General features: G+C 36.6%; 1 protein-coding gene across 1 annotated transcript; it reads left to right on the top strand.

Annotated features, from left to right (window-relative positions):
* Positions 1–46,344: 46,344 nt before the first annotated feature.
* LOC149819970 (BTB/POZ domain and ankyrin repeat-containing protein NBCL-like) lies at positions 46,345–48,818 on the top strand. Its single transcript, XM_089982900.1, has 2 exons — positions 46,345–46,797; positions 47,802–48,818. Exons 1-2 carry the CDS (start codon positions 46,345–46,347, stop codon positions 48,690–48,692), a joined length of 1,344 nt encoding a protein of 447 aa, XP_089839026.1. The 3' UTR covers positions 48,693–48,818.
* Positions 48,819–72,089: the final 23,271 nt, after the last annotated feature.

The following is a 72,089-nucleotide window of genomic DNA, read 5'->3' as shown; positions in this document are numbered from 1 at the left end:
ACATCAAGTGTTTACTTTAAACCCATACCTTTTTACTTTAGTTATGGATGAAATAACATCTTGCATCCAAGTATAAGTCTCTTGGATATGGATAGGAATAAAGCCTATAAAAGGTAATGAAGACAGAAGAATATTATGAGTATTAAACACTTAAAAATTTACAGACTCATTGATATTTACTGTACCTAGCACACTTTAACTATCAAATTTTGAATTATAACTAAATCATTTTAAACTAAAAAATTTCAATTCAAAAGATAATTATTGACATAAAATGATCCTACTTGCCAGATCAGATTCAAATTTTCATAATTCCAAGTTATGTAGGAAGGCCCACAAAAGAAGATAAAATGTCTAAGGTACTGATGCAAAAGGTGAAAGGAAAAGAATTTGTTATTATTTATTACAAATTTATCATGGACAAGTGGATGCCTAAATTACCCTATTTAATAGGTGGAGAAGGCTGGACCGATTACCTTATACAATTTAAATTATTTCATTTCCATGCAGGAGATAGAAAATCAAGCTTAATGGTTAGCAATGTGGCAACGTTAGCACTATCTGCATCGATATGTCTCTCTTATTTCTTTACTGCAAAATATCACAATAACAAGATGCTGATAAAGTGAGTGCAATGTAGCTAAAAGCGCGACCCACATTTTTTTCTGGAATAACAGAAATAGTGTGCGTTTTGGGGAAAGCAAAAGACCCCTTTTGGTCTTCTAGTCTTTCTTGATATTTCAAACATCAAAAGGATCCAAAGCAGGTGGACTTAAACTTTGAGCAGGTTGTTAGTGTTTGAAATGAAAATATAAAATGGATCCCAATCTTTGAGTACATGATTACATATGTAGCTATTTACAACAGTTACAGAATAACATAATGAACATGCCTTTTGATGTCATATAGATCTCCAGAACAGACCAGTACAACAAAAAAATCAAGAAGCATATAAACTTCATGTATTGATATCAAATGCAGAAAGTCAAAGTGCATCTGCACATTATGCGGATCAACAAATTCATACTACTACATAAAAAATACAACTTAGCAACCATCAGTGTTTCTGCTTAAGTTGGTTTACATAGAAATGCTACATCAATAAAGTCAAACAGGCAATCAATAAACTTGAACTTAGAGAGAAATGATGAATGTTTCCATAAAAATGAAATGCAGAATGAACCGTTCAGAGAGGGTTAGCTGGAAATCCAAATGCAATAGTTGAAATAAAACAATACACATCAAGGCATACCAGAAACACCAAGTCATTCATTATCCTTTCATAATAAGTGATCTCTTCTTGAAGCTTTCCATGTTCCATCAAGCTGTTCCCATCATTCAAGGCCTGGAGATGTAGAGATTTCAGAACCAATACACTTGTATTCGTGCTCAGAAGGGCATAAATATCTAGAAGGTACACTTCATGTTAGTCATAGATTTCAATGATATTCCAGAAACTCCAGGCTCCCAATAATAATGCGTAAGACAATCTTAAAGACTAACCAATAAACAACACATTTTGAGGAAAAAGGAGGTTTATCCCATCCTACTATTATGCATGCACACGGAAAGGATAAAAAAATCATAAAAGGCAGACTGTGAAGAACAAGTGTGGAAGGTAAAAAATTGTAGGATGGATAGTAAAATTCTGACTATCTCAACTGACCAGTATCTTGTTAGATTCCCAATGGTACTATATTAACCAAAAGTGTCTTGTTCAAATTCCATGGCTCATCCAGTACTCCCCTAACTTGACTATCAAAAAGGGGATGAAACAAACATGACTAGTTCCCAAGCACCGAAAGGTAGCAGCTACTACACCGGAATCTCCTGCAAGCAAAGTGGTCTTCAAATAAAATTCACCCATAAAAGAATCTTTGTTCACAAATTGCATAGCGGATTTGATACCAACATAATATCACAAGAGAGCAACAATGTATAGCATGAAGCACATCACTACATAATGAATTGAATTCATTCATCATATTTGATCCTTCATGAGAAGAATGAATTAATTCAATCTAAAAGCATCTCATTAAGAAAAAAAACTCCAAATGGTCCAAATTTGAATGGATGATTAAACAACAGAATACAAAATCCAAAACCACCAAATAAAATGTGAAAAGGCCCAAACAGATAGGATCCAGAGGCATCAATCCATGCACGACCAGGTCTAATATCTGGACCCAAATGCATCAATAAGTTCCAGATAAGTATGGGTCATTTCCAATTTGATAAGTAGGCCCAACGATGTCAGACAGATAAGTATGGGTCATCTTTCTAAACATCCCAAAAGAAACGTGTATGTGCTCACTTTTTGAATGGCCCGAAATCAGGGCATTCCACACATCTCTACGAGACATTTCAACAAACATTTGGTGTGCATCGCCCATTCTCCCACAACCAGCTTACACCTTCACAAGATTAGCAGCCACAAAGACATCAAGATTGACGCCGGACTTAAAAACCGACCGGCTTCGAAATCACAAACGGCGAGGATTGTCGAATATGTAAAGGAATCAGGACTTCAACAACCACAGAGCATGCAAGTAAAATGGATTATGGCTTCTAAGTAGCAAACATGACGAGCAACACAAGAAATGATGGAATTATGATTGTGGGTATCAATGTGTGGCATGTTTCTGAAGAATTGGAGTGCTTCACTAAGTGGGCAGGACTTAACATAACCATAGAGAAGGAGTATTCCATGAGACAATGTTGGTGGTGGGCATGACCAATAGGAGCTTGCTGGTTTCCTGTAAGAAGCCAGACTTGACGTAGAGGTGCAACAAGAGGTTGCATCTGAAAACGTGGTTGTGGAGGCCAGTCTCTTTTTTTTTCGAAAGAGAAAGCTGGGGTTAGGCAGACCCTAAGCAGTTATATAACCATATACCATTGGGATTCGAACTTGCAACGCCCCCAACACAAGGTGGCGTGCACTAACTGCTCCTGCCAGGCAACCGGAGCCCCAGTTGGTTGTGGAGGCTAGCCTTGATGAGGGAAGCATGGATTTTGTGTGCCTCGAACATGTAAGACAAAAAACCACAGTTGCCAGAGACAAAAACGGGGACGGGTTACAGGTACAGGTACTCAAAGCCCTCAAAAGTTTTGGGTACGTTTTTAATGAAAAGTGTCTCTAAAAGTATTGATACGAGTTTCAGACATTGACCAGAGATTCTGGTACGTGGTTTTGTGATAATAATACGAGTTTCTGAAAATTAAATCACATCATTTAGATTATAAGAATAAGGATGTATAGATTTTACTGTAACACGAATTATACAATGGAATGAAGTATGGTAGGGTCTGCCTAACCCTAACTTACCTTTCAAAAAAATAATAATAATGACATTATATATATTAAAATAAAGAATGTTAAAGAACAAAAGCAAAGAAACTAACTTTAAAAATTAAAATATCACATGGTTATATATATAGATGTCTTTTTCCTTAGGTCTTGTTAGGCTCTTTCAAAAATCATAGTTTTAAGTACTTTTTCTCACGTCTTAACACCATAGATCTGATTTATAGGTTTTGTTTAGTGGAAACCAGCTTTTGGATCGCCGGAATCTGATGTGTATACAGGTTTTTCATGATTCAAAATCAATGGCTATGAAGGTACCAGTTTTTTCTGGCTCATAAAAACATTTTTTCATAAAAAAAAAAAAAACATGATCCAAGAGTCGATTCCCAATAAATCGATCATGCTAAACACATCTAATGGTTCAGATCTATCATAAAATACTTAAAATGCATAGGACAGAACAGTGCCGAACGAGAAATGGAGCCTAATATGTTCAGTTCTCTGTACATATATAGATATATATAGCAACGGATCAACATCCCAAGCAATATGCAAATGCAAAAGGTTTGAAGAAAGTAACGGATGCACTTGAAGGCGACTGTTAGCCATGCAGTTGAAGGTAGTGGAGGCTGGAGCAGCGGCTGCCGCTGATCAGGTTGTCGATCTTCGAAGACAACGAAACGTAGAGAGTAAAATAGTAATTGTAAATGTAAACTTTACATTTACAACTTTAGTAGGTGAAAATTGTGTAGCTGCGCAACCCTTAGGTGTGCAGCTACAGTGGAATGAGTCTGACCGTCCATCATAGGGCATGATGGATGGCCAGCTCCCCCCCCAAAAAAAAACTCGCACAAGTTTTAAGCTTTAGCGGCACTTTTAAAGCATCCCTAGTCGAACCCAGGGGATATGCACATCTTTTGTAAAAAGACATTTAACGACGCTTTAAAGAGCGCCTTCTTTAGCATTTTTTGGACAGACGGCCATGATCATTCCATTGGTAGCTGCGCACCTAAGGGTCGGCTATCAATCACTCTTAATAGGTTACTTATTCCTTTTTTTTTTATCCCATATAATGAAATTTACCTTATTACAAAAGTGTATTATGTAGTAATAATAATGACTGCCACCAAGACAAATGAAACCAGGTTTGGTACTGGTTTCATTGGTACATGGAACAGGTTTCTATATTCATAGGGACCAGTTTCTTGTGCTTTTAGAAACAAACTGATCGAGTTTCAGCTTTTCTGAGACAGGTTTTGTACCAGTATACCTGGTACTGGTACACCTGAAACGGGATACACTAGGCCAATTAGCTTTTCCTTGCAACTATGGAAAAAAACATTCGTTTGGAAGAGGAGCTTTAGCTTCACAGTTCATGCTTAACACAGCACCACAAGGTGTTTATGAACTGTCTTAACACAATGATTTAGATCTTGGGTACAGACCTGAATCTAAAATTCCTGGTTTGATAAAATTAGCATGGATCTGGATTAGGTGTGCAAACGGGTCAGATTCGGGCTGGATCCTTCCAAATTAGAAATGCAAACAGTAGATCCAAATTCAGATCCAGATCCGGATAAGATCCGAGGAGGTTAGATTGAATCTGAATATGAAATACATGTGGTAATACTGGATCCAAAAAAAAATGAACAAAACAAGAAAATTAGATGTAAAAAATGCATTTGGGCCTGATTTTGGTTTGGATCAACTCCAGATCCAGCTTAAAATGATATTCCATTCCGACCCGAATCCAAAAGCGATCCGAATCTGACAGATTCAGATTTTACTAAACGGATCCCTATTGTTTTTTCGGACTCGGATCGGATATCTGACCATATCTGATCGGTTTGCAGCCCTAATCCGGATGGTAAATGACTGAGTTGGATACTATTTTTGGAAACCCAAGCAGTTTCAGGTCCGAAAATGTGCACAATATACCAGTATCGTGCCGGGTACCTAATAAAATAAAATCCAACCTGATTTTATAATTCGGGTCAAATGGGCGAGGCCCATAACAAACACAGAAAATCGCTGAATGAAACAGCAAAAACCATTGCGTTAACAGTGTACTTCGCGTGCAACACTTTGTTGAGTACTTGGCCCAATCATTGGATCTAAAATGATGAGATCCAGAGTCTAGTGGGCATGATCTGAAACCGTGAATCCAAATCCAACTACCTTAAAATCCGGCATTTACATGTATTCATATTCATATTCAGATTTATCTGCACTCAAGCTCGGATTCCAAAGCAAAACTCAACATCGAGCCTGGATCTGATTATTAATAGAATCCAGCTTTGGCTACTGAATATGACCAAGCACATTCAGATTTGGTTGGATATCCAACCTGAAACCTAACCATTTACATCAATGTTGTCAGTATCGGTATCGTCTCTGAATCGTTTGGCCAATGATTCAAGTGAATCAGCCTATACCGATTCTCAAATTAATCATTCGGAATCACAACAACTACGCCTTCATCCCAAAACAATTGGGGTCGGCGATATGAACCAAAAAAGAAAATCATTCTGGGTATTCCACATGAATCCTTCTCCTCCAATCATTTTTATCTAATGCCATGTCCTCGGTGAGGTTCAAAGCATTCATATCCTTTTTTATCATCTTCATCCAAGTCTTCTTAGGCCTACCCCGACCTCTTTTAACTAATATATTTTTCCTTTAATTTCTCCATCCTTCTAACTGGAGCATCATTAGGCCTTCACCGAATATGTCCAAACCATCGTAAACGATTCTCTCTCATCTCATTTTCAATGGATGCAACACCTACCTTCTTACGTATCTTCTCATTTTGAATCTTATCTTTTATTGTATTTCTACACATCCATCTAAGCATACGCATCTCAGCTACACTCATTTTTTGAATATGATGTCTCTTGGTAGCCCAACATTCCGTACCATATAGTAAAGCAGGCCTAATTGTCGTCCTATAAAACTTTTTCTTCAACCGTAATGGCATTCTACGATCGCACGACACTCCAGTTGCACTTTTTTATTTCATCCACCCAACCTTTATCCTATGATTTACATCTCCATCAATTTCTCCATACTTTTGAATGATAGATCCCAAATATTTGAAACAGTCGTCCACCAGTATTTCTTGCTCACCAAGCTTCACTACACTCCCATCACTACTTTGTTGCTTACTAAACCGACATTTCATATATTTTGTCTTAATCTTACTCAACTTAAAACCTTTTGCTTCCAATGTTTGTCTCTATAATTCTAACTTAGCATTAACTCCAGCTCTAGACTCATCAATCAAAACAATATCATCAGCAAACAACATACACCACGGCACATTTTCTTGAATTGATCTCGTAAGATCATTTATCACTATAGCAAATAGGAAAGGGCTTAATGAAGATCTTTGATGTAACCCAACCGTTATAGGAAAATTGGTTGTCATCCCTCCACAAGTGCGGACATTGGTTACTACTCCTTTGTACATATCTTTAATTATACTAATGTACTTGAGAGAAATATCTTTCTTCATCATTGTCCACTAGAGAACATCCCTAGGTACTCTATCGTATGCCTTCTCCAAATCAATAAAAACCATATGCAAATCTCAGTTCCTCTCTCTATATCTCTCAATAAGTTGTCTAAGAAGATGTATAGCTTCCATAGTTGATCTTTCAGGCATAAAACCAAATTGATTCTTCGATATCATGACAATCTTCCTCAACCTATACTCAATCACCCTCTCCCAAAGTTCCATAGTTGATCTTTCCTTAATCTCCTCATCTTTGACTAAAACCCTTTGCGTTTCATCTTTGATACATCTAATCATACCTAGATCCCTCGATTTCCTATCTCTCATCTTTGCAAGCCAATAAATATCCTCCTCGCCCTCTTTGGTATCCAACTTGTCATAAACCTCCTTATATACCTTATCCCTCGTGTTCCGAACTACATTTTTGGCTTCCTTCTTTGCTATCATATACTTCTCCAAATTCTCATTATCACGACTCTTACTTAGATTTCTATAACACTCTCTTTTAACCTTAATAGCTAATTTGACATCCTCGTTCCACCACGATATATCCTTACCTAGTGGTGCACCGCCTTTAGACTCACCCAATACCTCCTTAGCCACCTTTCTCATGCCACCCGCTATCTTATTCCACATTGATTCTGAATCCTCCTCGAGACACCAATCAACTTCCTTAACTACCTGCTCTACAAACATTCCTTGTTTAGCTCCTTTCAGTGCCCACCACTTAATTCTAGGATCTATTCTATGTTTATCCCTTTTGCGGCATTGTCTAATTCTAAGATCTAAAATTAAGACTCTATGTTGTGTAGCTACACTTTCTCCCGATATAACCTTACAATCGATGCAACAACCCCTATCTATTTTTCTAAGTAGGAAAAAATCTATCTGACTCGTATTAACCCCACTTTTAAATGTTATTAGGTGAGACTCCCTCTTCCTAAACCAAGTGTTTGCTAAGATCATATCATAGGACAAACCAAAATTTAAAATTCTTTCTCCACTTTCATTTATTTCTCCTATACCATAGCCTCCATGGATACTCTCAAATCCATCCCTACTAATGCCTACATGTCTATTAAGGTCACCGCAGATGTAAAGTTTTTCTCCATAAGATATCCCTAGTACTACTCTATCTAAACCTTCCCAAAACTGATGCTTAATGGAATCATCTAAAGCTACTTAAGGTGTATAAACACTAATAATATTAATAATATCCATACTTAATACTAATTTAATATATAAAATCCTATCCTATGGACCTCAACTACATTATCTATAAACTCATGACTAATAACAATCCCTACTCCATTCCTATTCCTATTTATTCCAGTATACCAAATCTTATATCCCCAAGGTTCTATCACTTTTGCTTTCTCACCTACCCATTTGGTCTCTTGTAGACATAAAATATCCATCTTTCTCCTACACATAACATCTACTAACTCTACCAACTTACCAGTTAAAGACCCTATATTCCAAGTGGCTAACCTAATTTTATGGTCTTGAACTATCTTCTTTACCCCGACCCATCCAACAAAGTGAGGAAACCCTTGCCTATTTGACACCATACCCGGGCGCCGGTGTGACGCGTCGTTTCTGGGCGACGACCTAACAACCCTTGTTCATTTATCACTGCCTCCAGGCCTATAGAGTACAACGCGTCGCTCAGTAGGGAACACCCCAACGAAATTCTCATATTGCTTCATATTCATAGGGTGTGACTAAGTTTTTATGTTGGCTGTCACTGGCCTACCGCAACCCTCCTTCTTTATCCGGGCTTGGGACCGGTAGTGTATAACTAAACAGTTATACACAGGCAGAGTTTATATCATTCTGAATCGGTTAAAAAATAATTAAAAAAAAATATTTCATGTTAATCAGAATGTGACACATGTTAAAACCATTAAAAAATAATATTACAAAAATATTAAAAAAATTAATTTTAAGCATTTTCTTTTATATTTATTAAAAAAATAATCGATTCATGTTAGTATTGTATCGATCTTTTGCTGATAGGATACTTATCAGTTGATACAGGCCGATACTGACACCATTGGTTTTAGGGGTGTCAACGAAAGGGTATCCAATATTTTGGGTCGGGTCCAATCCAAAGTGACTCAATTTGACACTTGGCACACTTAATGGTATACATAAGTGGGGGTTAAATAGTTCATGTTCAACGAGGACAAGTGAAGGATTCACCTGCATAAATGCATGTAACCCTTACTCTCCAAGAAACATTAAAGAGAAAAGTTAATATAACTAAATGACTAAGAAATGCACAAGTATACAAGCTATAGGCCACTAATAGTCACCAATACAATAAGCCACAAAGTGGCAATGGACAAACACAAAATGAGAAAGAGAGCTAAAAAATATAAGAGATCTTATTGAAAAAAGCATCAAGAAGCTTAACAAATACATGGGGCAAAGTCCCTTATTTATACACAAATGAGACCCAAGGAGGGGCTCCCTTAGAGTCGTTGGAGCCTCTCTAACAGTCATATTTATGGCCGTTGGAAGGGTGCAACGACTCTATGGTAGACTCCTCCTATGATGCAATAACTAAATTAAAAAAAAATAGAAAAAAAAGAAGAAAAAGGAAAAAGCATATTCAAACAAATAAAAATGTTATTTGGATCAGTTACATAACTCTTGATCTTATCATAGACATGACATATGCATGAAATATAAAGATTTAAAGGTCCTACATGAATCAATTTTATAACTATGCATAAACATGATAAGTATGCATGAAATGTAACATGATATGCAATTCCATGAACATGGATACATAATCAAATCAAAAATAATTTCATGCAAGCATGCATACAGTCACATCAAACATTGCAATACATTCAAATCATTCATATCACAACAATGTCAAACATGTACCTTTAGCAAACACACTCCAGTATCCCGCTAACTACAACCATGACTAACATGGTCTCCGAAATACAAACATAAGAGCATATGAGAAAGTGATGTGGTATGTATTACAAGATGTATTTCACTAGATCGAGTATGCTTCCTCATCACTTGTTTGACTTTCATATTCTTCTTCTTCCACCTCCTCCTCTTTGTCCTCTTTGTCTTCTTCTTCATTGGGCACCCATCCATTTGGTATGCCATCAGACAATGGAGATGTGACATGCAAATCATATGTGACATCATGATCGTAAGAGAAGTCATACATATCATCTGATTGATAGTAATCACCCTCTTTAGCAATCTTGTCTTCCTGTAACTGATCATACTCGGGGTATAGTTTAGACTTCACCTTGCAAATTGCCCACCATTCATTTCTATCTGACTTTCTTGTATTCAGATATGAAGTATAGTAAACTTGTTGAGTTTGTGAGGCTAATATGAATGGTTCATATGTTCCAAACCTTGATTCATGATTCACCTCTACAATGTCTGAGGTTTTGTCGACTCTTATTGCTGTGGGATCAAACCAATGACACTTGAATAAAGTTATCATATTATTTATGCCTAAGTAAGTCAACTTCATTATTTATTCTATAACACCGTAGTAGTCATATACATTTTCACCGTAGCTGCTACCCTTGACACACACACCACTATTCATCGTTGACTTGTTTACACCATAGTCTTTTGTATGAAATCGATAACCATTTACGATACCCGTTGTAATATTGCACAACTTTGGTTGAACCATTTTGTAAGTTAGAATAGAGATTTATGCACAAGTTTTGAATATTATTCTATGACACACACACACACACACATGTGTGTGTGTGTTACGCATGCCTCATGTTTAAATTGCACATATTGAAAGATTAAATGCTTCAAGATATTAAATATGCATGCTTAATATTTAAATTATAAATACTTGAATATTCACTATTGTTTATATATGCTTTAAAGTTTAAATAATGCGATAGATATTTTGAGATATTTCAAGTCTTTTGGACTCTTAATGAATATGTAATTTTTGAAATATGCAATTGGGAGATATTAACCCCACTGTTGCAGAACCTCATATATGTGAACTTTGATTATACAAATATTAAGTTCTTTTGATATGCATTCAGGAAATCTGGGTTATCTGATTTGACCATATTGACTTCCCAATTTGCCCATATTGGTTTTTAAACATGAATACTAGAATGCTTATGAAAATTCATGAACTATATATATAAGGATTCGAAAAGTGGATATGGATCGTGTACGAATACTTGATAAAGTGGATGTACTACGATGGGGTACTTATGCAAAAGCACTGTTGTGCCTTGGATTCTAGATTTGTGTAATGCTTGTGGATTATCATTAAGTTATGTACTCCTATATAGCCTGATAGATAAAACCCCAAGTGATCTTAGACTGATTCAACTAGTGACTCTGCAAGGATTATAAATATTGAAATAAAGACCTGAAGTTTAAATTATGATTTAAAAAACAAACTCTTAATTGGTCATTTGCATATTTGGAATGATGGCATTATCATTATAATATATTTGGTAAACTACTTGTAATATCGTGGTTCAAAAAGGTAATCATTATGACATGTTCATGAATGCATGATTGATGTGTACCATGATTATATAATTGGATGTAGGAGTTATTTATCATGTATGTCTTAGTTCTTTACAATCATATGATGTTATTGTACCTATCATAGTGTGTGTCTCATATATTACTATTCTAACTTTTTTAGGTATTAAGTAACATTGGATGCAATGGTGAGATGGCGCGACAGAGTTACAGAATGACACTCTACCTCATTTTGTTCTTGGATTTTTTTTTAATTGTCAATTGTTGATGCTGAACAATTTCAATTCAATTATATATGTATTGAAGTTTTGGTTGAAATGAATCATTTATGGATTCTGGATTCTTCGTTCAAATCAATATGTATGAGTTTGAACCCATATATATTAAGATTGAGATTCAATCCTTCTTGTGGCATATTTCTCTTATAACTCACCCAAGGCTTGCTAACTTAGATTAATTAAACACCTTTTGTTGTGCTATCGATTTGATTTCAAAATGATCAGTTATAACAAAAGTTTTAATTTTCTTAAATTCTCAAAGTTAGAAATTTTGGGGCATTATAGGTTGGTATTAGAGCAAGGATAAAGTTTGTAGTTCATGGCTTGTTCAATATCCGCATCGCACTGTAAGCATCACTTGTGGTGTGATATGATGTTACTTGACAATCTAAAAGCTAGCTATGAGAACATAGTGTGAGTTATAGAAAACTATGAATGGTATATGAGAACTTAGAGAAAATCTTGAACCTAGGTCAAATTTTGCTAGGTATATAACACTTGGTTTCACCTAAAGGGTTAGAGGAACTTGAAGTGAAATATTACATTATGATTCAACTTTATTGGGATTTTTTGATTTGGTTGTGATCCTGATTTATATATACTAAGATAAATGAATTTGTTAGCCGATCTTATTTTGATTCATAGTTTTGTGCAATAGTGCATTAGATGCAGACAAGACATATTGTCAAACTACTCGTACTGGGAGTTTGATGAGTATGATAACGGGTTGTGATGGATGATCCATGAACAAAATAACACATCTATGGGTGTTGACCCATGCATGTTTGGTTTATGGGTGCTGACCCATGTGTATTTGGGTGTTAACCCAATGAGGTGGTACCATGTTATAACACAATAAGTGTGTGTGTGTGATGGCTTTCGTACTCCTAAATCATGCATCCCAGATCACATATGCTGCACTTAAAATTTTACATTTCGACTAGCATGATAACCCTTATTTTGTTAGTTGAAGATAATCAAGATCAAAGCATGACAGATGTATGTGTGTGATCATAGTATTGTACCTAACAATTATATAGAAAGTCATAGGACATGTGATCTCAGAGGAATGAAATATCCATAGATCCTACTAAGGTGAAATTCAGGCTTTCTAGACCTACCTTGAAAGACCAGGTCATTTCTACATTGAAGGCTCGAAAGTATTTAGATTGAAGAATGTAAATAGGAACCTGAATCTAGGGTGTTGCCTCTGCCTCTTGGGAGGAAAATCAAACTTCTTTCCATTATTCCTCTTTTGGCCTTGGAATTGTTGTGCTAATATGTTTGACGGGAACTTCATAGAAGATTCCCAATCCTTATGCAATAGTGTGGTCATTTTGATGGCATAGAACTCGAGGCACTCATACAAGTCTTCGGCCATGTTTGAACCTTTGGCAAGCACGACCCACATCGCGTAGTTCAGAAGAAAAATCCCTAAGGATGTTTCTAGACAATTTTTGCTTTGTAAAACTTCATGAATTTTGAGGTAGAAAAAATATGTGTTGTTCTATTTCATGCAAGTTAGAATAGAGATTTACACACAGGTTTTGAATATTATTCCAACATAAATGATATGCACACATAGAGATATAAATAAATAAGTACACACACACACACAAACACACACACATATATATTATGCATGCATCATGTTTAAATTATGCATATTAAAAGATTAAATGTTTTGAGATATTAAATATGCATACTTCATGTTTAAATTATGAATACTTGGATATTTACTATTGTTTATGCATGCTTTAAAGTTCAAATAATGCAATAGACATTTTGGGATATATGCAATCAGAAGATGTTAACCCTAATGGTGAGATGGTGGTGGTGGCGGTGAGATGGGTAGTGAAGAGTGTAAATCACTATTTTCTCTTGGTATGAAACATTCATCCCCCCGCCTCCTATCGAGAATTGTTTTCTATCAAAAGGTGAACTTTTTAGACAAACTTTCTCAATGAAAAAGTCTCTCTTGTTTGGAAGGGTCAGAAAAATTGTATGGATTTTTCACTTTGTATCACATTTCCTATATCTTCCTACTTTCAAGCGTGCCTTAAGTGGTGGGGGGCATTTTCGCAGGATTGAAATTCAAATTCTTATTTATTTAAATACTTGATTAGTCGAATATAGTATTGGCTACATTCGATCTGAATCTGAACTGACAGAAGCTAGGCACCAATAAAGCAGGACATGAAGTGAAAGAATAAAAAATTGAGTGTAGTGTGAAACAAAATCTGATGCACATGTATTTAAGGGTAAAAAGTGTATTTCTAATAAGAGTAGAACTCCTTGGCATGGTGCGAACAACAAAACATTTTGTGGTCCTTCACAGGATGACAAAGACATTTTGCCATCCATGAGATGACAAAAATGGCTTTGTCGTCCAATATGGGACAATAAAGTATTTTTGCCATCCAACATGGGACGACAAAGTATTTTTGTCATCGAGTTCAAGACAACAAAAGTGTTTTGGACATTTAAATCTTGGTCATCTATTTCTTTCATTACCAATCACCCAGTTCTTGTTTTCAAAATTGGCCTGACTTCGTTCAACAAAAACGAAATGGTCTTGATAAACTAGTTTTAGTTTTTAAACTGGCTTGACCTCATTCAGGGAGAACTAAATAGTCTTGACAACCGAATTAATTTCAAAACTAGCCTGACCTCATTTTGCAAGACCCAAACGGTCTCGATAACCCAGTTGTTTTCAAAATTGGCCCAACGTCATTTGGCAAGACCAGAACGATCTCGATAACCTAGTTCTCATTTTTAAACTAACTCAACCTCGTTAAAGAGATTCAAATTGTCTGGACAACCCAGTTGTTTTAAAAACTGGCTCAATTTTGTTCGTTGAAACTCAAACGCTCTTGATAACCTAGTTCTCATTTTTAAACTGGTTTGATCTCATTTGGTGAGACTCAAATGGTCTCGACAACCCAGTTGTTTTTGAAACTAGCATAACCTCATTTGGCGAGACCCAAATGGTCTCGACAGCTTAGTTATTTTCAAAATTGGCCCAACTTCATTCAACGAAATTCAATCCATCTCAATAATTCAATTGGTTTTCATGTTTGTCTAACCCCATTTGACAAGATCTGAGAGTGTATTTTTTTGTTATAAATCAAATGACATTTGATTAATGACAAAGAGGGGCATCTACAGACACCCAATTTTTCGATGATGCCAAAGTGCTAATATTTTGAAACTTATTTCTTAGGTTCTAAGGCAAAAAACCCCAAAAAACAGTCATTTTCTATCTTAGATTAAAAAAACCCAAGCATAACCTTTATGATTCTAGGAAAGATAAAAAAAAATATCCAAAATACCCAAAATATCTAAATCCTCCAAATTTCTTAGGCTTTGCCATCCGATATTGGGGATGATTAAAGTTTTGTTGACCATTGTGTCCACTATTGGAGACAGCAAAAGTTTTTGTTGTCCGTTACTCTGAATGTCTAGATAGGCCCTAGGCTTTTTCCCTATCCTATCCAAACCCCTTAGGTGCATTTTCAACACAAATCTCTCTATGAAATTGCTTTATTCCTTCTTTGTGGATGAATATGAATCTATTTTGGGTTGGATACTAATCCAAAAATTTCTCTAACCCATATCTCCTCCTTGACATCTATAAATAGGGGCAAACCCCTAGAACTTGACCCATTTGAGAGCTTCTTGTATGAGTGTTGGCCTTATAAAGAAGAAACACCCCAACCTTGCCCTCACTCTGCTACTCTCTCGTCTCGATCTCGGACTCTTATACGGATGCGTTGTTAGATCCATTCTTTAGACTATCATACCTACGCGAAAGTGTTGTCGGACCAAGAAGAAGATGCCATTGGATCATCATACATGCCCCATAAGGGAGCCTTGGCCCAAAAAAAAACCTTGCTATTTCGAACCTAAAAGACTAATAGAACCAAAGTTCAAAAAAAGTAATGTTTAGATCAATTAAATTATTTATTTATTTATTTATTTTTTATAATTAATTTATTATTATTATTTTTTGCATAAGTGCTTGTACATTCTCTTGATTTGAATTGCATATATCGAAAGTTTGAATTTTGGATCTGAACTTTTTCAATAATGAATTTTAAGATTCAAAGATTGAACCTGTTTTCACTTCACATTCTCATAGGGAAGGACTGTCGGGGCTTGAGACTGACTTCCTATGACTTCTGAATAATTTTAGAAATGAATGGGTTTTGTGAAATCAATGTGAGTGCATTTCATTTGTTGCAAAATTTTTGTTAACTTCCAACAACTATCAGTACCTGTGACCCCAAGTTTTCCAAGGTGCGCTACAGTATAGATTTGAAGTGCTCAATAGCCCTAGAGCAAGTGGCTGAGGCCTCAGATTGAGAAAGGGCCATATAGTGGTGAAAGTATAAAATGACAATTTAACGGCTATGAATTTCTTGTGAAAAAAGTAGTTTTTTAGATTACTTGCATATTTCTAAAAGTAAAAAATTGGGAAATATATAAAGAGTAAAACTAAAAATACATAAAATATACAAAGCCATCTTTTTCAAGTATTTTTTTGTTAAAAGCATAAATATTGCAAAAAACAATATTTTCATTTGCATAAAAGCATCAAGATGTCTTTTAATATCATGATATTTTGCAATTTAAGATGGCTGATAAAATATCTGCACATTTGTCACCTTCATTTTGGTCCCCGTCAAAGCCTGTCGCAAATTCACACACGTGTCCAATTTTCACAGGTTAAAAGGTGTAGAATCACATGTGACAATCACAATCACATGATCACTTCTCCTTGCGAAAGTGTAATCCCACTTCCACAACCACAAGGCGTTGCAAACGTGGCTGGAATGAGCAAAAGATTCCTTTGAAAATGACACATTTCCATAAGAAAAGTGTAAGCCAAAATATGTGAAACGTCACATTTTCATAAGAAAAAAGAAGAAGCAAAATTCAAGTCATTTCATTAACGCAGGGTAGAAAAGGGAATGCTTTGCTTTAAGAGGAAATGAATGCCCTACTTTTGTCACCTTAAAGAAACTTGAAATTTTTTGTACTTTTGTATTCTTTTTCAACGGCCATGAACATTCGGTAATAATTAAAAGCTCTTCTTTTAAGTTGGCTTCTGTAAAAGATGAAAATGAAATATATGACGACATTCAATAGACAATTTCATAATAAATCCATGACTTTCTCATAAATATTTAAATAAATGAGTTTAAATTTAAATTAATTTTAGGTCAACCATCGATTAATGACAGCTTTGAGGTTGTTCCTTGTTAGGCAAAAACTGATAGGACCGAAGTGGATGTTTCAAAAGTAACAGCACTCAAAGTGGTTGAGACAAGTTGTATAAAGCATGGTTGGTGGCAAAAAGTATTTTTTTTTTATAGTCCAAGGAAAAAAAAAACCCATCACCGACTGCACATTGGCTGGCCTTCGATTGGTAAAACCCTTCATGTCCTCCCTTCTCACCTGAACTTACATGACCTGTACCAAGATCTAGCCTGGTTGTTGTTCAGCTAGTTGGTGGTAAACCAACCTGAACTTGGAGACTGAGAATAGGGTGAAGAGCTAGGTGAAACATAGCTTGGATGCGGACATATATATATATATATATATATATATATATATATATATATATATATATATATATATATATATATATATATGGAATGGTGCAAAATGAATCATTTTATTGGGTTTCTGGTTTTTTTTTTTTCAAAATTCCGGCCATACAGTTGTGTTCAACATGATTGATTTACTAAAAATATACATTTGGATCATACATTTTGAATGAAAAAAAATGGTATTTGGAGACTAAAAAATTTATGAAAATTGCAGGGTGTTTATTTTTGAAACTTTATAAATACCTATCTATACATGAGAATCGAATGCTCCAAGAACTCATTCCTATAAAAACAAAAAAAAGCATACAGATGACCAGTGGGAGGCCATCCCAATGGTCACTCTCCCAAAGGCTACAACTGTTTTACATATTACAGTTAAAGAATAAACTTAATCAAACTAAATTAAACAGATAATAATCTACACTAATATACAGTTACATATCTCTTAGGCTGAAGGGATTTCTCTTAAGAATGTGTCCCAAATCAACCTCTTACAGGATTAAGAAGGTGGCTCTTTGAAGCCAACATCTATGATGAGAAATCATATTAAAAAAAGTGCAAGAGAAATTTGTGTTCTTTAGGTTTAAGAAGAATTACTGCACAGTGTGTAAGAGGGTTGGAAAACTGACCTTCCCTAGCGATTTCGAGTGTTACTGTGCACGTTCCAGCCCACCAAATCCACACTTCTGCATCCTCTGTTTCCTACAAAATATATATATATATATATATATATATATATATATATATATATATATATATATATATATATATATATATATATATATATATATATATATATATATATATATATAAAAGAACCGAACAAATTAGGCCACATGTCTCATTCTGCCCCCATAGGTTTTATCGATAAAAAAATATATTTTTATGAGTCAGGAAAAACTGGTACCTTCATAGCCATTGATTTTGGATCACGGGAAAAACCTGTATACCAGTCAGATTTTGGCAATCTAAAAGTCGGTTTTCACTAAACAAAACCTATAGATCACATATACAGTGTTAGATGTGAGAAAAAATACTTAAAACTATGATTTTTAAAGGGACTTAATGAGACCTAACAAAAAAGGGGCCTAAGAAATGCATTACTCTCTCTATATATATATACATGTTTTTTGGTTTTCTTTTTTGGTTCATATCGCCGACCCCAATAGTTTTGGGATGAAGGCGTAGTTGTTGTTGTTTGTTGTATATATATATATATATAGTGAGTGATAACTACACAACCCTTAGGTGCACAGCTACTGTTGCAATTTCGCTGGCCATCCATCATAGGGTGTGATGTATGGCCACAAAAAAATGTGAAAAGAGGCAAAAATACGCTATTTGCGCATTTTTTCCAGCAATAAAAAACTATAATTAAAGGCCCCAATGGAAATTGGGACCTTTAGTGATTGTTTTTTTATGGCTGCAAAAGGTCTCATTTCTGCTAGAACCTTAAGCGGCCGTAAAAAACCGCCACTAAAACTCTAAAATGCTTAAAAAGAGCTTTTAGCCTTTTTTAAATATTTTTTTTGCATTGGCCATCCATTAAGCCTTGTGATGGACAGTTAGCGTGATCCCGTAGGTAGCTGCGCACCTAAGGGTTGCGTAGCTACCACTTTATATATATATATATATATATATATATATATATATATATATATATATATATATATATATATATGGTAACTGCCTATCACTTATCTGGCCTACTGCCAGCCTACTAGCCTTTTGAAGGGTTTTTTTATATTTTTCTTAAATCTGACCATACAATTGTGTTCTACATAATTGAGTTTATAGAAATAAACTCTTGGATTATCCAATTTCAACATGTGAGTAGTTTTTATAAAGTTTAAAAATTGACGGTATACAATTTTCATAAATATTCAACCTGAAATTTTGACATTCATTAAAAACCATGATCCAAGTATTGTTTCCTAGCAAATTGACCATGTTGAACACATCTGCAGGATCAAATTTGCAAAACACAACCTAAAACACCTGTTCCGGGGTAGGCACACACATATATATACATTAGTGTTGCTAGTTCCTGTTTAGCTGATATAGCATCATTATTGCTTGATCTTGGTTTCACTATCATTAGATCCTAAATTTTTTAACAAAGGGATACCAAATTCTAGTCTCACTAACTGCTATCTCCTAGCTAGCTTGCATATCTGGAATGATAAAAAAAAGCAAGTTCACCACTTGTTTTTGCTCCTAGCAATGTTAAAAACATCATCATAATTCCATTTATTTTGTGCCATCAAGAGTAGTATTTTAACTAATTTGGACATTAATTAAAAGCATAGTTAAGTTTGGGCATTAATAAAAAACATACCTAAGTTTTAGAAATTAAAAAAAAAAAACCCAAATTTTTGCACAGATAATAAAAAACAAACTTCCATCCATTTAACCTATATCACTAACCCAAGATGAGTTAAGAGAGTTAATTTTCTAGTTAACCATTTAACCCTTCAAAGATTCCTTCTCTTTTTTCAGCTGCATTTTTTAAAAATATGATGTTGAGAATAAAATGATAATTCACATCACATTTAACAGCAAACTTGATGGTAGTTAACTTCTAGGCTTTTTTAATTAAGTATAATATTTTTTAGGAACATTTTAAAAAAAAATTAAAAACTTAGGTACTTTTTTATTAATGTCCAAACTTTAAGTGCCTTTTTAAAAAAAATCCTCAAGATTAAAAGACGCATTTAGTAATTGTACTTTATAAAGGAAAGCCTTTCAATATGCATTTTTTTTATAAAGTTACAGAAATCCCCTTTGGTAATAACAATTAACCAAAAAATATCACACACACACATATAGATGCAACCAACTATACATGACTATGACATTTGGTACTGTCATTAGATTAAAGCTCATGACGAAGGTTTACATTTTTTTATATTTACACGGAGAAACGGCCCACAGGATCAGAGACCTAGCTGTGATCGTTCTGCCTGCCATCACTGTCCTGGTAGTGTAAAACTCTGTGGGCTTACCCCTTGTCCCAAGTGAGTCGCCATGTTTCGGCTTGCACAAGGGGTGATGCCCATGGGATTTGAACCTAGACCGCTTGCCTAGCATCCTAAGCCCCATCCCACTGTGCCAAACCCCTTTAGGGCGACCCAGGTTTACTCAAGTTTGAACGTCATTCCCATAAATAGAAACCTACTCATATTTTTATTAATTGGTTATTATTATGGTAAATTTAAAATTCATTAAGCCTGTAACACCACATTTGTATAACAATGAAAACATCATTCCCTTCCAAAAAAAAATGAAAAATCATAGCTGCTCAATGGATCACAAAAGCTTATTCAAACACTAAAGTTAACTATTTTGTATAGATTTTAAGAAAGGTAAACTATACTTCTTCACAGCTGTCTAAAATTCGCTTGATCACTAAAACCTAACATTGAGAAATTGAGATTGCAATTTCACTTGTGGGTTAGAAAAAAAATTGTTATTTCTTCTCAGGATACAACAACTAGGCTTTCATCCCAAATCAATTGGGGTCGGCGATATGAACCAAAAAAGAAAATCATTCTGGGTCTTCCACATGAATCCTTTTCCTCCAATCATTTCTATCCAATGCCATGTCCTCGGTGAGGTTATTTCTTCTCGGGATCATGTTGATTATTAGTTTCTGTATGCAGAATTGAACACTACCAAAGTTTTATTTTTTTAAATTTTTACTCAGAAAAACTGCCCCAGGCTCTGCACTGGCTCAGCCTGCCGTACTAACGGTCTCTGTTCATATCAGCATAAAACTCTGAGGGCTTACCCCTCAACCCCAGGGAATCGCCAAGTTTTGGTTTATGCGGGGGGTTGACGCTCATGGGATTTGAACCTAGACTGCCCATCAAACTGTCTAAGCCCCATCCCACTATGCCAAACCCCTTGGGTCTACTACCAAAGTTTTAGAATGGGAAAGCTTTACCCAAAAATGACATAACACCTGCTTTTCTGCAAAGCCTAGCAAAACTTTTCTAGGAAATTTTTTTCTCAATACCCAACATGTTTTAGGAAAAAAAATCTGACCTCATAAATTAACGGCCTCTATGCACTCTACTCGACATGTCTGTCTTTTTCAATTTTATATTAGACAGATCAAAAAGTTTAGTAGAGTAAAAAAGCACAGCTGTACAAATTTTTATCTCAAGGTAAAACTTTTTCCGGTAAAAAACGTCTTTAAAACATCAACCGGCCGGAAAGGGAAATTGACCGTGTCCAACAATGAAATAAAGTAGTACAACCTACTAGGGTACAAAACATGCACCCTATGCAGCATTACATTGTGGAGTGTGAACAACTTTTTTCTTTGAGAGACTGTGGCTGGACAGCATGATTGCATTCACAGAGCAAATTGCACTGCAATCTGTTAGGATCCATGTGGGTCTCATCATTTATATGATTTTAATCATTTTCTTAGAATTTCAACATATAAAATGCTGGGTAACTGGAATATATGTAAACCTGAAAAATATGTAAACCCGTATGTAATGACGTTTTCATAGGTTTTTTTTTTTTCTAAAATTTTATGGTGTGGATGCAATCTAGATGCTTTTGTTTTATAGAAATCTGATTACAATGTATAAGAAGGATCTTTTAAGGCTTGAAAATCTGCAGCGCATAATTTTTGTAAATATTCAATCATACAAAATTACATTTATTGATCAGATTACGATGATCCAATAGTTGATTCCAATCAAATGGACTTGGTTTATAGTAGTTTACATATTTTGCTGGTTTAAGTGTTCTAGTTTCCCATAGAATGCTAGTCATTAATATATAAATGTATAGAATAATTGAACAAAATATAATTACACTTATATAGCACTCATATTTCTCATAGCATGGACTTGATCATTTTTTCTCTAGAGAATGGCTTTGAGAGCTACTTATCAAGTGACAAATATATGAAAATAATGTTTTCTTATTTATTTTTAACTATATATATATATATATAGAGAGAGAGAGAGAGAGAGAATATGAGAACTAATGTGTGGACCATGCATGATTTTTATTGATTTTTTGTACTTTTCTCTTGAATCAACAGTACATATGTAATCTAAGTGCCTGGTTTTATGAGAACCCGCTCTTGGATCATCCAATTTTGATGCATAAATGATATTTTTTTTTAGGCTTTAAAATCAATAGCTCATAATCTTCGTAAATATTCAAGCATTAAAAAATTACATTTTTTTTATGGAAAATACATGATTCAATGGTTGATTCCTACCAAATTCACCGTGCCAAACACATCCACATGGTTGGATTTTGCAAAAAAAGTGTTGAAAATGCCCATATTTCTAGTTATCATCTCTCTCTCTCTCTCTATATATATATATATAGATAGATAGATAGATAGATAGAGAGAGAAATAGCTTAAGAATGATGCACTTAAAGCACATATTTTCTAGGAAAAAGTGCTTTAGGTGGAAGTAGAACAAAGAATCTGAGGCTGCAGAGCAACATGTTAGGAAGAATATGCTTAAGAATTATCCATTGATATGCTCCTACACCTTAACAAGCAGGCAATTTGTGTGCTAGATGCAATCTATCACAGTGACACGCCATTTTAGAGGGTCATTGTTGACATGAGTTAGACAGGCCGTGACATGCTGGCATGGCTGTGACATGTATGGACTATGGTCGATATTTTGATATTTTCAAGAATATTACAATAAAAATGTAGTTTTATATATTAAAGTATTAAACAAATAGCTTTTATTGATTCAAATTTTAAAGATCCTTGTCGTCATTTCTAATTTTCAAAAAAAAAAAAATCAAACTTGCATGCCAAACTCAGTTGCATGTTAGGTCATAACCATAGTGACAAAAGTTAAAAACGGCAAAATATTGGTAGCCAATAATTTGTAAGAAATTAAAACTTTTTTTTTTAAATCTTGCATTTTTTATTTCTGGAAAAATATCGGCAACAAAAAAGTAAATTTTAAATATAAAAATAAAATTTTACATGGAAATATAAATAAAAATTATTGAAAAATAAAAACCATGGGTTTTTTCTGATAAATAGCTGATAAAAATATAAATATCATGTTTAAAATGCGATATTTATGTTTTTTGATGAAAAACTCACGAGAAATCATCGTTTTTAACTTTTGGGTAATTTCTCACGATTTTTTCACGAGATTTGTCACTATGGTCATAACCGTATCTTTGCGATAATAGGATGCAATACATGCTCTCAAACTCATAGATCATATCATGGGCATCTACTGATCAAGTTAAACTGTTCATGCCTTGGATGCCCTGCAAAGAAATCATGCAACAGCAATCAAACTTGGTAGGGGGGAAAGACATATATAAGCATCTATCTTAACATTGCTAAAATATATAGGGATCAACAGTGTGACTACTAAGTAACGTAATCATACAATTTTAACCATGGTCACAAGTCTCATCATTGGAATTTTCTCAGCAAAGAAACATCTCATGATAAATTGACAAAAATGGTTTACTCTAAAAATCTCAAGAAAATATTGGTATATTTAACATTTAAAATTGTTGAGTTGGGCCTTGAATCCCATGTTACAACCCCCACACATGTCATTTGAAGAAAACCATTTTGAGATTTTTTAAAGGTTTGTGGTGGTAGCGGAGGGGTGGGATTTGTAACTTTTTTAGGGTTTTCTTGCTTAGGTAACTTTTTTCGAGTTTAGGTGTTCTATGCAGCTTTAGGTTTTATGACAAAGCGCCGTTATCTACTTTTGTAATCCCTTTTTTTGACATAGTGAAAAATCTCTGCTCCTCAGCTGCGCGTAAACGTAGGCCTTTGGCTGAACCACGTAAATCTTTGTATGCTTGTTTTCTTTTCTCTCTCAAGTTTATTGTGTTGTATAACTTTTTAACAAAAATATAAGAAAATATTAAAAACATATATATATATATAATATAAATATAGCATTAATAACATGATAATATCAAGATAAATTTATGATATTTTCAAAATGGGCAATATTTTGAAACAATCGTGTCTTTCTCGGGATTTAATTGGGTTTTTAAAGTTGTGACAAAATTGCAAAATTTTAAAAAATTATGGCAATATTTTTTTACTAGATTTCAACCTTATTAGTGGCTCCCATCCTTTTAACCAATCAATGGTTACAAAACGGAAATATAAATATTGGTATAAGCCAGGGGGAATTATTTTCTTAATTTTAGTGCATCTTCATTTTTTTTTTTACCAAAATGAAAACCAATTTGGCCATTCTCTCTCAACTAATTCAGATGGTAAATTGGCTTTCTACATGCAATCAGAAAAGGAGCAAATGCAAACCATTTAACTAGGATGGTGTATAAAAATGTGGGCATAATGTTGGTTGGCCTTAAAGATCAAATGAATATTTTATTTGCAACTTTCCATGCTATCTTTAATGTCGTCATTATGCTTCTTTCCAACAGCAATAAAATTCCCGGAAATTTTAGGCCAGCCATTTTCAATGGACCATCATCATTCAACTCCTTCAATTATTTTTACTCAAGATATTCATTACAATTATAAATTTTCAGGCAAAAGCATTAAATTTTAAACTATTCAAGTGAACGGTCATGTTTGATGCATGCTTCTTTGTTTTTTTGTTTATTGCCCACATTGGCACATCCTTTATGATCACATCAATGCAATATGAAGGCAGGGTATATATATATATATATATATATATATATATATATATATATATATATATATATATATATATATATATATATATATATATATATATATATTTGTTTGATAGGCAAACTGGGGTTAGGCAGACCCCTAACTGATATCTCTTAAGCACTATGTGTCAGAGGGATTCGAACCTGGGCCTTCAGCTTGGCACAGGACCCCAATTGCCACATGGGATACCACCTCGGTGGTGAAGGCAGGGTAAATATGCTTAAGTGAAATTCAGAAGAATGATTTATGGAGGTAGTAAACGATAAAAAAAAAATATAAGGTGAAAGTTTTAAAATTGGACCAATGGGGGCTCCACGTGGTTGGGAGGAGCTGTCAGTGCACGTCTCCTTGTGGTGGGACGTTGCAGGTTCAAAACCCAGTGGTACGTTGAATAATAACTGGTGGGGGTCTTCCTAACCCCAGCTTGCCTTTCAAAAAAAAAAAAAATTAATTGGAATAGAAGAATTACACAAACGCTCTTTATGCAATGACTTGAAAATTTGGCTAGAAAGAGCTTTGCTCATCTGGTAAGGGCGACTCATGAATGTCACCAAGTTGAAGAGATGTCACTGGTTCGAAACACATTAGTGTGCAACCCTTGCTGTGAGGATGAAGCTGAGTTTAGGGGGAGATCTGTGATTTTTACACCTTCCTTCTTGAAGATACATTTAAATTTTTGCTTTCCTTAGAAAAATATCAGGAAACTCTAAAAACATGTTTGGAAGCAAAAAAAAAAAAATGATAGAAAAACTGCAAGTACAAAAGAAAAAATGGCAACTTTTTCAATCATTTCAAAGTAAAGAAAAATTTTTAAAAGAAAGTTTTTTTAAAAATTATGATTTTTTAAGAAAAAATCCTCCACCAATCATTCACCTGCAACACATCTCATCCCATGGGGCTGCTATGGGAAGAACAACCTCAATTTTCATCTTCCTCTCACCATTTTTAGGTCTCTCTCTCTCTCTCTCTCTCTCTCTCTCTCTCTCTCTCTCTTGTGTGGTGCTAAAAAGAAAATAACAAAAAGCATGTAAAATATATTAACCCTGAAAGTATAATCATCACAATAATTTCATCATGATATATTGGAAATACGCGAGATTTTGAAAAACACCATATATTATTGCTGGCACTCAGGAGGATTTCTCTAGAACCGTACACTAGGAACTCTAGCATCCTAAGCAACAACTGGACCATGGCGTCTTGTAAGTTGAAAACCACAATCTTGGTGGCTTACCATTCTCTGCAACTCAATAAATGCAGAATTCACAAATTGGGATTCAAATGGGCCTGATCCAGTTTGGATCTAGGTTTTGCAGATTTGACCCTACTGAATCTAGCATTGTTCTATCTAGACCCAGATTTGGGTCGAGAGAGGTCCGAGTAATTAAACTTTTTATTTGTGCCCCTTCTTGGATCAGCATTATACATGTAACTAATCTAATTGGATTTGAAATCAATGCCAGATCCAGCTGATTGCCCATTTGGATTTAGTAAGGTCTACCAAAGGGACTGAAGTCCGTACCGTTGTATTCCCAGTGCTGAACCAATGCTTAGACCAACATCTTAAAGGAGTCAAGGAATCCAGAGCAGTTAGCCAAGTAAGATAAGTCACTCTAGGTGTACCTATAAGCCTCCTATGACTTAGACCCGGGAGGTCACACGTCCTCAAATTAAAAGGTGCTTAGATCATCTTAAACCAGGTCCAAGTCCCATTAGAACTTGGATCCTGTTTGAACCAATGTTGTCAGTATCGGTATCCACCCTGAATCGTTTGGCCACCGATTCAGCTGTATGGGCCTACTCAAGTGAATTGTTCTGTATTGGCCAAAAAACAATAAAAAATATTAGGTGTCAATCACAACGTGACACATGTTAAAACCATTAAAATGATATTAAAAATTAAATTTTAGTAATTATTATATTTATTAAAAAATAGCTGATTCAGGGGTGAAGCGTATCGATTTTCTGCCGATACGATGCGTATCGAACCGATACGCACCGGTGGTGATAACATTGGTCATGTTGTGTGATCCACCCATATCATGACTTATCGGGTAGGATGCAGATCCAACCCGAAGCATCTACAGCCCTACTTTTGGGGGACAAAGGCTTCAGTTGGGGTGTCCAGGCCGGGAACCCTAGGTAGGACTGGGTTGCCTCTGAGACACTGTCCTACCAAAAGTGATGATTTGACAAGACAATCCCACGCTTGTCGGGTTCGATAATTTCTGATCCGGGCCCACCCCCATGCAAATTGCTGACCCACTGGACCCTATGCTCCTGCTACCCATTTTCACTTCACACAACCAAACCCCAACTCTCACTTCTTCCTAAAATGCACCCCTTCTCCCAATATCTCTTTCAACTTCCCCTCTCAATAACCAAGCTTACCACCACATGGTGTCAACCGGTAGGGTTTGATTCGGATTCAGTTAGAACCTGACTTGGGCCTGATTTTTCGAGTATGGTATTCGGTCCAGGATCGAGTCTAATCAGGTCCACTATACCCAGACCTGATAAGAACTACATGAACCAGACCTAGTAAAATAATATTTTTTATCATTTTTACAATGAAAAATTACAGATCTTAATCGAAACTCGGGTCAGGCCCAGGTCTGGTATAAAATTTCACAAACTATTACCAGATCCATGTATTAATCAGACCTTCCGGTCTGAACCCAGCTCTTAATCGGATGCTATCATTTATCACCAAAGCCGGACCCTATAGGGTTTTGTCGGGGTCGGATCTGGGTAAACCAGACCCATTGACACACCCTACAAATGTGACAGTCACCGAATCTCGGGTTTGTATCGGGCCACACCCAAAATCTAATTCTCAAGTATAGACACGAAAAGTGCCGACCAAATAATATTCGGGTTAACCCTAACTCGACCCAACCAATATGCCGGTCTGGTATACCCAACCTGACCCGAGTGTTTTATATGGACTTTCAATAAAAATAAATTTCTGAAAATATGTGGGTTTGAGTTTGGATTCCATTTTCATAGACTGAAGACGGAACTTAACCAACTTGTCTGGTAGGAGCAGATAGTGCAAGTCACCTTGTGTTGGGACATCGCAGGTTCAAAACCCAATGGTATAGTTGTATAACTGGTAGGGGTCTGCCTAACCCAGTTTGCCTTCAAAAAATAAAATAAAATTCAAGACTCAAAAAATCACAGTTTTACACTAAAATAACACGATCTAAAGTTTGACCATTAGCAAGCAAAATCATGTTGAACACCGTTTATGTGGTTAGACTGAGTCGATATAGGTTGAGTCTTTGATTTACTCCTCAATAGTTCCATACCTTCGTTATTACAAAATGGAGAGAGAGAGAGAAGTTTTAGGCAGAGCGTTACTGGCCTTGGTAAAGAGAGGAATGGAGAGAGAGAGAGAGAGAGAGTCATAAATGAAAACTTGAAAATAATATTAAGATATTGCCATGTAAGATTTTTTGATGTTTTTTTTTTTTTAAGATATAAAGGATGTCCAAACACATTTACAATATCGACATACATGACAAGGATGTCATCTAAAATAAGTAATGAATAATTTTTCGTACATAAACCCTCACTTCTGCTTTTATAATATTTTGAATTTTATATTTAGTATTATGACTAACAAATATAAACCATAAATAAGAGAGAGAGAGAGAGAGGGACATTCATTGACCATTCAATAAACTTTGGGCACACTTCTTTCCATGGTGGGTAGATCATGTTCATATAATGAATGTAACCGTGCAGTGTAGATTATATTTAATTCTCATCCAACATCTCAACTGGAAACCGTACATCTGGGTTGGAAACTGTAAAAGTGGAGCCCACACACATCTCCATCAAATGAAATATTCAACATGACCTGCCCCTTCAGATTGAGGTCAAGATTTGGGTTTGAGTCATTGGACGGTCATGATTCACCACTTTGTGTTTTATTTCTTAAACTAATTTATTAGAAACAATTAGGCTTGTTACAAAGGTTTAAGTGGTGACTATGCAAAAATATGCTTAGGTTTGGTGATCTTTCATCTATGGCACTCTTTTGCTAAGATGGATCACCAATGAGGAAAGAATTTTTCAGTTTGGTATATTTTATGCCATCTGCCTCCTCTCAACACTTCAATGTATACCTGGGGTCTGGGGGTAAGCCTTCGGAGTTTTACGCCGACATGGATAGAGACCGTAGTACTGCAGGCTGAGCCAGCGCGGTTAGGTTTTTGCTCGTCGAGTGGTAAAAAAAAAAAAAAACTTCAATGTGTAGTTTTTTAAAAACAGAGGTGTATGAAGAATTTGGTATTTTCCAATCAGAGCTAGTTTCGGTCGTTGAAGAAGGTAGGAAGAATGAGAAGCGGACTCCTTGAATAAGAAATGTCAGAGATGATGGTATATATATATATATAGAGAGAGAGAGAGAGGCAGAGAGAAGAACTGTTCTCCTTCTCTACTAAGATCACTCTTTCTCTCAATTAGGGTTAGGGTTAAGGGCAGGGTTTGCACGTGAGAGTTTGTGCCACTAACCGGGACAATAGCGTCAGCTAGTGTAGGCACACGTGTCAAAAGGGGGAGGAGCTTAGTGTGCACCTTGGATGTAGATTGGGTGATAATGCAAGAATGGTCAAAGCTCTACTTTGTCCTTCATTTTTGAGGGTCATGAGGGTACTTGTGGGGGGGTCTTCACATGCTCTCACCTTATGTCACATCAGAATCCAATTCTCACCACCCCCACCCAAACAAAAGTACAAACAGTTACTGCCCATCACAGTACAGACATTGCATCCCCATTCTCCCTTGCCATCTCTGTCATCATCACCTTGTATTAACCTCGTATATATATAAAATCAATATTTTTTTATAAGATACACTCTTCAAAATCAATGGCTACGAAGGTACCAATTTTTTTTGCTTATACAAACACGTTTTTCATTGATTTTTCATTGAAAAACATGATTGAAGAGTCGATTCCCACAAAATCCAGCATTCTAAACACATCTAACCATTCAAACCTTTCATAAAAACACTTCAAAACTATAGGGCGGAACGATAAATGTATTAAGCAAGGTCCATTTTCTATGAAACACACTTTTGATCAAGCAGTTTCGATCTAAAAACATGATTTTTTTTTTAGTTCCTGAGATTTGTACACATTGTAGATCATTGAATTTTTGAAGCCTTTTTAAAAAATATCTGCTTATACATCGAGTTTGAATGTTCTAAAACATGTTTTTAGCCAAACCAACCATATAAAACATATCTACAAGCAGAGGCTAAACCAAAAATCCAAATTATGGTGTGGCACAAATGTGTGTGTGCATGTGTGTAGGCACATGCACGTGTGTGTGTGTATATATAAAGATAGATAGATTGAGAGGCACAACATCCAGACCCAAACCCCTTTATTGGGTATTTCAATGTCAGGGCCGATACTTGACCACCTTGACCAGTTTATGGCTCTGCCATTGTCTACAAGATTTTTTTTTTCGTTCGTACCAATGGAGAAACCACCCCCAAAGGGTGTAAACCTGGGGGCACCCCTCAACCCCAGGGAGCCACCGGCTTCGGCTTATGCAACAGTGATGACACCGTCGGACTATGACTGCCCGTCTGACAGCCAAGACTTGTTCCAACTATGCTAACCCCTTGGGTCTACATGATACATATCCATAGGGCTTAATACACAAAAATATGATGGAACGAGCTGTTTCTATTAGAGGATATCATACATTTGAGAATCCAATATGTTCCCCATATATATATATATATATATATATATATATATATATATAGGCTATTCTCATGGATTCCAACCCCATAGTTGAAACTTATAAAGATATGTTCAACATGGTCAAAATAGTAGAAATCAATCCTTGGATAGTATTTTTACATAAAAATGCAAGTTTTTGCGAGACAAAAGTACACAGTTTTTAACCCCAAAAAATCTCACATGAGGAAAAAACATGATCCACGAGTTGGTTTATACTAAACAAAACATGTAAACCATATCTAGAAGGTGAAATGTGCAAAATGAATCAAAAAATAAAAGAGTTCACTTCTCACTAAAGGGCTTGAAACCCATGACGTTAGTCTCTCTCTCTCTCTCTCTCTCTCTCTCTCTCTCTCTCTCTCTCTCTCTATATATATATATATATATATATATATATATATATATATATATATATATATATATATATATATTCATTAGAACTGACAACTGAAAATATTAGAATCTTCGTGTGAACTGCGATTTTCGTAGATATTTTGTTCTCTTAAATCTAACCATATTGATGTGATCTGCATCTTGGTTTTTTAAGAACCAGATCTTGAGTCTTTCAATTAAGATGCATAAAAAATATTTTTTAAGGCTTTAAAATGAATGACTCATAATCTTCATAAATATACAAGCGATGAATAATAAGATTTTTTTCGTCCAAAATATATGATTGAACAGTTCATTCCTAGCAAATTCATCATGCAGAGATTGAAAAAACATGCCAACTGACCACAGTGTGCCACAGCTTCAGAACTCAAAAATTATATTCTTACGTCAAGAATACAGGATTCAAGGTATGATCCTTAGTAAATAATGATGTTGAACACATCTGTGTAATGCATCTTGGACCTATCATTTTTTGCTCAATAATTCTATACCTTCACTAGTACCAGATATTCTCTCTCATATATATATAAAATTTAAAAATATGTGAACTGAATTATGAAACAAGATTTTTGTGTTTTTTTTCTTAAATTTTACCATAAGGATGTCATCTAGATGTTTGGTTTTATAGAAACCAACTCTTGGTTCATCCAATTAAGATGCATAAGAAGGATAACTTGAAAATCAATGCTTAGAATTTTCATAAATACTAAAGCATCCAAAAATCACATTTTCTCATAGAAATACATGATCCAATAGTCAATTCCTAGTAAATGAACCATGCCAAATATATCTGCAGGGTTGGATTTGCAAAAAAAAAAATGTCAGAAATGCCTAGTTCACACTTTGGTTCACATATTTTAGTTAACATATTCTAGTGGCCCTATATACAATGAAAGTGAGGAACTAATGAGTAGAAATAACTTTTTTCTTCAAAAAAATTCAAAATTTTCTAGATCAAATATTACAAATGTGATCTACATTGTTTGTTTAATATAAAACTTGTTTTGAATCATGTGATTATGACAAATAATTAGGTTTTTAAAGGGTTCAAAATCAACAGCCCACAATGTACCAAAATTTCAGAACTCAAAAGATCGCATTTTTACATTAGTAAAGCATGATCTAAGGCTTGATCCTTAGCAAATAAACCATGTTGAATATATCTATGTGGTTAGATTGAGTCAATACAAGGTGCACCTATGATTTCTAGCTCATTAGTTCCTTACTTTCATTAGTAGCAAATATTTTTCCATATATATATATATAATAATAATACTAATACTAATATTAATAAGTGAACTGAAGTGTTAACTAGGCATTTCCGACATTTCTTTTTTTGTTTGCAAATCTAACATTGCAGATGTATTCAATATGATCCATTTGCTAGGAATAGACTCTTGGATAAAGTATTTTTGATGAAAAATATGATATTTGGATTCCTGAATAATTAAAAAAAATTGAACCGTTGATTTTAAGCCTTATAAGATCCTTCTTATGCATCATAATCAGATGATCTAGGAACCAGTTTCTATAAAACCATGCATCTAGATCACATCCCTACAGTAAAATTTAAAAAAATAAAATAAAACAAAACATGAAAAAATAAAAAAGAGTTCACTTTTCACTAAAGGGCTTGAAACCCATGACGTTAGTCTCTCTCTCTCTCTCTCTCTCTCTCTCTCTATATATATATATATATATATATATATATATATATATATATATATATATATATATATATATATATAGGTTAATATTTGGCCCCTTTGAAGGCACTAAATTATATGAAACTATTGAGATGAAAAATCATAGGTTCAAGCTTTATCAACACAATTCTGTAGAGTAAGGTTTGTTTGCAAAAGATCAAACCTTGGATTGTGTTATTTCGATGAAAATATAATTTTTTGAGTCATAAAATTTTAGTGCACTATAGACCGTTCATTTTTTAAACCCTTAAAAACCAGTTTATGTGTCATAATCATACGCTTAAAAACTTTTTTTCCACATAAGGTTTAGTTTACAAAAAAAAAACTAAAAAGTATAATTTTCAGCTCAATAATTCTATATAATTTGGTGCCTGTGTGAAAACATGTACTGTTGAATGCCGCTGGCATCAGGCGAAGAACTGTGCGCTGTGCGTAAAAAAAAAAGAGGTTTTAGCACGGTTTGGACCACCACTAACGATCATTAAACACAAAAAAAATTGGCGCCGCTGATCGTGTGAGCGACCAGCAGCACAAAAAGTGTCCAATTTTCGTCAAAGAAACATACTTTTTGCTAGGTCAGGTAAACAAATCAAGCAGCTCGTGACTCGGCTTGGTTCAGCTTGTCACAAACTCACTCATGATCGGTTCACATAGCTGGTGAGCTGAGCCATGAGCAGCCCATTTAGCTTAAATGGGTCAAGCTCGAACACATAGTGTTCGGCTTGGCTCATGAGAGCTTGTATAGATAAAAAAAAATATGTATAATATATATATTTTAAGTATAATATACAAAAAGAAAAATACAAAAAATATGTATACAAAGATAAGGATGCACGAAAAATATATACATAAATATGAACTATTGAGTATAATATATATTTTAAGTATAATATATAAAAATAAGTATTTCCATGTAGAAATAACATGAAATGTTTTTACACAAGTCATCTCGTGTTTGGCTCGTCTCATTTAGGGACAAGCCAAGGTTGAGCTCGGCTTGGCTAAACACAAACACGAGATGAGTCATGAACATGCTCGACTACTAAATGAAAGGAGCCCGAACATCCCCTGTTCAGTTCGTTCCGCTCGTTTACCAGCCCTACTTGTAGCCCACACAATCCAATTCATATTATGAGTAAGACGGATTTGGTATCGGGCCAAGTTAGGTGAATTTTCATGTGAGACGTGTGCTTAAAGTGACCAGCTGGGTTTTGACCTTATCGAGTACGAGTTTGAGCATTTACAGGTCCCAATTCATTGACCTTGATTAAGAGTTTTTAAGTGGACTTTATGGCAATTATTGTAGACATAGTAAAAGGAGATAAACCTACTTTGAATGGGGTTCATATTTCGTTGATATATATATATATATATATATATATATATATATATATATATATATATATATATAGATAGAGAGAGAGAGAGAGAGAGAGAGAGATGTGGTTGTGTTCGACAAGGGTGGGGTGTTAAACAAGCAACATGGGTGGGACCCAGAGTTTTCAAAGAAAAAGTCAAGGGGGAGCCACATTTGCTTGTGCACAGAGGAGATTGTGCCCTCCCAATGCCATGATGGAAAAGGTTAGGGATCAAGCTGTGTGTGTGTGTGTGTGGGGGGGGGGGGGGGGTGAGTGCCCACAGGGGTCACTCTTGAATTCTTGTCCCTCGTGGGTGGCCAGGCATCACCCCACCCACAAAAAAGTTCTTTGTCCACTTGAACCCAATTTCTTTCTTGCCTACCAAAATCATTCTCCATCCTTTCCCCTCATTTTCATACACACCACCCTAGGCAGAGTCAAATCAATGGTAGGCCTATATAGCAAAACGATCTAATTGGTGCAATTTTCTGGTTGTCGGAATCAGTTTAAGGAATGAAAAAAAAGCTTGATTCAATCTCAATCAAATAAAAAAATGAGTATATTTAACCATATATATATATATATATATGAACACATTAGGTCTCATTTATGATAGTGTTAGATGGGTTTAACATGCTCCATTTTGTGAGAATCGACTCTTGGATCATGTTTCTTCAACAAAAATACATGTTTTTATGAGCTGAGAAAAACTGGTACCTTCATAAAAACATGTATACAAGTCAGATTTCAGTGATCCAAAAGTTGGTTCCAACTAAACAAAACCTATAGATTACATCTATGGTGTTAGATGTGAGACAAAATGTCAACAACAACGATTTGAGGCAGCAGAACGGCAGGTGGGCAAAAGAAGTGCACACACACACACACACATATATATATATATATATATATATATATATATATATATATATATATATATATATATATATATATATATATATATATATATATATATAATGAAAACCTACCCACTAAAAAATATACCAAACCTACCCACCACAAGTTTTATTAGATTTTTGTTATTTTTTTCAAAATTTTGACCACAATGATATGATCTATATGCTTGTTTTTATAGGAATTAGTTCTTGGAGCATTTGATTCCGATGCATGGATAGGTTTTTATAAGTTTCAAAAATCAATGTGATACAATTTTCATAAATTTTTGAGACTCTAAATATCATTTTTCTATCCAAAATTCATGATGCATGTGTCGGTTTCCAGTAAATCAATTATGCTGAATAAATCTGTATAGTCAGAATCTTGAAAAAACACCTAAATTTTTCCATTGGATAGCTTTGGCATGTTTTTAGTGGGTAGATTTTTATTTTCCTATATATATATATACTTGCTACTTTCTACAATATATGCAATCCAGTTGAAAAATCATATTTGCAAGTTGTATCCTCTTAATTTGATTTCATAGATGTGTTCAACATGTTTTCTTTGTTAGGAAATGCACCTTAAATTATTTTTTTTTTACATAGAAATATGATTTTTTATTCTTAAAGTTTTGACACTTTGTAGGATGTTGAGTTTTGACGCCTTCAAAAAATGTGCTTATTAGTTTCAAATACGGGATCTGAAACCTATTTTAAACTAAACAACCCATGTAAACACATCTATAAGGTTAAATCCACAAAAAATTTGCATAAAGTAAAAAAAAGGTGTTTCTACTAGATTGAATATACAAAAGTCTAAATTTGCAATTTGCATATATATATATATATATATATATATATATATATATATATATATATATGGTTTCTATTAAATAAAACATAGGAATCACATATGTGAGTTTAGATTAAACAAAAAACAAATGCAAGTATGTTTTCTAAAGGGCTCTGGTATGGTCTGAGAGATAAATCGTCTAAAAGATGCACATTACAGGTTTAAAGTTTGCTACAATAATTTGTATGTATAAATTTTGAAAACTTTAATTTTTTTATTTTTTGTGGAATGGACTCCATGAATGTGATCTACATCCTCCTTTTAATAGGAACCAGCTTTTAAATCACTAGAATCCGATGTGTATACTGACTCATGAAAACATTTTTCCTTCGAAAAAACATGATCCAAAGGTCTATTCCCACTAAATTGACCATACTAACACATCTACGGGGTCAAATTTTATTAAAAAATTCATTATTCCCAATAAGGGGCCCGGTAGGCCAATTCGACCCAATACAACTAAGTCATGCCTGAATCGGCCAATTCAATTGCGTGCCTAAGTCGTCCACAGAATCGAATTGAGAAAGGGCTAATTTAGGAAAATTTGATTCAATTTGATCATACTGCAAAATACCAAGTTAAAAAAATCACAGTATTCCCAATCATAATATCGTTATTGAATGCATTACATAGGCCATATTGTCAACATGTCAAGGATAAACCTACCCATAAGATGTGTCCCAAAACCTAACAGTCCCTGCATCCTTTGTAATTAACCTAACACACCATGCAAGTGCGTTTTGCATCATATTAGGGCTTTGGTAAAAATTGCATAATGGAGTTGCCTCATTGTTCGCAAATTGCCTAATCAGGTTAAAAATGTGAGTAATAGTTAAAAATACTTTTTTTTTAGAGAACCAAATGTGCCAAGCTACCTTTTTTATAGTTAAAAAAATACTTTTGAAGTCTTGGTTTTGTATTTTCTTGGGATAGAGTATGAATGTTGCCTGCCTCCCCCTCTTCTTCTTTCTTCTCATTATTGGTATCCTGCATGTATTATTGTTTGTCATTATTAGATTGGAATTTTTTACTTTAGGGCGAAATGCCCTTTAGACAAAAGCATATGCACTCGAAGAACTATCACCAAAGGTGATCAAGGTCTAGTCATGTCAACTCCTACCTTTAAGCCAATGAACCTTCATCAATATCTAAATCTCAGCCTCGAATCCCTTGGATGCCATGCATCCATAAAGTATGGGATGATGTGTTGGAGAGCACCATCATGAAATGTGGTGCATGATGAGCCCCAAACGCCTTGGAGGGTATTTTTTTTCCATTACAAGGTAAGACATGTTTTCCACCATGAAAATCAACACCATTTTTGGTGTAGTGCAATTTGTCCAGGGGTGTAGCCAGGAATCTGAACTAGGGTGGGCACAAACTCTAGCGCTGGAAAACAAGATGAACATCTGACCATTTGGCTTGACACGACTCGACTCAGAAATTGAGCTTAGCGAGCCAATCTATCATCTAGCTCATTTAGGTAAATGATTTGAGACGAACATGGCAAGCTCTATTGGATAAGTCATTTTACATATTATATATTTATATATACTTTTATATTAATTATATATATTATATACATAAAATGCATATTATATATGTTTTGTACATGGATTGAACATATAGTTATATATATTTTATATATTATCAAGCTTTAAAAAAAAAAATTTAGAAGATGAACCGGCTCATGATTGGCTCGCAAAGAGCAGAAGTGTAGCCTTAACGAGCCAAGCTCGACTTGTTTACTAGTCCTAGCAAACCCCTCCATTGGGGAGATTGTTGGATTGAGAGAGAGAATGAGTCTCATGGGGTGAAACAGTGGCTCCTGAGGGAGAGGTGCACTTAGAGAGTTTTATGCCTGCAATGACGACAATAGGTATGGTAGGCTAAGACCAACATGGCTAGGTGTTTGATCTTGGATGCAGTTTCTTTGTATAATAAAAAAAAAAACATTAGCTATGTGACACTTCTTCCTTAACATTGAGTCTTATCACCAATCAAGGGATCTGTTGGGATGTTGGAAGTTGCCTTATCAACTTACCTTGAAGGAAAGCAGGCCCATTAAGTGACCTAGTTTTGGGTTCTTAGTAAAAAAAAAAACATTGAGTCTTATCTTGTGGGCAGTAATTTTTCAAGGAAAACAGTAAAAAACTTGTGATTTCTATAATTTGGCAAGATTTCATGCCAATTACTAAAACTTCAAGTTTTAAGGACAATGACATGAGAATGGATTGTTACCACACTCAAAAGAAAGATTTAACTCTAAAAAAAAAGGAGAGAATTGATTGTTACCCTAAGATGCTAGGTTTCAGTATTTTGACGACATGACAAGGCAACTCTGCCACTAGAAATGAATGTATTAATTTCAATTTAAGAAACAATCATGCTTTTCAGATTTCAAAGCGTTTCGTGGACGTATGCAAAAGGTGGTAGATTTTATTCCCTTGATTTGTCAGATTGATCCTTTCTCTTTAAAAGCAATGACCGTCTCAGAGTCTCAACTGTGTGTCCCCAATTACGTACAATCATTTAGTTATAATTGAAAGCTTGGTTATCAATTTGCAGGACAAGCGTGAATGTTTTTCAGACGTTCACACAGACACTCTCTCTCTCTCTCTCGTGTTTCAGACTTTCATTTTCTCTTTCTCTCTATCTTGTATTTCAGACTTTCGTTTTCTCTGTCTCATGCCCTCAGTTTCACATTGTGCGTGAGAGCATGATTGTGTAAGCATGTCCATTACCAACCAATAAATTTTTCATGGGCAAATAGCATTTTGCCACTGCAAAGGGGACAGCATAGTTGGAGCGGGGTTCGGCTACTGTGAGTGGTATCCCTTGCATAAGCTGAATCCCTGCATAGGCCCTGGTGTTTGCCTGCCGGAGGATGGCGGCGAAGTCTCCCGGCAGGGTGTGGGGTTTCCTCAGGTTAAATATCGAAAACAGTGACATTTTGCCATCATCACATTTGATATTTTTTATTGTTATATGCTTAAAAGGTATTTTTTAAAAATGATACCAAGTGCTTAATTGTGCACAAATTGGAAAAGGTCCCTCTAAAGCTGCCTGCTGATGATTAGTGATGCTACACTGAATCAATATCACTAATAAGATAAGACTCTTTTACCAACGGGGGCTTAGCTTGTTTGATAGGAGCACCTACTGCACGTTACCTTGTGTTGGGACGTTGCAGGTTCAAAACCCAATGATATAGTTGTATAACTGGTAGGGGTATGCCTAACCCCAGCTTTTGTCATTAAAAAAAAATAAGGACTCTTTTAATACAGTTACTTGGCAAAAGAAAAACAATAAATAGCCACAAATAACACCAGTTTTTTGAAAAACTTATTTTATTTTGTGGTCCTCAAAAACCGATACAATCCGGAAAAAATTTGTAGGACATTCATTTTTTGAAGTTCTTGATGCCCAATTACATGTCCTAATTGGATGGTCCAAAAACTGATTTTTACTAAGCAAATTATGTAGATCACATTAGTACGACCAGTTTAAAAAATATATATAAAGCTAAAAATGAAAAAAAGAGTCAAAATTAGGACCATTCACATCCTTCTACCTGGAGGGACGGCAGGGGTGGGGCGGGGCGGGGGACAAAGTCTCCACCCCCACCCCGCCTCAATATTTTATCCTCCACCCCTGCTTCCATCCCCGGCAGGGGTGGATTTTTTATCCTCCACCCCTGCCTTCATTCCCGTTTCATGTCCTCCACCCCCGGTTCAAACGGGGATGAGGCGGGGTGGGGCGGGGAAAAGTGCACGTCCATCCACGGACGGGGATGAATTTTAACCTTCGTCCCCACCTCCATCCCCGTTTCATACCCTTCATCTCCGGTCCAAACAGGCGAGGCAGGGCGGGGCCCCTCTTTCCCCCCGTCCACTGCCATCCCTATAACTCTAGGAAGAACCAATTATTTAGTAAAATGTGCATGCACATGGTGTGTATTTGTGTGTTTCACGTGTACAGGGAGGTTTTAGGAAGAAAACTGACTCTCCAGTACACGTGTGGCAGACTTTTACAGGGCTTGCTTTTCAAACTCAACATAGGAGTGATGCAATCCAATTTTCACAGGAGAGAGAGAGAGAGAGAGAGAGAGAGAGAGCACCTCTCTAAGGGAGAAGTGGAAATGGTGTTGCCTGTTCTCCCCCGAAGACTGACTGTAGCTACAGTGCATGTTAGGGGTCCCGGCTCAGCTCCGCGTGGTGCTCAGTTGGGTGTACGGGGTACCGTACACCACCGTACAGTCTGTAGGCTGGTGTACGACACCCCGTACACCCAACTGAGCACCACGCGGTGCTCAGTCGAGACCCCGAGAACAGCTACAGTGCATGTTCGGATGGAGGGGGGGGGGGTTGTGTACATATAACCTGCCCTCGGAGAAGTGTGCTGGCTTCTCAAATTGCTTCCCTCATGCATCTTTAATTTAAGTATCACACTCGATTCCTCCTCATTTCCCCCTCGCTCCCTTCATATTTTGTTTGTGTTTTTTATGTTAATATTTATATTTTTTTATCCTGTGTTTTCTCCACATCGTTTTTTTGCTTTTCATACGCTTTCACACTCTCTTTCAAAATGAATCCTGCTTCATACTACTTTTTAATACTTACTTTCTCACTTCCGCTTCACGCAATTACCTTCCTGGTAACTACGAGAGAGAGAGAGAGAGCTGGAACAGGAGTTTGATATTTTGTCCTCTTGAACAAAAAAAAAAGGTGGGCCTGATATTTTGTGCCTTTTAGGGTTTCATTAATTTTTATCAGAGGCAGTAATATTTGGAAGATTAAGTTAGAGCCATTTGGCAGCATGGAGGTAATTTGTGAATCACATGGAGAACAGAATAGACAATGCAACCACTGGTGACCAATAATCGCTTTTAGCACCAGCACCACCGTTGAGGACGCCGATCAAGTTTCCACGATGATGGAAACGCTTCAAATTCTTCCTAGTCGGTTGCTTCGAATTCCCACCTTTCAGCTCCTTTACCTCTCTCCCGGCTACACCGAAAAGCCCCTTTCCAAATTTTACCCATTATGGTAAAAAAGAGTTATCTTGGTGCACCATCATTTCTTTTGGGTGCCTGCCATTTGTTTGGTATTCAACTTTTGTAGTCCTTTGCAGATGCACGCATGCTTTTAAGCTCAAACTCCTTCCCCTTTTATATATATATATATATATATATATATAGTCACTAGAATATGAGAACTCGAAATATGAGAACTAATGTGTGAACTGTAATTTTTATGAATTATTTTTTCTCTTTTCTTGAATCTAATCTACATGCTTGGTTTCATATGAACACACTCTTTGAATCATCTGATTTTGATGCATAAATTCGATTTTTTTAAGGCTTTAAAATCAATGGCTCATATTCTTCATAAATATTCAAGCATTTAAAAATCATGTTTTTTCATCAAAAATACACAATCCAATGGTTGATTCCTAGCAAATTCGTCATGCCAAGCACATCCACATGGTTGAAATTGCAAAATAATGATAGAAATGCCCATATTTCTGGTTCTCATATTATAGTGATTATATATATATAATCACTAGAATATGAGAACTAATGTGTGAACCGCTATTTTCATGGATTTCTTTTCTCTTGAATCTAACCGTACATATGTGATCTACATGTTTTGTTTTATAAGAACCTGCACTTGAATCATTCAATTTTGATGCATAAACGTGATTTTTTTAAGGTTTTACAATCAATGGCTCGTAATCTTTATAAATATCCAAGCATTCAAAAATCATATTTTTTCGTTGAAAATACATGATCCAATGGTTGATTCATAGTAAATTCACCATGCAAATCACATCCACATGGTTGCATTTGCAAAAAATTGTTGGAAATGCCATATTTCTAATTCTCATATTCTAGTTACTCTCCCTCCCTCTCTCTCTATATATATTTGTTCCTAGTGAAGGTAAGGAACTGATGAGCTAAAAATTATAAGTGCAAGTTGTATGACTCAATCTGACCATTTAGATTCTCCTCAAAAAAAAAAAACTATCAATATAGATGTGTTCAGCATTTGTTTGCTAAGAAGCCAATATATATATATATATATATATATATATATATATATATATATATATATATATATATATATATATATATATATATATATATATATATATATATATATATAACCACCAAATGGTAAATATAACCACATAGAAGTGTTTGGCATGATTTATTTACTATGCTAAAAGGTTTTATCATGTTTAATACATCATAATATTCTATTTTTGATAAGGTGAAAATCAATGGCTTACAATTCATGAAAATAAAAGTGGTTTAAAAATGGTATAAAAAATCATACTTGGGTCAACTTTAACACATGCATGCTAAACATGATCCAAGGGTTAGATTTTGCTTTTGGAGGTTAGATCTATGTAAATCAAGTGTGTACCACCTCAAGTTACAGTGCTCCAATATATATATATATATATATATATATATATATATATATATATATATATATATATATATATATATATATATATATATATATATATATATATATATATATATATATATATATATATGACCTTTCAGCAAGGAGATCCTCCTATGGTATGTCAGGTGACAAACTATAGTCGCCACTAACCAGGAAGGCGGAACCCTCATGTGCTGTTAGAATTGCAATTTGCAGATATACAGATATATGTAATAGAAAGGTGATTAGGTCATTAGTTATCTCATGCTTGGCCTAATCACTCAGTCCATGAAGTACTGACGGCTTTGCAGCACTCAAATTGATTGGTCAAGATTGGCACATAAGTGATATTTGTTAACTAAATTAGTAGTTTATTTCCACCATTTTTGGAACATGCTGACTTCACCATCTTTCATACACTTCAAATGCAACTAGTTCACCTAGGGTGGATCCTGACCCAACCTTGTGGGGTCAGCTTGGCTAAAAGAAGAAGCCAATTTGGCATGTATCCTCTCCTATTTGGGGCATCTGTTACCAAGTCCATTATCTATGATCTATATATTTGCATCCATATATTTAGATAAAATACCCCCACAATCCTACTGATTGATAGGGCTGGGAACATTCCTAATTGGACCTGCACCCAAAGCCTGAGATGAATGAGATCAGGTTATGAGGTAATTCAGCTAGTCTTTACCAACAAGTCATGAATTAATTCTGCTTATGTGAAATTGATGACTAATTTGCTTCATCCCACCAGTCTTTTATCACAGTGTTTCTGTTCACATAAGACAACTTGAAACTGGTATGGATTTTTATTTTGGTCTCCTTGGAATAGTTGCAGAAACTATCATGAGAAAACTGTCTCAGTATCCAAAACATCTTCCAAGTACTGAACTGCTGTTCATGGGCTAGTGATCTTCTTCTTTAGTGATTGTCATGCAGGGTACCCAAAGGAAAAAAAGAAAAAGAAAAACCTTCGAAACAAAACTTTTGGTAAGGTACATAGTACATGCTACAAAAGCTGCCCTAAATCTTGAAGGACATAGACCGAGTTTTCTGGTGCTAGATGAAGGCCTTCAATATAAAACGTGTCTTAGATTGATATTACACGTTTAATGGCATATGTTTTCAAGGATTTTTTTTTTCATTATATAGGAAGTAAGAAAAGGCCCAATTGTGGTAAATCCGTTATTACTTTGAAGGAGGTTTTAATTTTTTGAGTCCGGATCGGGTGCAATCACATGGCACAAAATTTTGTGCACTAAGCACCTGATTGCCCTCCATCAGGACTTGGGCCCCGCAACTGACAGGCCTGTCCCCAAGATGGAGGGTGATCAGGTGCTTAATGCACATATTTGTTCCATCATATTGCACTTTATCTTTTCACTAATTTTTTACCTCTGCTTTTGGCTTCTTGAGTGTTGAAAACCTCTTTATGTTTAAATTTACTTTGGAAAAGTGAGGTGCTGCCCTTGTTATCTGGGCTTGTGCCAATTTATACATTACCCAGTGGTGAAATTTATACCATCCCATTTATGTGGCACGGATAATAACCAACAATTCTTGCTATAGCTCAGGCGCCAACATCAACCATGTTGACTGACTACAGATTCTATTTCCTCTAGGTTGGGGCCATGGTGCTGACTATGTTAGCATAAGGGGGTTACATGGGTCAATGTGAGCTTGATCACGAGGACAAAATTGGAACCGATTAACTCACCTTTGGTACATGAACTAAGCTTGGACTCACGGCCGAGCCAACTTGACCGGTTGTTCGTGTGACTAAAGAGTTGACCCAAAAAAAAAAGACCAACCCAGTGCTGAGTCATAGTCCAAGCCAACTACCAATGCCACAAAAATGGGGCAACCCTAGTGCTTTTTACTGAACTCTCTGAAATAGTTTCATCTACCAAGGAGCACTCTGACCCAGGCAGAGTTGAACCTGGTCAAGACCAAGACCAAGGTTAAGCCCATTCGTCCTGTGGATAAATGTGCCTAATGTAGCCTTAATATGTCAACCCGAGTCCTGTGGGGCTACCAATATGGTATACTGAACATATAAGTATATATTTAACATTATTTGTATGTATACATATAATATAAATAAATGTATATACAAACACACCCACATACATAACTTGCATACTTCAAAGAGTAGAATGGCAGAGGTTGGCAGATACATGCCGAATAGTGGGGGGAAGGATCTGGAAGAATGACTAGTCAAACGTCATATCGTGTGTTTCAAATCATAAGACAGTCACTGATGGGTCAATCTAATGGATATGGACATGATGACCTTCAACATTTTCTTTTTATTTCATGCATTATAAATATTGATATTAATAATATTTTTTTATACCAATTACAGTTAATATATTCAGAAGAGAGAGGAAAAGAATGATCAAATACCAACAAGAGGCTGCCCTTTTACTGTTCAAGTATGCACCCCATACCCTCATTCACACGTGTGTGGAACCCCCTGCGTCTATCTCATCTAAGGACCCCCACTTCCACTCCATCAGTCCATCACCTCACCCCTGCACGAATCCCCACGATCCAGCCGACACCACGGTACACTCTGCTGAAGGGAGACCCAGGGTGCAGGCCCTACACTATTTGGGAAAAAAAAGAGAGTTTTCATTGTGCCTTTTGTGGGCAGCATGCAATAAAAAAGCAGAAAAAACACAAGCAGGCCCCAACCGATGAAAATTTACCACAATACTCTCTCTTGGACTATGCATGCAATAAATTTTTTTTATAGGCAACTATGCATGCAATAATTATAGTTGATAAGTAGGAAAGAAACAAAATTCTGTGTGTTTAGGTGTGGTTGCACTCACAATTAAGTCCCCCTTTCAAATTGATGTGTGATTCTTGCAAATTAATTCTAATTGTAACCGGTAGGGTCTTCCAAAAAGAAATATGCTCACTCACTAATGTCAAAACCAATCTTAAAATCCGTTTATTAACTGAATTGGTTTTTTAAGAAAAAGAAAAGAAAAGAATAAATCGGTCTGAATTGGATCAAATCAGATTGTTTTTTAATCGGCCGATTGAAATTTGTTTTGATAACATTGGTGAAAGCAGTGTTGATTTTGTGCTCAAATTATTTGCTTGAGCACTCGAGCCAATGACTCCCTGCATCTTTCAAACTTTTTTTTTCATATAGGAGTGGAGAATAGCCGCTTCTCAAGATTGGAAGACTGGGGAATTTCATGAGCTGCTCCTCCCTGAGGTAGAGCTGGGTTTGGTGAAGTCATTAAATAAGCAGTAAACAGAAAAAACCCATAAATCTTAAATAAAACAATGTAAACCAACCTTAATGTTTGGAGTTAAGGGGCCTTACGTTCCACAGGCCCCAACTAAACAAATCTTTGATGACCAATTAAATATAAATTAGTGAATCACTCAACAACATAATCATTAGACTAGCAAGCAACTCTTATCACAAGGTGTTGTCTAAAAAAAGGTTGCTTCCATCCCACTGTTCCCATACCCCAATTAGATTGGATAGAAGTGTGTGTGTGGGCCTTCACCATCACCAGTAGCAGGACAAACAAGTCATTCCATGCAAGAACCGTGTGCAATCCCATAAATTGCCACCACCAAATCATTCAGTTCCTTGAATTATATAACTCTTTAATACCTTCACCGCCCATCACAGCCACACAAGTTTTTACTTTCTTTCCTCCCCTCACATTAACACAAGTGAATAATCACTTGTAAAAAAAGAAAAGAAAAATAATAAAATAAAAAGGCATCCCATCATCCTTCCATGAATGAGTGAATTCTCTCCGACCCCCAAAGCCCCTCTCACTATCTCTCAGATGACATCCTAACTGTGAAAAAAAATCCCAACCGAAAAGAAAGCCCCCAAAAAAAATTAAAGTAGACACTGAGAAATCCCATCTGTCCATCTATCTATATCTCAAGTTACAGAAGGAAAGAAAAGTCGGGGGAAGGGAAGGACGAGAGAGAGAGAGAGATGAGCTTCGAAGAGTCGATGAAGTCCCTGTCACTGGACTACCTGAACCTGATGATAAACGGGCAGGCGTTCAGCGACGTGACGTTCAGCGTGGAGGGGCGGTTGGTGCACGCGCACCGGTGCATCCTGGCGGCGAGGAGCCTCTTCTTTAGGAAGTTCTTCTGCGCACCGGAGGCGGAGGTGGTGCTGCGGGGGCAGCATCAGCCGGGGAGGATGGGTGGCGTATCTCAGGTCATCCCCGTCAACTCTGTCGGCTACGAGGTGTTCCTGCTGCTGCTGCAGTTCCTCTACAGCGGGCAGGTGTCCATCGTGCCGCAGAAGCACGAGCCCAGGCCCAATTGCACCGACCGTGGGTGCTGGCACACCCATTGCACCTCCGCCATCGACCTCGCCCTCGACACCCTCTCCGCCTCTCAGTACTTTGGCGTCGAACAGTTGGCGATTCTCACTCAGGTTGGTTGGTTGCTTGAGGGCCTTCAGTGATGATGGTGGTGCCTGTTTGTATTTTTGGTGCTATATACTTATTGGAGTTTTTAACTTCTTTCGATTTCTTTTTCTTTCTTTATTTTTTTATGTGGTGGTGGTTTTGTATATTTGTAGATGGTGGGGTAATGAAGGAACGGAAGAAGAATAGTGGGGTTTTGGATACAGTTCTTGGGGAATTGGAGTTGGGAGGGTGGAGAGGAGAAATTATTGGGTTTCTTTTTTCTTGTTGTGTGTTTTTTGGTTCTCAAGCGGAGGGAAGTGTTTTGGTTTGTAGCAAATCTGATGGGTGGGGAGAAATATGTGTTGTGATCTTTATGATGGGTATTGTCGGTATCATCTTATGGACGCACTCATGGCTAAAAAAGGCTTTCTATGATTGCGTATTGATAGTTGAAACTCTTTGAGCTTTTTTTCCCTTTGATTTATCGGTTTGTTTTCTCTTATGGCTTTTGTTTATTTGACAGTTTTTTTTTTTAACCTTTTGATTACTTGTTTTTCTTTGTTAATTAAAAGAAATTGTTTGTGGCAGCTGAAACTTGGGTTCGAAGTTATTTTTCTACTAGTGAGAAGAAGATTATGGAATTCGAGTCATGGGGTTCTAATTTTAGGCTAGCAGTACCCAGTCTTCTCTCTCTCTCTCTCTCTCTCTCTCTCTCTCTCTTACATGCATAATGCTGATGTAATTTTGCTCTCTCCAAAATGGGTTCTGTACATGAGAACTCTCTCTTACATTTCAATTTAATGACTGTGGTCTGTGTGTGGGTAAGGCGTTTTCTTCAAAAACCAACCTCTTCTTTCAAAACCAAGACAAACAGCACTTGTGGAACGAAAAAAGAAAAAAGACAATAAATGGTGACTCCTACTCCATATTACTTGCTGTTATCTTGCTTTATTTGTGTTAAATGCTTGACAAAGAAAAAGCAAACAAGAAAGAGAGAGAAACAGAAACTGTTTTCTTGGTTGCATTGCAGAAACAGCTAGCGGCCATGGTTGAAAAAGCCTCCATCGAGGACGTGATGAAGGTGCTGATGGCGTCGAGGAAGCAGGAGATGCACCACCTTTGGTCCACCTGCTCCCGCCTCGTAGCAAACTCAGGCCTACCCTCAGAGATCCTCTCCAAGCACCTCCCCATAGACGTCGTCTCCAAAATTGAGGAGCTCCGCCTCAACTCCACGCTCTCCCGCCGCTCCCTCCTCCACGACATGGGCGGCACCACCTGCTCCTCCTCCCCCACCGCCACGACTGGCGACGACAAGCCACAGAAGATCCGGAGGATGCAGCGGGCACTCGACTCCTCCGACGTCGAGCTCGTGAAGCTCATGGTCATGGGGGAAGGCCTGAACCTGGATGAAGCCCTCGCCCTCCACTATGCGGTCGCGAATTGCAGCCGGGAGGTGGTGAAGGCCCTGCTCGAGCTTGGCGCGGCCGACGTCAACCACCGGGCCGAGCCCATCCGGAAGACGCCACTACACATTGCCGCGGAGATGGTGAACCCGGACATGGTGGCCGTGCTGCTGGATCACCACGCCGACCCGAACGTCCGGGCGGCAGACGGCGCCACACCGATCGACATCCTCCGGTCGCTCACTTCTGACTTCTTGTTCAAGGGTGCAGTCCCTTGCCTCCCCCACATTGAGCCAAACAAGCTGCGGCTCTGCTTGGAGCTGGTGCAGTCTGCTGCGTTAGTCCTCTCCCGAGATGAATGCAATGGTGCCGTCGGCGCGCCTGGCATGGAAGGCCAGATTGTCTATCTCAATCTTGGTGGTGCAGATTTGGGCTGTAAATACGATGGTGAATCCGGGAACGATGGTGAGAGGTACTGTAATCAGATTCCGGGGTCTCTCTATTCTCATGGGTTTTAACCAACTCTCTGTGCCTTTTTTTACTCTCAGAATTTGAATCACCTTTTTTGTTGTGGAATGGGAGTAAACAAACATGAGGACTTCACCACATACTGAAAGTACTCTCACGCTTAAACTAAATTTTTAGCAGGCTTAGGAATTCTTCTGAATCAGGTCAAGCACCCCCCCCAAAGAAGGCCTGTAGTGGCTAGGAGGTTGCTCAAAACCACCAAACCCAATCCCCCCAATATATAATTTTGTTTTCTCTATTGAACGAATATTTTTTCTTTTCGTTTTTTGCTTAGAAAGTTTTTTTTCCTTTACTGTGATTGTAATGTGTTCCACCGACACCCAATTTTCCTTGATATCATGGTTATGCACAGGACTATCAATCTTGGTAACATGTAGTAGAGAGAACTCTCTCTCTCTCTCTCTCTCTATATATATATATATATATATATATATATATACTATTATATTATTATTATTGTTACGAGGATTGCGATTGAGATTCTCCTTATCTCTTTAGTTGGGAATGGGATCATCAACTTTCTATATATGTCCAAGCTAGAGTTAGCCTTTCTTTCTCCATATTCGATGTTACAGAGAGATTGATGATTTTTAAGGGTGAGGCAATAGCTCTCCATTGTAACTCCCAGCATCCTCTTCTTTGCTAGCTTTTATGATGGTGGGATGGAAAAATTTTAGGTGGCTGTTTTTGCTACAGACCACGGCTGTCCTCTTTTGGTTACATGATTGGATCTGTCCCTTGTATTCTTCAACCACTGTCCAAAAGGGTCTTTGTCTTGCATGAATGCAACAAAAAAATGCGTGCACGGTACTTTATATTGATAGCTGCTTACACCAAGATCTCTCATTTTTTTTATACTATTTTTACTGGTTTGCTCTTTTTTTTTTCTGCTTTGCTTTCTCCTTTTAGGCCTCTTGTTCCCCTTCTGATTTCAATACTCACTAAATGGGCATCTTGTTCCCTCTTGTGTGTTCATCCTTATCCATATTTTATTTAGTTGACATGTGAGTGCTTTTTGAGTGCTTTTACTCTCATAATGCGATGCCACCACAGACAGGATGATTTATGTGATGTAAAATTTCCACTCTTGCTGAGCTTTTCAAGGGTGTATGATTGATATGGTGAACTTTTCTATGATGCGTATAAGTGTCATTATTGCGTTTTACTCGTAGCAGCAAAATGTGGAAGCATAATATCTATCCTACATTTGGGGGCTTCTTTGTGGTCATGATTGTTTCATGTAATAAGTGAAGTACCCTTTATGTTTCTTGAAATTCTTCCATTTACATTACATGTTCTTTCCTTATACGATTCGTTTTGTGATCCTATATGTTGCTTAACTAGAAAACAGCATGCTAGATCGTGCTTGAGTTATGCAACTGCTTTTGCTGTAGAATGTGTAATTTGTAAACTCTACTTGGTTGTTTGAAGCTTATGAGGCTGTGAATATCTAATTCTTAGGAACTGAGAAGTTGAGATAAGGTAGTTGGTACATTTCCAATGTATGGTGTTATCTCGAATGTAGTAGAACCCCTGAAGTTGGATATTAGCAGATACACAATCCTTGTCATTCAAATTTCTAATGGATGACTATAATTAAATGTAAATGATTGCGATTTGAATTGATAAGTGTTGCAAGAATTTATCAGGACCAAGCACAGATCTCATTGTTTGGATTGATGGGCATTTGAGTCAAGGTTCCTCTACTTGGGTTGCAAATTAAATCATAATTAGCAGCAAAAGGAAGCTGGATGATTGATTGATGCATATTGAATATCTTTAGTTTATCAGAAGCACAGCCAGAGTGCAAGAACATTTGAAAGAAGTTCCTCCTTTAGTGCACCATACTAATCAAGTTTCCTTTGGTTAGGTTGTGACATCCATAAAAATTAGACCATCATTCTTAACTACACTTACAATTATGGCTTCTAGCATTATAGTACTATATTAGTATTTTACTAAATTATTGTTGCTGTTTTTTTTTTTTTACTCAGAGAAACCACCCCAGGCACAGAGACCTAGCCGCGCTGGCTCAGCCTGCCGTACTTACGGTCTCTATCCATGTCGGGTGTAAAACTCCTAGGGCTTACATTTCAACCCCAGGGAGTCGCCACCCAATGTGCATTTCTTTAACTCCCATGGCATTCTTAGGAACCCTGACATATGAGAATTTTGTTGTAGCTATAAGAGGCTTTCCCTGTAAGTTATTGTTCTTGAGACAATTTTTGGATAATTCATTATGCACGTCCATGTCATATATTTGGGCTCATAAACTTCGAAGTATCTAAATTTATACATTGTAGGGCATCTTATTATATTGCAATCCTATAGATCACATATTTGGGCTTCAGTTTATAATAAATGGGGACCTTATTGATCAACATTGCTAACATGATTGGATCAAGGGGAACATGTTGAAGCAGCACTCGAATAAGGCAATAATGAAACATTTTGTACATGAGAGATTAGGGGATAAAGGAGCAATGCAATTGAGTTATGTTACAAATAAGGATTACAAGTTCAGTTGTTATTGAAGTTTTGATACATGTTTATAATATTTTGATACAACATAATCTTGCAATTAGATTCAATAAACAGAGTTGCTCGATCAGACAAGTTAACATATATTATATGATAAACAATTCCATTTCCTAATGAAAGGAGCTTTTTTGATTATTTATTTTCATGACAGAATGGGCTTAAGGATAATATCACTGGTAGGAAGCTGAAATGGAGACCATATAGTATAGATTATGTGGCTGGTAGTTGCCATCCAATAGGATTATCACTTTTTTAAGGTAATGGTAGGCATTCGAAACTGTTGTATGACGTAAAGGCTTTTGCTCTCAAGGATGCTACAAGAAAATATACTTCTAGGTTTCCATATGAATATATTCCCAGACTATATCCAAAATATTACAAGTATTCCATTTTTTTCTAAAGAAACTTGAGACCTAACACAATGTGATATATATATATATATATATATGAGAGAGAGAGAGAGTAATGGGTCGGTGCTAAACCAATTTGGTGCTAAACCCCCTGCTAGATGGATTTTCGGGGTTTTTCATTTCATTTTTAAATTCTGGCCGTACAGATGTGATCTATGTACTTGATTTTAGAGGGATCAGCTCTTCAAGCATTTGATTTCAATACATTGGTGGGTTTTTATAAAGTTCGAAAAATCAACAGTCCAAAATCTTTGCAAATTTTCAAGGCTCCAAACATCATTTTTTTCATTGAAAACACGTTATCCAGGTGTGGATTCTTTGTAAATCGACCATGCCCAACACATTTATGGGGCTGAAACCACATAAAAAGTACCGGAGAAGCCCGGAAAATCCATTTAGCACGCGGTTTAGCACCAAATTGGTTTAGCACGGTCCCATTACTCTCTCTCTCTCTCTATATATATATATATATATATATATATATATATATATATATATATATATAATCAAAGTGGTAGTCTAATACAAATTGAAGCAAACTAAAAGCACTAGAAGAATGAGATGATCAATAGACTTAAGGTAGATAGTGGGAGATGGCATAAGATCTGTGCGGTGACTTTAAGTTTGGGCCCTGGACAAAGGTGAGTGGACTTGCAAAACAAGGCCTAACAATGTTACCCCCTATGCATAGGATAGGTCCAATGATGTTTATCTATATATAACATCAAAATCAAATGTTTTTTCCCATCAAGAGTAGCAAACATTATCATCACATCAAAATCTCTTTAAAAAAAAGCATCAAAATCGTCCCTTGATACAAAATAGTTTCAGGCTGTATGGAAAATCATAGTCACTAGAAGCGCCTTCCTAGGGTCGGGGGGGGGGGGGGGGGGCACATGGTTCCGAAGCGGGAAGCGCCACATGGAAATTCGCTTCCAAATTGTGGGAAGACTCACTTCTGAAATCGCTTCGTTCTCGCATCCCTTCATTTCCCACTAATTTCTGCCTCACTCCCCCTTATTTTCCTTTCACTTCCCCCTTGTTTTTTGGTGTTTTTTATGTTAATATTTATATAGTTCACGCTTCTCCCTTGTTTCCTTCACGTTTCTTGTTTCGCTTCTCGTATGCTTCCACAATCTCTTCCAAAACAAATCCCTCTTCCTGCTTCATATTATTTTTTGACACTTCCCCGCTTCTGCTTCGCACATCACTTCTCTTATTCACTTTGCTTCCTGGTAACTGTGGAAAATAGTTATTTTCTGTTAATTTATCACAATAATAATTAATAGAATTAGTAATTTCATACAGTAGCAATAACATTGGTTCTCTTATTTTAACTGACTAAAAAAAAATGGCTACATTTATTGAGACATAAATCCTTCGATCTAAAGATCAGCATAGAAATTGTGTCTAAAAATATGCTCGTTTGCTGCAGCCTTGTCTTTTGCTTGCTACTATCATGTGAAGGCAAACATGGACTTCTCTCATAGGCCTTGATGCACTATTGCTTGGAGTGAGGATGACCGCCTTCAATCCCATTCCCACAGGGATTGGTCAACTTCTCATTAGGGATGGCAGTGGACCAGGGCGGGTGGGGGACAAGGTCTCCACCCCACCCCGTTTCAAAATCCGAACCTTCATCCCTGCCTCCATCCCCGCACGGGGATGGATTTTAACCTCCATCCCTGTTTCATGTCCTCCATCCCTGGTCCAAACGGGGGCGAGGCGGGGCCCCGTTTCCCCTTAGTCTATAGTCATCCCTTAAAGGATTGGGGACGGGGCGGGGCTAGGCAGGGATTGGGACGGGGCGGGGCGGGAAAAAGCGTAAGTCCATCCCCGCACGGGGATAGATTTTAACCTTCATCCCCGCCTCCATCCCCGTTTCATGGCCTTCATCCCCGGTCCAAATGGGGCGAGGCGGGGCGGAGCTCCGTTGTCCCCCAATCCACTTCCATCCCTACTTCTCATAGATGTAATTAGGCTTAAGAGGAATAACCATTTATTTTCAGAAAGTTCAGCATGCATGATTATTTTGAAAACAAGGAATATGAGCCTTCTATGGATCATTCTAATAAGCTTTTGTACATGTAAGCTAATAGTAATAAGCTGACATTTGAAGAATTGAAAATTCTCTCTCTCTCTCTCTCTCTCTCTCACACACACACACACACACACACACGCACTTGGGTTCTTAGGAATAACTGCTGTTTTAGGGATATATTTTTATTTTTATTATCATTACTGACTTAATTCATGCGTAACTTACATCAGTAGCTGACATATCAGCAATATATATTATGTTTGTTAGTCATTTATGCCTTTTAATTTTCACTTTAGACTCAAATTCATCATATATACCTTTATTACCACACCAGTAAGAAAGGTTCACGTGATGCATGTAGAAGGGATTAAGAAAAGAGTAAAATCATTGAAGACTTGCAAGGAGACCATCAAACCCAAGGTTACCAAAAATCTTCATAGATAGGTGGGAAGTGTGCTTCCCATAAACTGGCTTTGAAAGAGCGAAATTTCTCGCTTACGAAACTTGACAGGAATCTCTATTCTCTCACGCTTTTCTTATAGTTTACACACATTTTTTTTCTTGCTTTCCTACATGCTTGGTAACACTTCTGTCACACTTCTTTTCATATTTTTCATGTGCTTCCTTTCACACTTCTCACTCACTTTTCATGTTCTGGGCAGTCATTATTTCTAGACTTTAAGAAAAATTTAATTCTTATACTACAAAATCATGAAATTTAAGAATCATCATTTTTATTTTAGTTTTTATTTCCTTCCTGATCAATTAATATTTTGCTTCCCATTCAATCTTATATCACTTCCCTTTTTATTTCTATTTTTGTTTTGAAATTGACTTCTTGCTTTCTTCTTTTTATAAAATTTTAAATATATCGCTTCTCGCTCCAGCTTCTCATTTAACTTCCCACTTATGCTTCCTAGCTTAGCTTAGTAACCTTGGTCAAACCCGATGTGGAGTGTAAAAGTGATCGAAATTGTTGCTCTAGATAGAAAGAATGCATAAAGCTAACCTCATGCAATTGGGATAAGGCATCATGAAGATGACTTCTCAAATTCATCCTATATACATATATGCTTTTTCCATAAGGTTTCCTTCAATTAACACAAGACAATCATGTCGTTTGGAACCAAGCTCAATCACTTGGTTAATCATTGAAGTGATGATTGTGCACTTGTTTGCTGTTATTAAAGCCTTTTACGAGTATTAAGAGAGTATAGATCAATTATGATGTTAGAAATTGGTTACTTTTGTTTTGAGAGATGTTAAAAATGGTTACTAGGTCCCATTCAGGGTCTATCACTCAGTTGGGCCATCAAAATGTGATAAGTGCACTCATTGTAATTAGTTTCTTATTTTTTTATTTATTATGGCAAAAAGAATAATTTTCTTCTTATGTCCATCTAAGAAATTAATGGGTAATCAACCAATTCCACTTGTCACAAGTTCGAAACCCACAGGTGTCATCCCATGCCGCAAGGTTGAAGCTGGGTGATTCTCTGGTGGGCAGGGGGGACTTCAAGAGTTTTACCAATCGAAACCCACAGGTGTCATCCCATGCCGCAAGGTCGATTATGGGGTTGGACTCAAAAAAAAAAAAAGAACACTTATTCCACTATCCTAGCTAGCCAGTCCATCATTAAGCCTATTGTGCATATGCATAGTGGATTTGATTGGCTTGCTGAACCAACTGATCAAATTGCGAGGTGAAAACACAATGCTTGGCCTTGATGTTGCCTAGCATTTGTGTTTAAATTCTTATCATTATTCGGGTGCTATTTTTTTTTTGAAACAAAAATAAGATTATGAATGAACTCTTAAGATGGAAAGAATTACATAGATGATTCTTAGTGATGAGATATCACTCAGCACAAGAGGGTGAATATATTAGATGATGCTCAATCATCCCAAATTAGTAAAGAGCCAAAAAGATGGAGACTAGGTATATCTTGAGGTCTTACTCCTTGAATACCTCAGAGTTCACATTTAGCATCTCAATTTCAGTCCTGTGCAACTAGTTTGGGGACCGAATACCCTTAATTGATGATCCGAAGACGAGAAGGTAATGGAGCAAGATCACACCAATGATCTCTGCTACAAACCTTAGCCACAATCTGATCCACAATTTGGGTGCTAGCTATTCAGGCCTAGACCTATGCTATGGTCTAACCTAGAGCATTTTCAGGTGCATAAAGGCCATATAATATAATTACTAAGGTGGATATAACATCTATTCTCATTAGTGTAACACAACTATTTCTTCAATTTAGATATAAGCACATTTTTTTAATTTTAACAAAAGAAAACATCTAGTATCTACTCCACACAATCAATTGCCACCATTTTGCTCATAAGAGTTCTGCACACCTGGTTAGGTAGATTTACTCGAGACATTCAATCTGAAGGATGTCTCTAGTTTGATACTAGGGATGTGCATCCCTTGTGGCAAGCCTGAAGCAGCAGGCTTCTCTGTGAGCAAGGGGGGTTGTCTCATGGTTTTAAGTCTATTAGGATATGACCATCTGCCAATTTTTCAGGTTAATAAACAAAATTTTGTTTACAAAAACATGCCTAACTTTTGACCTATTTACAAACACATGCCTAACGTTTGAGATATTATGAATACACGTCGCATTAATAAAAGCTATTCTTAAAAGTTAGACATGTATTTGTAATATTTCAAAAATTAAGCATTTTTTAAAAATAAGTCAAAAGTTAGGCATGTTTTTGTAATATTTTAAAAATTAAGATTTTTTTTTAAAATAAGTCAAAAGTTAGGCATGTTTTTGTAATTTTTCAACAAACAATTTCACCATTTTTTATTGAAGAATGATGTCAGACTTCTTCTGCAACCCTTTTGTTAAGGGTAGATTCAGTCATTTCTGATTTCATAAATATAAAACTTTTAACTACGAATATATGCTATTAGGATATGGCCATCTGTCTATATGTCACCACCAAGGTGCTATCTCATGTGGTAAGTGGGTTCTGTGGCAAGCTAAAGGTTCAATTCCCTCTCTACCACATGGGGCTTAGAAGTTATCTGGTAGGAGTCTGCCTAACCTCAGTTTGCCTTTTAAAAAAATTCTGTCTTTATTCCATTATTATATGAAATTAGGTTTTTACAATTATTAGTATTTTTTCTTCTCATTTTTTACTATTGGAGTAGCTTTCCTATCAGACAAAAGTAGGGGGGACAAAAAGAGAAGGGTGAGAAGATACCAAAAACAAAAAAATAATATTTTATAGATTTTTTAATGTAATGCATGATTTCTCATATAAATCACGAATATTTTCTGTAATTAGATAATTGATTGGGGTAGCTTTCCTAGCAGACATGGGACATAAGAGTTATCTGGCAGGGGTCTGCCTAACCCCAGCTTGCCTTTCAAAAAAAAATCTGTCTTTATACAATTATTATATGAAATTAGAATTTACAATTATTAGTACTTTTCCTTCCCACTTTTTTCACTATTGGGTAGCTTTCCTAGCAGACAAAAGTAAGGGAGGGACAAAAAGAGAAGGGTGAGAAGATACCAAAAAGAAAAAAAATATTATTTTATACAATTTTTAAAGTAATGCATAATTTTCCATACAAATCAGGAATATTTTTTGTAATTAGATAATTGAATGCAAGATTATGACAAAGAGGTTGTAGGCCTCCTAGAATTAATAAAATATTGGATATTATTTTCTTTTGGATATGGGAATGTAGGGGTGAGCATTTATGTATTTTTAAGATTGGCTCAACTGGCTTGGTTTTGGTCCGGTTCTTAAGGGGCTCGAGTTTGAAGAGAAGCCTATGGCCCAGCCCATTGGCTCAACAGGACAATGTGAAGCGGGATGGATCCGGCCCGGTCTGACCCAATCTTAAAATGTTAAATGCTTGACTGAAATTATGGGTTAATGAGAATGGCAAGTTTTCATTCAACTAATTCTTAATTAGTGCAACTAATTAGGTAAATTGTAATAATTAACAAATAGCAAGTTCCCATGCAACTAATTAGGTAAATAATAATAGTTATTCAAGTTACTATGTAATAGTTCATTTTTAAACTTTTATATTATTAAAAAATTAATAAATAACTTACGCCGGCCCAGTAGCCCGACCCACGTATATAATGGGCCAGGTTTTGGCCTGGTACTTAACCGAGCCTAAATCATGGCCAAAACCCGGCCGATGGCGGGCCAGGTCAGATTGGCCCATCACCCTGCCAGGCCAGTTGCCCACCTGAACCACGTTGACACTTATTTCTTTTTTTCACCTTTGACGTGAAAAATCATATCACAGTGAAAATAATTGTTATTTAATTGTAATATTTGAAGTTAGAGAGAGAAACTAAAGTAATTACAGTGCTAAAGTCATTAAAAGTGAAAATAAATTTTCTTTTTTTAAGAGAAAGCAAACAAAAAATGAAAATAGATTTTCCTGAACCCATAACTGCGTCAATTAAACTTTTCACTGATCTGCTGATTTTGACCCTTCTTGGGCGAATGAGGATCAGGTGCAATGTGATTGCATATTGTTAGTGTGTTGCTGCACTTGATCACCATCATCTCTGCGATACAGCCTATCAGCTGTGGGGCCCAACCGCAGATGGTGGGTGTGTAGGTTCAGCAGCACATTTAAAGTGTGTAATCACATTGCACCTGATCTCAGCTCTCTTGGGACTAAGAGCTGCAGTGTTCAATCTTTAAGGCAATATATATGCATACTAAAAATATCTAGTATGAGCTATGGCTGGTAAATGAGCAGAACGAACAAAATGTGATGTGTTCAAGCCCAGCTGGTTTTTGTGGCAAGTCAAGCCAAGCCTGAGCTAAAAAACGCGAATTCGAGCTGGCTACAACAACAACAACAACTACGCCTTCATCCCAAAACAATTGGGGTCAGCGATATGAACCAAAAAATATATTCATTTTGGGTCTTCCACATGAATCCTTTTCCTCCAATCATTTCTATCCAACGCCATATCCTCGGTGAGGTTCAAAGCATTCATATCCTTTCCTATCATCTCCATCCAAGTCTTCCTAGGCCTACCCCGACCTCTTTTAACTAATATATTTTCCCATTTCTCCAACCTTCTAACTGGAGCATCATTAGGCCTTCGCCGAATATGTCCAAACCACTTAAGCCAACCTTCTAATTGGAATTCGAGCTGGCTCATTTAAAAAAAAAAATACGGTGTTCAAAGGTCGCAACTAACAGGATTTGAGCTCCAGACCAATTAAGCCAAGTTCAAGCAGTGTTGTTTACAAAAAAAATGTATATTGTTTCAAAACTGGAAGCAATAGGATTTGAACTGTAAACCTACTACATTCCAGCCAAACACTTTGATTATTTATTTTCACTATATTATACAAATAAAATATCCTAAAATACATGTATTGCTACTTAACAAGCCTGTACAAGCTGAGCCGAACGGAATACTTGTTCATATTCAGCTTTCAAACTTATTTTACGAGTTTGAATGAGTTCTTAATAAAGTGAGCACTAGTCGAACCACGAGCAGCTCGTCTCGTTTTCCAGCTCTATTCTGAAATTGGTTGGAGAATAATTATACCAAGAGACTGCATAACATGATTTCAAGGACCTCAATACGCTTACAAATCTGCTTTTCTAAGCAATTATATGACTAGTTAAAAGGAAGCATTAACCCCTTGCGTAAGCCGAAGCTTGGCGACTCTACGGGGTCGAGGGGTAAGCCCTCAGAGTTTTACGCTGATATGGATAGAGACCGTAAGTACGACAGGCAGAGCCAACGCAGCTCAGTCTCTGCTTCAGTCCCTTGGGCAGTTTCTTTGAGTAAAAAAAAAGAAGCATTAACCAACAAGGGCTCCATGTGGTAGGTAGGAGCTGTCAATGCACGTCTCCTTATGGTGGGACGTTACATGTTCAAACCCCAATGGTACGTTGAATAATAACAGGTAGAGATTGTTGGATCATATTTCAGATCACACAGTTTCACAATCAACAACATGAACGAAATCAAAACATGTACAAACATGATATTCATGAAAGACAGTCGATCGAAACATAAACAGGGAGCAAACATATCGATTTCCACATAATACCAATATCCAGACAACAACACAAGAACAAACAGTTGCAAAGAACACAATAAAAACAATGAAAACATGTTAATATTATATAGCAGGCTAAGGCATACTAAAGTACTCCCTTTAGAGAAGATTCGCCCCCACATACAGTGCAAACAGGGTCCGACGTCCTTCCCCCAAGATACAATAAACCCGACTATCAGGATCGGTGCACTCCGATGGATCGTCCTTCGAAGACAACCTCTCTGAACCATTGTGCGGAAAACCCCTTCAGGGAAAACCCAGGAGAGAGAGAGAGAGCAGCAGGGAGAGAGAAGACACAGAGTCTTTCTTCCTCAGAATTCTTGTGTTAAAACATCTTCGTAACCCCAACCCTAACCACGTTTTATAACCCACGAACGGTTACAAAACGTAAAAGGGGCCCGTTACGGAATCTGAGGAGCCGAGACCCATTAACGAAATCCAAAGAGACAAGACCCGTTAATAGACACAGACTATGAGGAATCGTGACCCGTTATCATTTCTCATAACCCATTAATGAATCCAAATAATCACAGAAACTTTGGGCAAAAAGGTACTTTGGTTTTGATTGGATATGACCCTAAAGGAACCCAAACCCGAACTCGAGCCCGAGCTCGGCCCGGCCCAGCTCGGCTCGACTCGGCACGGCGGGCGCACGCGCACGCATGTGTGTGGTAGTCATCTCGTCCTCTTGTTCTTAGGAACAAGTATAAGAGTTTACATGTAGGTTATAAATCCTACAACAAACTCAAACCTCTTCAATATGGGATTATTCCATATCATCAAGTCCAAACTTTTCCAAAAGGAAAAACAACCCAAGTTTTCTTTATTTGAATTCTCTCTCACCTCCTCTTCTTACACCCAACATTCCCCCACAAATTCAAAGAATGAAAATGGAGGAAACTAAGATGCAAGATAAGATAATCTGCAGCAGGACATATCATGCTTTCAGTAATGGTACATTCCGGTTTGAACAACTACCTTAGTTGACTAACTTTATCCCCACTGGAACAAAGTGAACTGAAGTCTTGAACTTGAACCTTTGGTATATGAGTGTCCATTAGCAACAACATGATAAAGGTTCTGGTTGCAATCTTTAGGAGCGACGCGTTAAAGGCCATGAGCTCGAATCTTGTTTCATGAGTGATTTCAAGAATAACTCAATTCCTTAAACTGCGGCCACACAGTCACACTCACATAGGTGGGCTTCTCCAGAGATGCACTACTAACATCTCGCCTAAAAGGCTTTGAACCCATTCAGAGATTTAACTCTTCCTTAACTAGCAGCTACAACACATTTTCAGAGTAAACAGGAAAACAGACACAGATACATAGTATCCCATAAATAAGGTGCTATCCAGTTCACCTTACAGCTTGTTATTACCACATTGAACCTACTTTGTGGGATCTCCACTCAAATAGGTTGGGTTGCTACTGCAGATGAACTACTGATGGGTTTTAGTCTCATCCCCTCTCTAGATTTTAGGACTAATGACTTATCTAGATCTTTCGTTAATGGATCAATTGTGTTCTTTTTGGATCCAACATAGTCCACAACAACCACTAACTGAGACACCAGTTCTCTTACATATTTTATTCTGACTTGGATGTGTCTTCCCTGCTTTTGATTATATTTTGTGCTTTTGATTTTTGCAATTGTGGTCATATTGTCACAATGCAAAGATATAACAGAAATTGGTTTGCTCATTAAAGGAAGTTCTTCAAGAAGTCCATTTAATCATTCAACTTTCAATCTTGTGATATTTAAAGCACAGAGCTCAGCCTCAAAAGTAGACTGTGACAAGATGGTCTGCTTTACTGATCTCCAAGTGACTGCGCCGCCACCCAAGGTAAATACATACCCTGTTACGCCATAACTCCCAGAGTTTATGACTATCTAGCTTGCATCACTATATCCCTCAAGAACGTCAGGAAATCTCTTGTAATGCAAACTCAAGGAAATAGTTCCTTTTAGGTACCTAAGTACCCTATCCAATGCCTTCCAATGAGTGCGATTTGGACAACTTGTGTATCTACTTAATTTTGTCACGGAGAACAAAATATTCGGTCTCGTGCAATTTGCAAGATACATCAAACTTCCAATAATCTGAGAATACCTTAATTGAGACATAAGGACACCTGTCATATTCTTATGAAGAGGAATAGAAGGGTCATATGGAGTTGCTACAGATCTTTCTTGGTTATAGCCAAATTTCTTACTTTCTCAACAAAGTGAGATTGAAAAATGGCTATCATTTCAGCTGAACGAATCAGCTTTAAGCCTAAGATCACATTTACAACACCCATATTCTTCATATCAAATTTACTACTAAGAAACGACTTTGTCTCATTAACAACTCTCATATTGGAACCAAACAATAAAATATCATCTACATTCAGGCATAAAATAATACAACCATCACTTTTAACTTTGCAATAAACACATTTATCAGATTCATTGACAATAAAGCCAAATGATAAAATAACATTATCAAATTTCTCATGCCATTGTTTAGGGGCTTGTTTTAGTCCATATAATGACTTAACAAGTCTACAAACTTTGTTTTCATTACCAAGAGCCACATAACCCTCAGGTTGATCCATATAGATCTCTTCTTCAAGATCGTCATGCAAAAAGGCAGTCTTCACGTCCATTTGATAGACCGAGAGATCATAAATGAAAGCCAGTGCAATAAGCACCCTAATTGTGGTCATTCGGGTAACCAGAGAATAGGTATCAAAGTAATTTACTCCCTCTTTTTGTTTGAACCCTTTGGCAACCAGTCTTGCCTTGTACTTGTCAATAAATCCATCTAGTTTTAACTTCTTCTTAAAGATCCATTTGCACCCAATAGTAGAACTACCACGAGGGAGGTCAATCAATTCTCAAGTGTCATTAGAGACAATGAAGTCCATTTCGCTCTTTATGGCTTCTTTCCAATGCCTTGATTCAGGTGAAGCCATTGCATCTCGGAAAGTGAGAGGATTATCCTCGATAAGGTAAGTGATAAAATCACTTCCCAAATCCTTGGTAATTTGTGGTCTCTTGCTCCTTCTAGGTTCAACCATTTTCTCAGACTCAATGGGTCTAGGATGAAAACAAGATGGTTCTACCCCCACATCTGTCATCCTTTCCACATGTTCGGGAATGGAACCAGAAGTTGAAGGTATATCTAAAGAAAAAAGATTCTGAGGTACACCAACTTTCATGGGAAATACATCCTCAAAGAATGTAGCATCTCGAAGCTCAATAATAGAGTTTACATTTATGTCAGATATCTCAAACTTAATTACTAAGAACTTGTAGGCATAGTTGCTCTCTACATAACCCAAAAAGATGACATCTACGGTTTTAGGACCCAACTTCTTCCTGTTGTGCTCTGGGACAAGTACCTTTGTAAGGCACCCCCACACTTTAAGGTATTTCAAGCTAGATTTCTTATTTCTTCAGAGTTTAAAAGGGCTACTATCCTTATGCTTTTGAGAAACTCAATTTAGAATATGGCAAGCCGTATTCAGAGCAGCCCTTCACATATAGGTAGGTAATCCAGAACTCCCAATTAGAGCATTTATCATGTCAGTTAGGGTTCTATTCTTCCTTTCTGCAATCTTATTAGATTGAGAAGAATATGGAGCAGTAAACCCATGGACTATGCCAACAAATTTGCAATATTCATCGAGTTTGTTAGAGATATATTTTTTCCCTCTATCAGACCTCAATCATTTAAGTTTTCTACCAGTTTGTGTTTCTGCTTCATTCTTAAAAAAAAGAAACTTATCAAAAGTTTCATCTTTTGATTTTAGCAGATACACATAACAGTATTTAGTGTCATTATCTATAAAAGTGATAAAATACTTTTTATGATTTTCGGTTAATACTCCATTAAACTCACAGATATCTGTGTGCACCAGATCCAATATTTCAGAATCTCTAACATTCATATGGAATGATTTTCTACATTGTTTTGCTTGCACACAAATTTTACATTTTTTTGTTTTATATATGGAATGCTCATGAATCATCTTCAAGTTCATCATGCGTTTCACAGAATTGAAATCCACATGACCTAATCTATTATGCCACAAATCAAATAATTCTATGTTATATGCAACATTAGACAATGAATCAAAAGAAACATCATTTTCTAATTTATCACTGCAATTATATGACTAGTTAAAAGGAATCATTAACCCCTTGCGTAAGCCGAAGCTTGGCGACTCTATGGGGTCGAGGGATAAGCCCTCAGAGTTTTACGCTGATATGGATAGAGACCGTAAGTACGATAGGCAGAGCCAACGCAGCTCAGTCTCTGCTTCAGTGCCTCAGGCAGTTTCTTTGAGTAAAAATGAATCATTAACCCCTTGCGTAAGCCAAAGCTTGGCGACTCTATGGGGTCGAGGGATAAGCCCTCAGAGTTTTACGCTGATATGGATAGAGACCGTAAGTACGATAGGCAGAGCCAACGCAGCTCAGTCTCTGCTTCAGTGCCTCGGGCAGTTTCTTTGAGTAAAAATAAAAAAAAAGAAGCATTAACCAACACGAGCTTCATGTGGTAGGTAGGAGCTGTCAATGCACGTCTCCGTGTGGTGGGACGTTACATGTTCAAACCCCAATGATATGTTGAATAATAACTGGTAGAGATCTACCTAACCTCAGCTTGCCTTTCAAAAAACAAAATAAAAGGAAGTATTAAGCTCAGCCAAAATAATGAGGAAGACGAGAGGTAATGAAAGATTGTCGGACTCTAGATGTGTAGCAGAAGCAAAGAGATAGAAAACATAGATTGAAGGGCGTGCGCAATAACATTGTAAATCACCGAGGGCACTGGATCTTAATCACAACCTCTTGTCCTTTGGATTTCTGAGATTGTGATTTCTGTAATCACTCACCTCTATGTGTTTGAACCAATCTCTCTGGCACGGGTACTATCTTTTGATTCGGATGAGGGATCGAATATAGATGGGTTTCCATGCATGATTCAGTGGAAATCTATAGGCAAAAGGGCTGGATGTATATGCATATTCTTGCTTGTGAAGAAGAGGGGTTGTATGGATCCCTCCATACCCATGTGGTTGAGGCTTTGAAGGCTTCATTATTTCTGTATTAAAAATAGATTTTTTAATGACGAAAAAGCATGTCCTTCAATGCCTAATCTTCGTAGAAGTACATGTTGTGGATAGATTTCATGTTTTGTGCCTAGTCTTCCCTCTCCTTTTAAGAAAAGAACTTTTTTTTTGCGAGGCTCAGCAGTGGGTTGGGTCACGTTCTTCTTAATATATATATATATATATATATATATATATATATATATATATATATATATATATATATATATATATATATATAGTCGAGCTATGCCCCCATAAGGTGCTGGTCTGACAAGTCGCACCATTGGGTGTAGGCCTAGCTGAGTGATCGGCTAGGCATGTTGCTTTAAAAATAAAAGATAAAATAAGCTTTTATTTTTGTACCCAGGGTTTGACTGGTTGCCAGACCAGCCGAGCTGGGCTCGGTTGGCCTGGCAGGCCGAGCTTGGGTGCAAGCCTGTAGTTGCAAAGAAATTAAAAAGAAAATAAGAGGACAGAAAAAAAAATATAAAGTAAGACATATATAGAGTACAAATATTTTTGTTATGCTCTTATTTTTGCTGTTATGCTGTCCAGTTTTGACAGCCTACATAGGCCCGGACTGGGGCCTGTGTATACGCTGCCATAACCAACTGGGTGTTGGCATGTGACACGGGCAATACAAAAACGAAAATGTGTAACAATAAAAATAAATAGTTTTTGTTTAAACACGTATGATGTTGTTTACTGACAGCATACACAGGCCCAAACTGGGCCTGTGTGTATGCTGTTGGACCCAGCCGACCCTGTCCGGCTGGGCTGGGCATGTTACTTTCAAAATAAATAAATAAATAAATTATATATATATATATATATATATATATATTCATATATCAGTCGACTGAATCTTTCGATATATTGTCCGACTTTGACAGCATACACAGGCCAGAGTTGGGCCTATGCATAGGCTGTCAGACCCAGCCGACAGGGTCGGCTGGGTATGTGCTTAGTGGAAAAATAAATAAATAATTCTTTGTTTTCTCATGCACTGATATGTTGTTCAGTTTTGACGGGAGGAATGTGAGTTTTAATGTATGTAGATTTTGATTGAAGTGAACAATGTTATGATTATATAAATAAACATGTAAAGTGCATAGTTATGCTTCTGCTAGATTGTTGATGTCTCATTTAACATAAACAGACGAAGTTGATGGGTTTATTTATGTGCACACACACACACACACACTCAAGGGAGTAAGCAAGGGCATGAATATATGTATGTTGATGCAAGATTTAACACGAAAAAATATGCATATGAATCAAGCACCTTCATGCTTATGAATAGTTTTGTTTTTGCATGTGTGCATATGCTTTTTTGGAACATGAGTCTTGTGTGATAAATGACACAATGCTTGGTCTTGGCATGTGATGCATTGATGGTCTAAATGAACCATCACCGATATGGAGAGTTGTGGGCTTGGGTGTTTTTCTTAAATAATAAATTGCATCGCTTAAGTCACACTGGTTGATCATGCACACTACTGCACTGTTCGTGTCGTCCTCACGGGCTGGAGTCCCGTAAGGGTCTTTGCAGGGGTGGATGCGAGCTTTTGCCTTTACTTATGCATCTGGTATTGCAAATGTCGATAAATGATTGTCAATAAAAGTTAATAATTAAGAATAGTGTAATATACTTTCTGGGATCTCCCATTTGGAGACTGAGATTCTTAGAGATCTGATCTTAGAGAGACTGTGAGGATACAAAAACTCTATGTGTTTTATTTTATCTCTTGAACCCGATATTGAGGTTCCTTCTTCTGGCTACGGTTTTAGAGAGAGTCTGTCACTTTACTTGGGGGTGGTGTGTTTTGACACAACTGTTGTTTTGGTACCAAGAAAGTGGCACTTGTGGGCGTGAGGTGTCTCTTATGTCTCCGACATTAGATGTGGAGATCTAATGCTCTGAAGGTGATTCAGTCGAGGGCTAAGTTTGGAACCTAGTAATAAAATAGAAATTGTGTGCTAAGCTACCTGAGAACCTAACTTGACCTCGGGGATCGTACTCATTTGGTGTATTCGCGGGCAACAATAATTAAAAAGAGAAACTTAAAGTTGTATGCATTTAATAGAGCATGCATATGAAAAAAAAGAAACTTAAATGAAAGATAATAAAATGATTCGTGCATTACACATAAATCATGCATTTTCCTGTTATGCATTAGATCATGCATATTTTAATTATCTTATCAATCATTACATGATGGTGAGTGTGTAATGTTTACTTCTTATTGCATGTTAAAATTTTGTTTCTTGCTACTGCTTAATGTTGATGCATGCTTAGCACTTATAACTGTTGCATGAAAAATTTCTTAAATACTATATAATGTTAGGTTTCATTTTCCTCAAATCATTGTATGAAAACTTGTCTATATTCTTTTTCTCACCTGTTTCACTAGAAGTAGTTGTACTTAGGATTTCGGTTCTGACACCCTACTTTGTTGGTTTTTCACAGGGACATGTGATCAGTGAGGTTGATAGCTACTGGGAGAGCACGAGAGTCACACTTGGTTGTTGACAGTTTCACTAGAGGATAGAGTGGTTCTTTCTTTTTGTCTTTTAGTTCTACCGTTCTTTGAAGTTCCTTGTTTCAGTCAGTTGTTACGTTACTTTCTTTTGAGTCGAACATTGTCTCTGAGATTGGTTCTTGATTCATAAATAAAGAGGTTGTTTTGATATTTATGGGTGATGATTATAAGTTTCTTTGTGGCGTTTGGCTATCCAGTTGGAATTGGAACTGTGAGGACCTCGAGTCTCTAGAAAGTTTTTTGTACTGCTTTAAAAAAAATCTATATTTTCAAGGGGTAGGAGTTGGGGTCGTTACACCATTGATTATTCGTCGTAAATTAGTGACGAAAGTAGCGACAAATCCGTTCTATCGCTAATTAGCGACCAAAAATTCATGATGGACTCTATCCGATGCTAATCTGTCATAAATTCATCGCAAATCCGTTTAACGATGGATTAGCGTCGGATAGAGTATGTCACTAATTAACATTTTTCTTGTAGTACAAAAACTTACAAGAAATTGAATTTTTTTTATAAATCTTTTATTTTTTTTTTGGCAAAATCTTGGCAATAAAAAAATTAAATTTAAAAATCTAAAATTTATTTTTTATAAGAAAATATTAATAAAATTTATTTAAAAATAAAAATACACTTTTTGTGCAATAAATAGCCGTTTAAAACATAAATATCGTGTTTAAATCACGGTATTTATGTTTTTTCATTAATCTAGCTAGATTTTGAAAATCTCACTAGAAATTGTTGTTTTAAACTTTCACGCAATTTCTGGCGATATTATTGTGAGATTTTCATGAATCTCGATATTTGTCACTATGGACCGAACCTTACTCATTGTAAAAAAAAAAAAAAAATTGTCTCTCCTTTTTTGGCGAGGAGCGACGGCAACGGCGAGGAGCATCAGCATCGTCAGGAGAGTCCGACGAGGCAACAGAGAGGAAGAGATAGGGGGCTCACGGATTTCACCCTATTCTTCGTTTTCCGGTGGAAAGAACACCTCTTCCCTGTCGTCGGTGAGGTAATCCCTCTAATCAGCCTGGCACCCTTTTTTTCGGTGGATTAAATTGACTCAGTCAGCCCTATTTTCAGCTTTGACTGATGGGTTTTCCGATTTCAAGGAAGAATTGACCCTTAAAGAGGATATCCATTTTTTTTCTTTTTTCGGTGACAAATCTTGCCACCACTGGTGCCAAATCCTGCCTATTACCGGTAGGATTGAGTCTCACAGAAGGGTTAAACAAAAACCCTCTGTTTTTCCTCTTTTTCCACTCTTTAATTATTTATTTTTTCTGCCGACTGCTTGTTAAACGCCCTGCCCGATGACATCTTTTTTTATGCTTGTGTGAGTGTTGAGTATACTCGCACAGTCGATTTCGAATGCTGCAAGCCTTCAGAACACGCACTGTCACCCTTCCGGAAACCACACCCAGTAAGTAGTCGACGGATGCGCAGCAGAAGCAGAGATATAGAAAACAGAGATTGAAGGGTATGTTCAGTAACCCTGTAAATCGCCAAAGGGCACTGGATCTTAATCACAACTAGTCCTTTGGATTTCTGAGATTGTGATTTCTGTAATCACTTCTTTGGTCTGTGTGTATGTACCTGTTTCTCTGGCCTTACACTTATACCATACCAAAAGGTGCTGGACTGGTTGTGCCCAACGGAGAAATGCCCCTTCAATCACACTTCTTGGAATGTGTTAATGTAACTTATGTTTTGTAATGACTTATTAGTGTTTGATTTATGTTAATTTATAGTTATACGTTGTTAATGTTACACAACACATGGCCAGCCGTTGTCTTATGGCCACATAGTCCTACAAAGATGATATCAAGATGAGCATTTTAGCTTACATTTGGCTCTATACTTATAAGTTTGGAATGGTATTTATGGACTCCTGCCTAGTCGCTAAATGAGAATTAAACTTTTTAATCTACTAACTAAATATAATTTGTAGTGTATAGGCTTTTTTCTTCTCTTTTTTTTTCAAGGAGAAGCCCGAGTTATGGTTGGAACATCCCAAATATGGGCTGAGAGGGTGCCACATTGACTGTAACCCTGTTTCAGTATCTGCAGTGTACCCAGCAAGGGACAGATAGCCTATGAAAACAAAACAAGCACACACCAAAGATCAAATTTTAACGTGATTCGGTATTGTACCTACATCCGTGGTATGATAACTCCACTCAATGATTCATGTGGTTGGAGCCTTTCGACTATTTACAGAGTTTACAAGTGAGAGATTGTTTACACATTTTTCCTTGACTATTTTGTTTTTTTAAAGTCAAGTTGGGGTTAGGCAGACCCCCACTAGTTATTATTCAACTTACCATTGGGTTTTGAACATGCAACGTCCTACACTACAAGGAGACGTGCACTGACAGCTCCTACCGACCACGCCGAGCCGAGCCCAATGAGACTTGTTTAGAAGGAAGGTCAATTAGATCTCCTCTTGGATTGACGCCTCTTCTGGTTCTTTCTTCTTTATGGACTCCTTTTGATGATTTTGGAGTCCCTCCTTGTGAACCTCTCTTATCTTGAAGGAAACCACCTGCCTTATTATCGGCTTGGGTTTCATCTTTATTCTCCTCGTAGGACTCCTCCTTCTTTCCTTGATGGAAATTGGACCCACTGACTGGATCTGGATCGGGGATGCAGGTTTGGGTTCCCTCACTAATAGCCTACATGTCGAATTCATGACATCCTTCAGCTTGAATGTCATAAGCCAACCCACCTAGCCAAGTGTCCGGAGCCCTTGATGGCATATAGGCTTTCCCTTTCACTATATTATGATATACTTTCATTACTTGATTTCTAGGAAAATCCCACGACTAACATGACTAGAAACCAAACTAAGCTGGATGCTTAGCCCATACATGAAAAGTAATTGCACCACATGCTTTGATGTAAGGCATTGTACATAATTTACCTTGGGCTTTCCTTTCATTTGTATGATGACTTGCAAAGTTTTTTTTTTTTTTTTACTCGGAGAAACCGCCCCAGGCACGGAGAGACCTAGTCATGCTGGCTCAGCCTGCCTGCCATACTAATGGTCTCTGTCCATGTCAGCGTAAAACTCTAAGGGCTTACCCCTCGACAGGCGAGAGTCGCCAAGCTTCGGCTTACGCAGGGGTGATACAAATGGGATTTGAACCGACTTGCAAAGTTGTCTTCTGCATCATTTTGGGGTTTCATTTTATTGTCTAAGGAACACATTTTATGATTTCACGTACCATGGTTACTTATGTTATGGAAGATTTTCGATAAAATATTACAGTGTTGACTTGGTCATTTACCTTGGATTTCTTATGTATCCAACCATACGATTAGTATGCATTAGAACTACGAATTTCATAAAAAGAAGTTCTAGGTGCTCTGTGAAATGATGCTTTCAACTTTTCACATTCTCTTGTACTAACACTTTCACTGTCAAAAGCTGCCAGTTTTTTCCTTTGAAGAGTGCGTTTGGATTTAGGTGAATTCTCAGGGAAAAGAATTCAAATTCCTCATGCTTGTTGGCCACGCCAGATTCTCGTGTTTGCTCTCTCAATATTGACTTTAAGCTAAGTTCTTGCCCGATTTTGTAATGTCAAAAATGAAAAGAAAATCCCATTCTTTGAGAATTCATTTGGGGTGTGTTTGGCTACCTTGGAGGAGAATTCCCATGAAAAGATGAATTCTCAATCTCTAAATTTTCCTTGATTGGTAACTTAGTTGTGTTCATTGATTTTCTAGAGAACTCTCATTTTCATTTTTGACTACAACATAGGATTTGGGTGAGAGTTCATGTTCTTCGGCTTGTGTAGCGTTTAAGAATCCTACATGAGTATCTTTTGCGGATTTTTAATTGGATCAAAATGTAATGGACCCAAATCTAGTGAGACATGATATGGAGTGTATATATAGGATAGAATCCAGACTGAGAGTTGGATCTGAATTTTGGTTGAACAACATTTGCAAGTTTTAAAAGTTTTAATACCGTGTCTTCACAAATAAATAGTAAATTACGAAATTGCATTTTATGACAATACACGGATCTATAATTGGATTTGAATATTATGGAGTCAACTTTAAGGAGACATGCATGGTTTAGAGTCTTTGCATTAGATTGAATTCAGATCAGGATTTGGATCTACATCTAGATCAACACAGGATTTGCATGTCGTTTGATTGGATTTGGTGTCTTGATGAATGGCACTATACCCATGAAATTGCATTATTGACTCAAAATGGATCTTTAATTGGATCAGCAATAGTGTTTATATTGGACCAAACTTGGATTTAATTTCAGGACAGACCATGATTTCCAATTTCGTCATTCTCTATGTTGTGGTAATGCAAAGGCAAGTCACGCGCCAAGGAATTCGAGTGGGAGAGGAAATTAGAGTTCCTTTTCCCAAACATATATATATGTTGGCAAACCATACTCACAATTATCAGTCTTGACTATATCTTAACAAGGCAAATTCTCGTGATAATATATTTACGAGAAAAATATAACCATCTAGGAGATATCTAGGAAAGGCAAGAAATAATGAGAAATTAAAATAATTGTAATTTAAATAAAATAAATAACTAAATTGTGTGTCATCTCAAACTCTGAATAACCTTCTAGATCTTTTGTGTATTTTTAAAGATAAGAGTTTCTTAATTATAATTGAATTAATTAA

This window comes from Nuphar pumila, chromosome 12 (assembly GCF_984573655.1).
Source record: "Nuphar pumila chromosome 12, dmNupPumi1.hap1.1, whole genome shotgun sequence".
In the NCBI taxonomy this organism is placed as follows: domain Eukaryota; kingdom Viridiplantae; phylum Streptophyta; class Magnoliopsida; order Nymphaeales; family Nymphaeaceae; genus Nuphar; species Nuphar pumila.
This window is presented reverse-complemented; position numbering and strand designations above follow the sequence as displayed.

What these genes read in the sequence shown, in the direction of transcription:
- LOC149819970 (XM_089982900.1), top strand. Translation starts at nt 46,345, where the DNA reads ATGAGCTTCGAAGAGTCGATGAAGTCCCTGTCACTGGACTACCTGAAC. An exon ending in AGTTGGCGATTCTCACTCAG is followed by an intron (nt 46,798 to 47,801) that starts GTTGGTTGGTTG and finishes GTTGCATTGCAG; the next exon opens with AAACAGCTAGCGGCCATGGT.